This window comes from Nerophis lumbriciformis, linkage group LG11 (genome assembly GCF_033978685.3).
Source record: "Nerophis lumbriciformis linkage group LG11, RoL_Nlum_v2.1, whole genome shotgun sequence".
NCBI classification, from domain to species: Eukaryota; Metazoa; Chordata; class Actinopteri; order Syngnathiformes; family Syngnathidae; genus Nerophis; species Nerophis lumbriciformis.
The window spans coordinates 50,093,249-50,146,025 of NC_084558.2; the positions used below are offsets into that span (position 1 = coordinate 50,093,249).

General features: G+C 35.4%; 1 protein-coding gene across 2 annotated transcripts; it reads left to right on the forward strand.

Moving 5' to 3' along the window:
• The first annotated feature begins 1,979 nt into the window (after positions 1 to 1,979).
• On the forward strand, positions 1,980 to 47,663 carry LOC133610150 (GRAM domain-containing protein 2B-like). Of its 2 annotated transcripts, XM_072914168.1 has the most exons (12): positions 1,980 to 2,176; positions 2,286 to 2,402; positions 6,400 to 6,578; positions 6,651 to 6,754; positions 11,972 to 12,067; positions 12,569 to 12,640; positions 12,708 to 12,951; positions 24,578 to 24,673; positions 33,437 to 33,521; positions 33,607 to 33,711; positions 40,787 to 40,856; positions 47,251 to 47,663. In XM_072914168.1, the coding sequence occupies exons 1-12, from the start codon at positions 2,094 to 2,096 to the stop codon at positions 47,287 to 47,289; spliced, it is 1,290 nt and encodes a 429-aa protein (XP_072770269.1). In that variant the 5' UTR covers positions 1,980 to 2,093; the 3' UTR covers positions 47,290 to 47,663. The 2 variants fall into 2 exon arrangements, 1 of the variants encoding a protein (XP_072770269.1); XR_012050725.1 differs by lacking the exon at positions 33,437 to 33,521.
• Positions 47,664 to 52,777: the final 5,114 nt, after the last annotated feature.

Here is a 52,777-nt window from a genome sequence, read left to right on the forward strand (position 1 = left end):
AGAAAATAATTGAAAGGTACTTATTTAAAAAAAATTATAATGTACGTATTAAAATATGATTAAATAAAATATAAAAGCGTTTACAGTTTTAAAAAAAATGCACGCAATAAAAAATAAGTGTATACATCAAAAGTATGTATTTTCAAAAATGTTAAGTGTGAAAAAATACAAATAAGTGAATTAAAAAAATAAATAAAAAGATACATATTTAAAATGAAATGTATAATGTTCATATTAAACATGAACAAATAACATTTTAAAAAGTGTTTACAATTTTGAAAAATATTCGCAATAAAAAATAAGGAGATGTTTAAAAAAAACAAAAAAAACAAATATAAATGTTGAAAAAAATGTATGTATTGAAAAGTGAAACGATAAATAAAAAAATAAAACAAAATGTATGTATTAAAATTGTACGTAATTTCAAAAATGTAAGTCGTAAAAAATAAAAATAAGTGTATTAACAAAATAAATTAAATGTACATATTTAAAAATTTTTATAATGTACGTATTTAGATATGATTATATGAAATATAAAAGTGTTTACTGTTTTAAAAATAAATTATATAATAAAAAAATAAGTGTTTGTATCAAAAGTACATGTTTTTAAAAATGTTAAGTATTAAAAAATACAAATTAGTGAAGTAAGAAAATAAGTAAAAAGATACATATTTAAAATGGAAAATTATAATGTACATATTAAACGTGAATAGAAACAATAAAAAAAAAGTTTACAATTTTGAAAAATATTCGTAATAAAAAATAAGGGTATGTTTAAAAAATGTATTTAATAAATTCATGAATAAATACAAATGTAAACATTGAAAAAAATCTAATAAAATGTATGTATTAAAATTGTACGTAATTTCAAAAATGTAAGAAGTAAAAAAAAAAGTGTATAAAGGTAATAAATGAAAGGTACATATTAAAAAAAATTATAATGTACATATTAAACATGAGTGTATGTTTAAAATATTTAAAAATATGTATTTAATAAATAAGTGTATTAAGGAAATAATTGAAATGTACATATTTTAAAACAAATTATAATGTACGTATTAAAATGTGATTTAATTAAATATAAAAGTGTTTAGTTTAAAAAAACAAGTGTATGTATAAAAAATGTACAAAAATACGTATTCTATTAATACATGAACAAATAAAAATATGTGTATTAAAAAATGTACGTATTGAAAAATGAAAAAATAATACAAATGTACATATTGAAAGAATCAATAAAAATTTACATATTTCAGACGTGATCACACGTGGCTGCTAAAGTGCTAAATCACAATGGAACATGCAACATGCTAAAGATGGCAGTGAGTGGCTTTGCTCCACACACAATACAGGCCCCTAATCAATAAATGTTGGTAGCAATATGAGAAGAAGAATATATTGCTGGCTCCTCTCCTCCTACGCTACAGTTGCGTTTTAAATTTCTATATCAATTATCAATATGTTTTTATTGTGTTGCATGTATTTATTTTGCTAACCCAATAGTTTGTATTTTCAAAACTGGTTCGAAACCATTAAAAACATAACATTTAATTAGGTACACGACATGTAATAATATATTTGTACATTTTGAAAAGGGGGTAGTTTCAATAATTGAGCTCGTCATACTTTACGCTTTGGACGCTGCTGCCCTCTAGTGGACAATATTGTCAATTACAGCAAAATGACTCAAAAGATGCCAAAAAAATAGTGGAAAAATAAAATACTTATTCTAGTGTTTGGATGTAATGTACATAATTATTTTTTGGGGGGGTTTAATTTAAATGGAATAATTAAATAATCTATTATTTTTGAACAGTTAAACGATATTTCAACGTGACAAAATGAAAAATAGAGAAAAATCAAATCTATAGTGCAAAATAATTGAATGGTGCAGTTCTTTTAGTGACCAGCAGAGGTCGCTTTTCTTTTTCTCCCGCCCCTTTCCCGGCCCCTCCTCCTCCTCCTCCGTTGGGCTTTTCTCCCACATTCTTCCCGGTCCAAAGGCTCCGGAGACCGGGGTGTCCTCCCATGCCGCCTCGCCGCAGAGTGGACGCGGCGGTCGGTCGGCGGAAGGCGGACGTGTCGGCGCCGTCATGATGCTGATGGGCGAGCAGGCCGAGCGACCTTTGACACCGCCCACCGCCACGCAGCAACTGCTTCATCCCCGAGGGAGGCGGTGAGTGCGGCGGGCGAAGGTGGGCGCGAAGGCCCGCTGGTGCCTGCGCGGTTCTGGAGGAGAGCGTCAAAGTTCTTCATCTCAACTTTTAAGTTGCTTTTCATTTCAGTTCCGGGGCGGAAAAAGAAGCTCAGAGGAGACGAAGAAGACCCGCAGACCTCCAGCTGGCTTTGGACACCGAACCGGAAACCAGCGAGAGTGGGAAGAAGACCACCGGAAGCCGCAGGTAAAGTTAAAAAAAGTACAAATTACAAAAATAAAACAAAATGTATGTATCAAAAATGTATCTACACTGTAAAAAAAAATTCTGTAAAAAAACGGTCATCTACTGGCAACCATAAAATTAAAGTAAAACATTATATTTACAGAAATTTTGAAACATTTTGCGGAAAAATATCGTAATTTTACATGAATTTGAAAGTAATTTAAGAAAACAGAAAATGCTATTTGTATAATTAATTTAGTCTTTTTCTGTAAAAAAAAAATAGAAATATACATATTACTGGCATATTACTTAAAATAACAGGCGGATTGTTTATTTACAGATAATGTCTTCAATTCTACAGTTTTATAAAATATAAAAAAAAAAAAAAAATTACAGTAGAAATTTAGAGTAAATTAACCATAAAAATAGGATTATTTTTTTTTTTACAGTGTATGTACGTATTAAAAAATAAAATTCGTTTTTAGAAAATAAATAAATAAAAATATATAAATTGATATATTTTAAAATAAATGTCTAAAATAACAAGTGTATACAGTTTTTAAAAATACATAAATGTACATGTTAAAAAATAAAATTAATTTTTATAAAATAAACAAAAAGCTTGATTTATATGTATATATATGCATATATATATATATATATATATATATATATATATATATATATATATATATATATATATATATATACATACATATGTATAAATAAATCCATCCATTTTCTACCGCGTGTCCCTTTTGGGGTCGCGGGGGATGCTGGAGCCTATCTCAGCCGCATAAATATATATGTAAATAAATATTTACATATATATTTATGTATAGATGTGTATATTTGTATGTATGTATGTATATATGTATATACTGTATGTATGTATGTATGTATGTATATATATATTTATATATATGCACAAAAAGCTCGATATACTGTATATATATATATATATATATATATATTTATGTGTGTATATATATATATATATATATATATATATATATATATATATATATATATATATATACCTACTAGAGATGCGCGGTTTGCGGACACAACCGCGGAGTCCGCGGATCGGGCGGATGAAATTAAAAAAAATAAGATTTTATCGGCTCGCGGGTCGGGTCGGGCGGATTAATTAGATTTTTTTTTTTTTTTTTTTTTTTTTGCGGGTGGCAGTTAAACCAATTGGGAAATATATATACATAGTTAAATGTTGTTACCCACATACGAAAAACGAGCAGGCACCTGCAGCATATGCCACAACAGAAGAAAAAAAAAGAAAAGAGATGGACACTTTTACGGAGCGGAGAAGGGACGCCTCGCCGGGGTCCGGGACCGAGGCCCCTTCCCCCGAGAGGGCCCCACCGGGAGCCGTAGCTGAGGCGATCCGCGAGAAGGGCCCGACGCACGTCCAGGGTCACTACCGCGCCCACCGCACCGACACCCCGCCTCGTCCGCTTTCGCCGCGGCCGGCGTCACGCGCAGCAGGTAAGCAGCTTACCTGCCCGCCACCCCCGTGGCCGGGGGCTCGTAACATGGGTCACTCCGCGCGCTCCGCCCGCGCAGTTTACCTGCTTGCCACCCCTGTTGCCGGGGGCGCGTAACAGGGGTCACTCCGCGCGTAGTGCGCTCACGAAAGGGGTGGGGCTCACCCTGGTTGATATAGAGAGCAGGACGGTGGCCATGGAATTTCATTTAAGGTTTGTGATAAACCATCAAACTCATTCGTTAAAAGGACTCCATAGTAATATAAAGCGAATTTTTCTGGACATTATCATGCAAGAAAAGTTTATTTTTGGGATCGCGATCACCGCGTAATGATTTTTAAAGGTTGCATTACATTATTAACTGTCCCATGTGATCAGCCAGTGCGATTGGAAGTCCATGCTCAATTATTGCCTCCGTAAATAAAACTTCGGCATTTATCACATCCAAAGAATCTGTTTGGGCGACGAAAAACGTTGAAAGTTTTCCACTTGTATCGCTAGCAACGGCATTAGACTTGTGTTTTTTTGTCCCAACGTGGTCTTTTACATGGCTAATTCCTCCGTGTCCGATCGAAAAATCTTGTCTGCACAAGGTGCAATTCGCGTAGTTTTCACCCTTTTTTTAAATTTTTATTAATATTAGATATATAACAACGGGCGGATGGCGGGCGGGTGCAGTTCTGATCAAACGTTACATCGGGTGGATGGCGGATGGTTGACGACTTTCTGACGCGGTTGCGGATGAAATAAATTGCCTATCCGCGCATCTCTAATCTACACTGTAAAAAAAAATTCTGTAAAAAACGGTCATCTACTGGCAACCATAAAATTAAAGTAAAACATTATATTTACAGAAATTTTGAAACATTTTGCGGAAAAATATCATTTTACATGAATTTGAAAGTAATTTAAGAAAACAGAAAATGCTATTTGTATAATTAATTTAGTCTTTTTCTGTAAAAAAAAAAAAAGAAATATACATATTACTGGCATATTACTTAAAATAACAGGCGGATTGTTTATTTACAGATAATGTCTTCAATTCTACAGTTTTATAAACTATTAAAAAAAAAAAAATTACAGTAGAAATTTAGAGTAAATTAACCATAAAAATAGGATTATTTTTTTTTACAGTGTATGTACGTATTAAGAAAGAAAATACGTTTTTAGAAAATAAATACAAATTTACATATTAAAAAATAAATAAATAAAAATATATAAATGTATATATTTTAAAATAAATGTCTAAAATAACAAGTGTATACAGTTTTTAAAAATACATAAATGTACATGTTAAAAAATAAAATTAATTTTTATAAAATAAACAAAAAGCTTGATTTATATGTATATATATGCATATATATGCATATATATATATATATATACATATGTATAAATAAATCCATCCATTTTCTACCGCATGTCCCTTTTGGGGTCGCGGGGGATGCTGGAGCCTATCTCAGCCGCATAAATATATATGTAAATAAATATTTACATATATATTTATGTATAGATGTGTATATTTGTATGTATGTATGTATATATGTATATACTGTATGTATGTATGTATGTATGTATATATATATTTATATATATGCACAAAAAGCTCGATATACTGTGTATATATATATATATATATATTTATGTGTGTATATAAATATATATATATATATATATATATATATATACCTACTATATATATATATATATATATATATATATACATATATATAAATAAATAAATAAGTACAGTATGTATATATGTATATGTACATGTGTGTATATTTGTATGTATATATATATATATATATATATATATATATATATATATATATGTATGTGTGGGAAAAAAATCACAAGACTATTTCATCTCTACAGGCCTGTTTCATGAGGGGGGGTACCCTCAATCGTCAGGAGATTTTAATGGGAGCATTCGCATACCATGGTTTATATAGGGCACAGAGTGGGTGGGTACAGGCTGGCCTAGGGGCGTGGTGATTGGCTCATGTGTTGCCTAGGAGGTGTTTCCGTCTATGGCGGCATGTTGTTACAATTTCGCTGCGCTTGTTGAGGGATGACAGGTCTGGACGGTAAATAATAAACAGTTTCTCTTTCAAGCATAGGTTGCATCTTTTATTACCACTATTGTAAGGTGTGCTGGATGCAAGAATTTGCCATGTTATTGAATATTCAACATTATTGTCTTTGATATATATATATATATATATATATATATATATATATATATATATATAAGTTTTTTTTGCCTTTACAAAGCTAGTAAAATCGAGTTTTGCAGTATTCATCGAACAGTACTGTATGTTCTTTCTGGAAGGTTCTGTTGCTGTTAAAGAAACATATAAACAGTGTTTTGTTGTCATAGCAACACGACACCTGCATCACATGCGGGATAGACAAATGGGAATCAGCAGCATGCATTTTCATGTTGGATCATGTGACCTCACCATGTGACCATGACCCCTCCCCCTCCCCCCCTCCCCCCTCCCCCCTCGCAGACTGAACCCCGTGGAGCAGCTGTCACCCGTGACCAGTCCCACCCGGAAGAAGTCTCCGTCCGTGCAGGTGCGTCACTCAGGTGTTGGGGTGTGTCCTCCCGTGCAGCGTGTGTCCAAGACCACCGCTCACTTCCACAAGCTCTTCAAGGAGGTGGGCCGAGACCAGGCGCTCCAACAAAGTAGGTCCGCCCCCCCACCCCCAGACCATAGACCTTAGTCCCAGGGTGAGCAGTCTTTGTTTGGTCCACCAGGCTACACCTGTGCCCTGCAGAAGGACATCTTGTACCAGGGGAGGATGTTTCTCTCTCAGAACTGGATCTGCTTCCACTCCAAGGTCTTTGGCAGAGACACCAAGGTCAACTTCTCCTTCAAATATGCTCCTGTTTGTCCAAGTTTTACTTTCACATTTTAGCACCTCGCTGGAAAATGTTTTTAGCACCTAGTGCAAAATATTTAGCACCTAGCTGGAAAATTGTTAGCATCTTGCATGAAAACTTTTAGCAATGAGCTGGAAAATTGTTAGCATCTTGCATGAAAACTTTTAGCAAAGAGCTGGAATATTGTTAACATCTTGCATGAAAACGTTTAGCAATGAGCTGGAAAATTGTTAGCACCTAGCTGGAAAATTGTTAGCATCTCGCATGAAAACGTTTAGCAATGAGCTGGAAAATTGTTAGCACCTAGCTGGAAAATTGTTAGCATCTTGCATGAAAACTTTTAGCAATGAGCTGGAAAATTCTTAGCATCTTGCATGAAAACTTTTAGCAATGAGCTGGAAAATTGTTAGCACCTAGCTGGGAAATTGTTAGCATCTTGCATGAAAACTTTTAGCAATGAGCTGGAAAATTGTTACCACCTAGCTGGAAAATTGTTAGCATCTTGCATGGAAACTTTAAGCAATGAGCTGGAAAATTGTTAGCACCTAGCTGGAAAATTGTTAGCATCTTGTATGAAAACTTTTAGCAATGAGCTGGAAAATTGTTAGCACCTAGCTGGAAAATTGTTAGCATCTTGCATGGAAACTTTTAGCAATGAGCTGGAAAATTGTTAGCACCTAGCTGGAAAATTGTTAGCATCTTGCATGAAAACTTTTAGTAATGAGCTGGAAAATTGTTAGCACCTAGCTAGAAAATTGTTAGCATCTTGCATGAAAACCTTTAGCAATGAGCTGGAAAATTGTTAGCACCTAGCTGGAAAATTGTTAGCATCTTGCATGAAAACTTTTAGCAAAGAGCTGGAATATTGTTAACATCTTGCATGAAAACTTTTAGCAATGAGCTGGAAAATTGTTAGGACCTAGCTGGAAAATTGTTAGCATCTTGCATGAAAACTTTTAGCAATGAGCTGGAAATTTGTTAGCACCCAGCTGAAAAATTGTTAGCATCTTGCATGAAAACTTTTAGCAATGAGCTGGAAAATTGTTAGCACCTAGCTGGAAAATTGTTAGCATCTTGCATGAAAACGTTTAGCAATGAGCTGGAAAATTGTTAGCACCGAGCTGGGAAATTTCCTGCACCTAGTGCAAAACTTTTAGCACTGATCTGGAAAATTGTTAGCACCTGGCTTGAAAATTTTTAGTGGCTCAAGTTTTGTTAGCAACGAGCATGGAATTTAGCACTGAGCTGGAAGGTTTTTAGGAAATAGCGCAAACATTTTAGCACTTAGCTGGGAAACTTTTATCACCTGGCACAACATTTTTTTCCCATTTAGCTGTAAAATTGTTAGCACCTAGCTTGAAAACTTTTCGCGTCTCGCTGAAATTTTTAGCACCTAGCGCAAAAACATTTAGCATTTAACTATAAAATTGTTTAAAGTTTTTAGAACCTAGTTTGCAAAATTGTAGCACTTCGCGCAAACATCTTTAGCACCGAGCTTGATCATTTTTAACACTTAGCTGGAAAACTTTTATCACCTGGCACAACATTTTTTTTCCATTTAGATGTAAAATTGTTAGCATCTAGCTCAAAAATTTTTAGAAACAATGTCAAATGTTTTTTGTAAATAGCGCAGAAATGTTATCACCTAGCTGGAAAACTTAGTATTAACTGTACAATTATTAGCACCTAGCTAGAAAATTGTTAGCATCTTGCATGAAAACTTTTAGCAATGTGCTGGAAAATTGTCAGCACCTAGCTGGAAAACTTCCTGCACCTAGTGCAAAACTTTTAGCACTGACCTGGAAAATTGTTAGCACCTGCCTTGAAAACCTTTTAGTAGCTCAAATTTTGTTACCAACTAGCATGGAATTTAGCACTTGGCTTGAAAACTTTTAGGCACCTCACGCAAAATTGTTAAAATCCAACTCAAAAACTTTTAGAAACTCGCTGGAAGTATTTTAGCAAATAGCGCAAACATTTTAGCACTTAGCTGGAACACTTTTATCACCTGGCACAACCTTTTTTTTCCATTTAGCTGTAAAATTGTTAGCATCTAGCTCAAAAACTTTTAGAAACTATGTCAAATGTTTTTTTGTAAATAGCGCAGAAATGTTATCACCTAGCTGGAAAACTTAGTATTAACTGTAAAATTATTAGAACCTAGCTGGAAAATTGTTAGCACTTAGCTGGAAAGTTTCCTGCACCCAGTGCAAAATATTTAGCACCTAGCTGGAAAATTGTTAGCATCTTGCATGAAAACATTTAGCAATGAGCTGGAAAATTGTTAGCACCTAGCTGGGAAATTTCCTGCACCTAGTGCAAAACTTTTAGCAGTGACTTGGAAAATTGTTAGCACCTGAATTGAAAATGTTTAGTTGCTCAAATTTTGTTAGCAACTAACATGGACTTTAGCACCTGGCTTGAAAACCTTTAGGCACCTAACGCAAAATTGTTAACATCTAAGTCAAAAACTTTTAGGAACTCGCTGGAAGTATTTTAGGAAATAGCGCAAACATTTTAGCATTTACCTGGAAAACTTTCATCACCTTACACAACATTTTTTTTCCATTTAGCTGTAAAATTGTTTGTCAAAAACTTTTAAAAATTGTCAAATGTTTTTGTAAATAGCGCGGAAATGTTATCACCTAGCTGGGAAACTTAGCATTAACTGTACAATTATTAGCACCTAGCTGGAAAATTGTCAGCACCTAGCTGGGAAATTTCCTGTACCTAGTACAAAACTTTTAGCACTGACCTGGAAAATTGTTAGCACCTGGCTTGAAAACCTTTTAGTAGCTAAAATTTTGTTAGCAACTAGCATGGAATTTAGCCTTTTAGAAACGATGTCAAATGTTTTTTGTAAGTAGTGTGGAAATGTTATCACCTAGCTGGAAAACCTAGCATTAACTGTACAATTATTAGCACCTAACTGGAAAACTTTAGCGACTTGCTTGAAAAAATTTAGCACCTAGCTTGAAAATTGTTAGCACTTAGCTGGAAAGTTTCCTGCACCCAGTGCAAAATATTTAGCACCTAGCTGGAAAATTGTTAGCATCTTGCATGAAAACTTTTAGCAATGAGCTGGAAAATTCTTAGCACATAGCTGGAAAACTTCCTGCACCTAGTGCAAAATTTTAGCACTGACCTGGAAAATTGTTAGCACCTGCCTTGAAAACCTTTTAGTAGCTCAAATTTTGTTACCAACTAGCATGGAATTTAGCACCTGGCTTGAAAACCTTTTAGTAGCTGAAATTTTGTTACCAACTAGCATGGAATTTAGCACCTGGCTTGAAAACCTTTAGGCACCTCACGCAAAATTGTTAAAATCCAACTCAAAAACTTTTAGAAACTCGCTGGAAGTATTTTAGCAAATAGCGCAAACATTTTAGCACTTAGCTGGAACACTTTTATCACCTGGCACAACCTTTTTTTTCCATTTAGCTGTAAAATTGTTAGCATCTAGCTCAAAAACTTTTAGAAACTATGTCAAATGTTTTTTTGTAAATAGCGCAGAAATGTTATCACCTAGCTGGAAAACTTAGTATTAACTGTAAAATTATTAGAACCTAGCTGGAAAATTGTTAGCACTTAGCTGGAAAGTTTCCTGCACCCAGTGCAAAATATTTAGCACCTAGCTGGAAAATTGTTAGCATCTTGCATGAAAACATTTAGCAATGAGCTGGAAAATTGTTAGCACCTAGCTGGGAAATTTCCTGCACCTAGTGCAAAACTTTTAGCAGTGACTTGGAAAATTGTTAGCACCTGAATTTAAAATGTTTAGTTGCTCAAATTTTGTTAGCAACTAACATGGACTTTAGCACCTGGCTTGAAAACCTTTAGGCACCTAACGCAAAATTGTTAACATCTAAGTCAAAAACTTTTAGGAACTCGCTGGAAGTATTTTAGGAAATAGCGCAAACATTTTAGCACTTACCTGGAAAACTTTCATCACCTTACACAACATTTTTTTTCCATTTAGCTGTAAAATTGTTTGTCAAAAACTTTTAAAAACTGTCAAATGTTTTTGTAAATAGCGCGGAAATGTTATCACCTAGCTGGGAAACTTAGCATTAACTGTACAATTATTAGCACCTAGCTGGAAAATTGTTAGCATCTTGCATGAAAACTTTTAGCAATGTGCTGGAAAATTGTCTGCACCTAGTGTAAAACTTTTAGCACTGACCTGGAAAATTGTTAGCACCTGGCTTGAAAACCTTTTAGTAGCTCAAATTTTGTTAGCAACTAGCATGGAATTTAGCCTTTTAGAAACGATGTCAAATGTTTTTTGTAAATAGTGTGGATATGTTATCACCTAGCTGGAAAACTTAGCATTAACTGTACAATTATTGGCACCTAACTGGAAAACTTTAGCAACTTGCTTGAAAAAATTTAGCACCTAGCTTGAAAATTGTTAGCACTTAGCTGGAAAGTTTCCTGCACCCAGTGCAAAATATTTAGCACCTAGCTGGAAAATTGTTAGCATCTTGCATGAAAACTTTTAGCAATGAGCTGGAAAATTGTCAGCACCTAGCTGGAAAAACTTCCTGCACCTAGTGCAAAATTTTAGCACTGACCTGGAAAATTGTTAGCACCTGGCTTGAAAACGTTTAGTAGCTCAAATTTTGTTAGCAACTAGCGTGGAATTTAGCACTGAGCTGGAAAGCTTTTGGCACCTAACGCAAAATTGTTAACATCTAACTCAACAACTTTTAGTTTCTCGCTGAAATGTTTTAGCACCTAGCGTAAAAACATTTAGCACATAGTTGTAAAGTTGTTTAAAGCTTTTAGAACCTCGCTTGAATTTTTTTAGCAACTAGCACGGAAATGTTACCACCTATCTGGCAAATTTTTAGCACCTACCTTGAACATTTTTGGCACCTAGCTTGAAAACTTTTACCGTCTCGCTGAAAATGTTTAGCACCTAGCGTAACAACATTTAGCACATAGTTGTAAAATTGTTTAAAGCTTTTAAACCTTGCTTGAATTTTTTTTTAGCAACTAGCACGAAATTTTACCACCTAGCCGGCACATTTTTAGCACCTACCTTAAACATTTTTAGCACCTAGCTTGAAAACATTTTTCAGCAACTAGCTGGATGTTTTTCAGCAGCTACATCATCACAAGGCTAACATGTTTTCAGGGAGCATTAAATGACTAAAAAATGAATAAAAAAAGTTCTTCCTCGTTCTCGTCAGATCGCCATCCCGGCGGCGTCAGTGACGCTGATCAAGAAGACCAGGACGGCTCTGCTGGTGCCAAACGCCCTCGTCATCCAGAGGTCACATGATCAGGTGACCTCACCTTCGTGTCATCCAGAGATCACATGATCAGGTGACCTCACCTTCATGTCATCCAGAGGTCACATGATCAGGTGACCTCACCTTCATGTCATCCAGAGATCACATGATCAGGTGACCTCACTTTCATGTCATCCAGAGGTCACATGATCAGGTGACCTCACCTTCGTGTCATCCAGAGATCACATGATCAGGTGACCTCACTTTCATGTCATCCAGAGGTCACATGATCAGGTGACCTCACCTTCGTGTCATCCAGAGATCACATGATCAGGTGACCTCACCTTCGTGTCATCCAGAGATCACATGATCAGGTGACCTCACTTTCATGTCATCCAGAGGTCACATGATCAGGTGACCTCACCTTCGTGTCATCCAGAGATCACATGATCAGGTGACCTCACCTTCGTGTCATCCAGAGATCACATGATCAGGTGACCTCACCTTTAATGGCGCTAACTGGCAGAACCGTGACCATTTCCACTTCCTGTCCAGCACGTCTTCGTGTCCTTCCTGTCCCGCAACACCGCCTACAAGTTCCTGCGCTCCGTCTGCGTCCACCTGGAGGTGCGCCTCTCACGCGCTCGCACGCCGCCTCCACCGCCATTGTGATAAAACGCCGACATCTTTGCAGGTGGAGAAGACGTGCGGCGGCGATGTTGAGGACGACTTCGGAGCCCGGGTGCCGCCGTCCCTTCCTCGGGCCAGTCGGGATGTTTTTACCCCCCCGTGGCGTCCATTGTCCAGCTTCCTGTGCGCACCGCAGGACTTCTCCGGAACCTTCTCTGATGAGGACGGCGTGGCGCGCCCCGGGCGGCGGGAGACCACGGACAGCAGCAGCTCGGGGTCCCAGACTCCGGACTACGACAAACTAAACGGTGGGTGCGACATAGCGGCGTTTGATGAGGCGGCGAAGGTGTCAGGTTAGCAGGAAGTCAGCAAAAAGTGCAAAAATTTAGCACCTAGCACCAAAAATTTTAGCACCCAGCTGGAAAATTTTTAGCACCTCGCTTGAAATCTTTCAGAACCTAGCTTGAAATTTTAGCAACTACCTTGAAAATTTGTAGCACCTGGCTTGTAAATTTTAGCTGGAAAATTGTTAGCACCTCGCTTGAAATCTTTCGGTACATAGCTTGACATTTTAGCAACTCGCTTGAAAATTTGTAGCACCTAACTTGTGAATTTTAGCTGGAAAATTGAAAGCACCTTGCTTGAAATCGTTCAGAACCTAGCTTGAAATTTTAGCAACTCGCTTAAAAATTTGTAGCACCTCGCTTGTAAATTTTAGCTGGAAAATTTGTTAGCATCTCACTTGAAATCTTTCGGTACATAGCTTGAAATTTTAGCAACTCGCTTGAAAATTTTATGCACCTAGCTTGTAAATTTTAGCTGGAAAATTGTTAGCACCTTACTTGAAATCTTTCGGAACATAGCTCGAAATTTTAGCAACTCGCTTGAAAATTTGTAGCACCTAGCTTGTAAATTTTAGCTGGAAAATTGAAAGCACCTCGCTTGAAATCTTTCAGAACCTAGCTTAAAATTTTAGCAACTAGCTTGAAAATCTGTAGCACCTAGCTTTTAATTTTAGCAGGAAAATTGTTAGCATATCGCTTGAAATCTTTCAGAACCTAGCTGGAAATTTGAGCAACTAGTTTGAAAATTTGTAGCACCTGCCTTGTAAATTTTAACTGAAAAATTGTTAGCACCTCGCTTGAAATATTTCGGAACCTAGCTCGAAATTTTAGCAACTCGCTTGAAAATTTGTAGCTCCCAGCTTGTAAATTTTAACTGGAACATTGAAAGCACCTCGCTTGAAATCTTTCAGAACCTAGCTCGAAATTTTAGCAACTCGCTTGAAAATTTGTAGCACCTAGCTTGTAAATTTGAACTGGAAAATTGTTAGCACCTTACTTGAAATCTTTCAGAACCTAGCTCGAAATTTTAGCAACTCGCTTGAAAATTTGTAGCACCTAGCTTGTAAATTTTAGCTGGAAAATTGTTCGCACCTCGCTTGAAATCTTTCGGAACATAGCTCGAAATTTTAGCAACTCGCTTGAAAATTTGTAGCACCTAGCATGTAAATTTTGGCTGGAAAATTATTAGCACTTCGCTTGAAATCTTTCAGAACCTAGCTTGAAATTTTAGCAACTAGCTTGAAAATTTGTAGCTCCCAGCTTGTAAATTTTAACTGGAACATTGAAAGCACCTCGCTTGAAATCTTTCAGAACCTAGCTCGAAATTTTAGCAACTCGCTTGAAAATTTGTAGCACCTAGCTTGTAAATTTTAGCTGGAAAATTGAAAGCACCTTGCTTGAAATCTTTCGGAACCTAGCTCGAAATTTTAGCAACTCCCTTGAAAATTTGTAGCACCTAGCTTGTAAATTTTAGCTGGAAAATTTGTTAGCACCTCGCTTGAAATTTTTCAGAACCTAGCTCGAAATTTTCGCAACTCGCTTGAAATTTTGTAGCACCTAGCTTGTAAATTCTAACTGGAAAATTGTTAGCACCTCGCTTGAAATCTTTCGGAACCTAGCTCGAAATTTTAGCAGCTAGCTTGAAAATTTGTAGCACCTAGCTTGTAAATTTTAGCAGGAAAATTGTTAGCACCTCGCTTGAAATCTTTCGGAACCTAGCTCGAAGTTTTAGCAGCTAGCTTGAAAATTTGTAGCACCTAGCTTGTAAATTTTAGCAGGAAAATTGTTAGCACCTCGCTTGAAATTTTTCAGAACCTAGCTCGCAATTTTAGCAACTCGCTTGAAAATTTGTAGCACCTGGCTTGTAAATTTTAGCTGGAAAATTGTTAGCACCTCGCTTGAAATCTTTCAGAACCTAGCTCGAAATTTTAGCAGCTAGCTTGAAAATTTGTAGCACCTAGCTTGTAAATTTTAGCTGGAAAATTGTTAGCACCTCGCTTGAAATCTTTCAGAACCTAGCTCGAAATGTTAGCAACTCGCTTGAAAATTTGTCGCACCTCCTTTGTAAATTTTAGCAGGAAAATTGTTAGCATCTCGCTTGAAATTTTTCAGAACCTAGCTCGCAATTTTAGCAACTCGCTTGAAAATTTGTAGCACCTGGCTTGTAAATTTTAGCTGGAAAATTGTTAGCACCTCGCTTGAAATCTTTCAGAACCTAGCTCGAAATTTTAGCAACTCGCTTGAAAATTTGTAGCACCTAGCTTGTAAATTTGAACTGGAAAAGTGTTAGCACCTTGCTTGAAATCTTTCGGAACCTAGCTCGAAATTTTCGCAACTCGCTTGAAAATTTGTAGCACCTCGCTTGTAAATTCTATCTGGAAAATTGTTAGCACCTCGCTTGAAATCTTTCAGAACCTAGCTTGAAATTTTAGCAACTCGCTTGAAAATTTGTAGCACCTAGCTTGTAAATTTGAACTGGCAAAATTGTTAGCACCTCGCTTGAAATCTTTCAGAACCTAGCTCGAAATTTTAGCAACTACCTTGAAAATTTGTAGCACCTAGCTTGTAAATTTTAGCTGGAAAATTGTTAGCATCTCGCTTGAAATTTTTCAGAACCTAGCTCGCAATTTTAGCAACTCGCTTGAAAATTTGTAGCACCTGGCTTGTAAATTTGAACTGGAAAATTGTTAGCACCTTGCTTGAAATCTTTCGGAACATAGCTCGAAATTTTAGCAACTCGCTTGAAAATTTGTAGCACCTAGCTTGTAAATTTTAGCAGGAAAATTGTTAGCATCTCGCTTGAAATCTTTCAGAACCTAGCTGGAAATTTTAGCAACTAGCTTGAAAATTTGTAGCACCTAGCTTGTAAATTTTAACTGGAAAATTGTTAGCACCTCGCTTGAAATCTTTCGGAACCTAGCTCGAAATTTTAGCAACTCGCTTGAAAATTTGTAGCACCTAGCTTGTAAATTTTAGCTGAAAAATTGTTAGCACCTCGCTTGAAATCTTTCGGAACATAGCTCGAAATTTTAGCAACTCGCTTGAAAATTTGTAGCACCTAGCTTGTAAATTTTAGCTGAAAAATTGTTAGCACCTCGCTTGAAATCTTTCGGAACATAGCTCGAAATTTTAGCAACTCGCTTGAAAATTTGTAGCACCTAGCTTGTAAATTCTATCTGGAAAATTGTTAGCACCTCGCTTGAAATTTTTCAGAACCTAGCTTGAAATTTTAGCAACTCGCTTGAAAATTGTAGCACCTAGCTTGTAAATTTGAACTGGAAAATTGTCAGCACCTTGCTTGAAATCTTTCAGAACTTAGCTCGAAATTTTAGCAACTCGCTTAAAAATTTGTAGCACCTAGCTTGTAAATTTGAACTGGAAAATTGTTAGCACCTCGTTTGAAATCTTTCAGAACCTAGCTGGAAATTTTAGCAACTCGCTTGAAAATTTGTAGCACATAGCTTGTAAATTTTAGCTGGAAAATTGAAAGCACCTCGCTTGAAATCTTTCAGAACCTAGCTTGAAATTTTAGCAACTAGCTTGAAAATCTGTAGCACCTAGCTTTTAATTTCAGCAGGAAAATTGTTAGCATATCGCTTGAAATCTTTCAGAATCTAGCTGGAAATTTGAGCAACTAGTTTGAAAATTTGTAGCACCTGCCTTGTAAATTTTAACTGAAAAATTGTTAGCACCTCGCTTGAAATATTTCGGAACCTAGCTCGAAATTTTAGCAACTCGCTTGAAAATTTGTAGCACCTACCTTGTAAATTTTAGCTGGAAAATTGTTAGCACCTCGCTTGAAATCTTTCGGTACGTAGCTTGAAATTTTAGCAACTCGCTTAAAAATTTGTAGCACCTAGCTTGTAAATTCTATCTGGAAAATTGTTAGCACCTCGCTTGAAATTTTTCAGAACCTAGCTTGAAATTTTTGCAACTCGCTTGAAAATTTGTAGCACCTAGCTTGTAAATTCTAACTGGAAAATTGTTAACACCTCGCTTGAAATCTTTCAGAACCTAACTCGAAATTTTAGCAACTAGCTTGAAAATTTGTAGCTCCCAGCTTGTAAATTTTAACTGGAACATTGAAAGCACCTCGCTTGAAATCTTTCAGAACCTAGCTCGAAATTTTAGCAACTCGCTTGAAAATTTGTAGCACCTAGCTTGTAAATTCTATCTGGAAAATTGTTAGCACCTCGCTTGAAATTTTTCAGAACCTAGCTTGAAATTTTTGCAACTCGCTTGAAAATTTGTAGCACCTAGCTTGTAAATTTGAACTGGAAAATTGTCAGCACCTTGCTTGAAATCTTTCAGAACCTAGCTTGAAATTTTAGCAACTCGCTTAAAAATTTGTAGCACCTAGCTTATAAATTTGAACTGGAAAATTCTTAGCACCTCGCTTGAAATCTTTCAGAACCTAGCTCGAAATTTTAGCAACTCGCTTGAAAATTTGTAGCACCTAGCTTGTAAATTTTAGCTGGAAAATTGTTAGCACCTCGCTTGAAATCTTTCAGAACCTGGCTCGAAATTTTAGCAACTCGCTTGAAAATTTGTAGCACCTAGCTTGTAAATTTGAACTGGAAAATTGTTAGCACCTTGCTTGAAATCTTTCAGAACCTAACTTGAAATTTTAGCAACTCGCTTGAAAATTTGTAGCACCTAGCTTGTAAATTTGAACTGGAAAATTGTTAGCACCTTGCTTGAAATCTTTCAGAACCTAGCTCGAAATTTTAGCAACTCCCTTGAAAATTTGTAGCACCTCGCTTGTAAATTCTAGCTGGAAAATTGTTAGCACCTCGCTTGAAATCTTTCAGAACCTAGCTCGAAATTTTAGCAACTCGTTTGAAAATTTGTAGCACCTGGCTTGTAAATTTTAGCTGGAAAATTGTTAGCACCTCGCTTGAAATCTTTCGGAACCTAGCTCGAAATTTTAGCAACTAGCTTGAAAATTTGTAGCACCTAGCTTGTAAATTTTAGCTGGAAAATTGTTAGCACCTCGCCTGAAATCTTTCAGAACCTTGCTGGAAATTTTAGCAACTCGCTTGAAAATTTGTAGCACCTAGCTTGTAAATTTGAACTGGAAAATTGTTAGCACCTTACTTGAAATCTTTCAGAACCTAGCTCGAAATTTTAGCAACTCGCTTGAAAATTTGTAGCACCTAGCTTGTAAATTCTATCTGGAAAATTGTTAGCACCTCGCTTGAAATCTTATGAAACCTAGCTGGAAATTTTCGCAACTCGCTTGAAAATTTGTAGCACCTAGCTTGTAAATTTTAGCTGGAAAATTGTTAGCATCTCGCTTGAAATCTTTCAGGACCGAGCTCGAAATTTTAGCAACTAGCTTGAAAATTTGTAGCACTTAGCTTGTAAATTTTAGCTGGAAAATTGAAAGCACCTCGCTTGAAATCTTTCAGAACCTAGCTCGAAATTTTAGCAACTCGCTTGAAATTTGTAGCACCTAGCTTGTAAATTTGAACTGGAAAATTGTTAGCACCTCGCTTGAAATCTTTCGGAACATAGCTTGAAATTTTAGCAACTCGCTTGAAAATTTGTCGCACCTCGTTTGTAAATTTTAGCTGGAAAAATGTTAGAACCTCACTTGAAATTTTTCAGAACCTAGCTCGAAATTTTAGCAACTCGCTTGAAAATTTGTAGCACCTCCTTTGTAAATTTTAGCAGGAAAATTGTTAGCATCTCGCTTGAAATTTTTCGGAACCTAGCTCGAAATTTTAGCAACTCGCTTGAAAATTTGTAGCACCTGGCTTGTAAATTTTAGCTGGAAAATTGTTAGCATCTCGCTTGAAATCTTTCAGAACCTAGCTCGAAATTTTAGCAACTCGCTTGAAAATTTGTAGCACCTAGCTTGTAAATTTTAGCAGGAAAATTGTTAGCACCTCGCTTGAAATCTTTCGGAACCTGGCTCAAAATTTTAGCAACTCGCTTGAAAATTTGTCGCACCTCGTTTGTAAATTTTAGCTGGAAAATTGTTAGAACCTCACTTGAAATTTTTCAGAACCTAGCTCGAAATTTTAGCAACTCGCTTGAAAATTTGTAGCACCTAGCTTGTAAATTTTTGCTGGAAAATTGAAAGCACCTCGCTTGAAATCTTTCAGAACCTTGCTGGAAATTTTAGCAACTCGCTTGAAAATTTGTAGCACTTAGCTTGTAAATTTTAGCTGGAAAATTGTTAGCACCTCGCTTGAAATTTTTCAGAACCTAGCTTGACATTTTTGCAACTCGCTTGAAAATTTGTAGCACCTATCTTGTAAATTTTAGCTGGAAAATTGTTCGCACCTCGCTTGAAATCTTTCGGAACATAGCTCGAAATTTTAGCAACTCGCTTGAAAATTTGTCGCACCTCGTTTGTAAATTTTAGCTGGAAAATTGTTAGAACCTCACTTGAAATTTTTCAGAACCTAGCTTGAAATTTTAGCAACTCGCTTGAAAATTTGTCGCACCTCGTTTGTAAATTTTAGCTGGAAAAATGTTAGAACCTCACTTGAAATTTTTCAGAACCTAGCTCGAAATTTTAGCAACTCGCTTGAAAAATTTGTAGCACCTAGCTTGTAAATTTGAACTGGAAAATTGTTAGCACCTTGCTTGAAATCTTTCAGAACCTAGCTCGAAATTTTAGCAACTCGCTTGAAATTTGTAGCACCTAGCTTGTAAATTTGAACTGGAAAATTGTTAGCACCTTGCTTGAAATCTTTCAGAACCTAGCTCGAAATTTTAGCAACTAGCTTGAAAATTTGTAGCACCTGGCTTGTAAATTTTAGCTGGAACATTGAAAGCACCTCACTTGAAATCTTTCAGAACCTAGCTCGAAATTTTAGCAACTCGCTTGAAAAATTTGTAGCACCTAGCTTGTAAATTTGAACTGGAAAATTGTTAGCACCTTGCTTGAAATCTTTCAGAACCTAGCTCGAAATTTTAGCAACTCGCTTGAAATTTGTAGCACCTAGCTTGTAAATTTGAACTGGAAAATTGTTAGCACCTTGTTTGAAATCTTTCAGAACCTAGCTCGAAATTTTAGCAACTAGCTTGAAAATTTGTAGCTCCCAGCTTGTAAATTTTAACTGGAACATTGAAAGCACCTCGCTTGAAATCTTTCAGAACCTAGCTCGAAATTTTAGCAACTCGCTTGAAAATTTGTAGCACCTAGCTTGTAAATTTGAACTGGAAAATTGTTAGCACCTTACTTGAAATCTTTCAGAACCTAGCTCGAAATTTTAGCAACTCGCTTGAAAATTTGTAGCACCTGGCTTGTAAATTTTAGCTGGAAAATTGTTAGCATCTCGCTTGAAATCTTTCAGGACCGAGCTCGAAATTTTAGCAACTAGCTTGAAAATTTGTAGCACCTAGCTTGTAAATTTTAGCTGGAAAATTGTTCGCACCTCGCTTGAAATCTTTCGGAACATAGCTCGAAATTTTAGCAACTCGCTTGAAAATTTGTCGCACCTCGTTTGTAAATTTTAGCTGGAAAATTGTTAGAACCTCACTTGAAATTTTTCAGAACCTAGCTCGAAATTTTAGCAACTCGCTTGAAAATTTGTAGCACCTAGCTTGTAAATTTTAGCTGGAAAATTGAAAGCACCTCGCTTGAAATCTTTCAGAACCTTGCTGGAAATTTTAGCAACTCGCTTGAAAATTTGTAGCACCTAGCTTGTAAATTTTAGCTGGAAAATTGTTAGCACCTCGCTTGAAATCTTTCAGAACCTAGCTCGAAATTTTAGCAACTAGCTTGAAAATTTGTAGCACCTAGCTTGTAAATTTTAACTGGAAAATTGTTAGCACCTCGCTTGAAATCTTTCAGAACCTAGCTGGAAATTTTAGCAACTCGCTTGAAAATTTGTAGCACCAAGCTTGTAAATTTTGGCTGGAAAATTATTAGCACCTCGCTTGAAATCTTTCAGAACCTAGCTTGAAATTTTAGCAACTAGCTTGAAAATTTGTAGCACCTAGCTTGTAAATTCTATCTGGAAAATTGTTAGCACCTCGCTTGAAATTTTTCAGAACCTAGCTTGAAATATTTGCAACTCGCTTGAAAATTTGTAGCACCTAGCTTGTAAATTTGAACTGGAAAATTGTCAGCACCTTGCTTGAAATCTTTCAGAACCTAGCTCGAAATTTTAGCAACTCGCTTGAAAATTTGTAGCACCTAGCTTGTAAATTTTAGCTGGAAAATTGTTAGCACCTCGCTTGAAATCTTTCAGAACCTAGCTCGAAATTTTAGCAACGAGCTTGAAAATTTGTAGCTCCCAGCTTGTAAATTTTAACTGGAACATTGAAAGCACCTCGCTTGAAATCTTTCAGAACCTAGCTCGAAATTTTAGCAACTCGCTTGAAAATTTGTAGCACCTGGCTTGTAAATTTTAGCTGGAAAATTGTTAGCACCTCGCTTGAAATTTTTCAGAACCTAGTTTGAAATTTTTGCAACTCGCTTGAAAATTTGTAGCACCTAGCTTGTAAATTTGAACTGGAAAATTGTCAGCACCTTGCTTGAAATCTTTCAGAACCTAGCTTGAAATTTTAGCAACTCGCTTAAAAATTTGTAGCACCTAGCTTGTAAATTTGAACTGGAAAATTGTTAGCACCTCGCTTGAAATCTTTCAGAACCTAGCTCGAAATTTTAGCAACTCGCTTAAAAATTTGTAGCACCCAGCTTGTAAATTTGAACTGGAAAATTGTTAGCACCTCGTTTGAAATCTTTCAGAACCTAGCTGGAAATTTTAGCAACTCGCTTGAAAATTTGTAGCACCTAGCTTGTAAATTTTAGCTGGAAAATTGAAAGCACCTCGCTTGAAATCTTTCAGAACCTAGCTTAAAATTTTAGCAACTAGCTTGAAAATCTGTAGCACCTAGCTTTTAATTTTAGCAGGAAAATTGTTAGCATATCGCTTGAAATCTTTCAGAATCTAGCTGGAAATTTGAGCAACTAGTTTGAAAATTTGTAGCACCTGCCTTGTAAATTTTAACTGAAAAATTGTTAGCACCTCGCTTGAAATATTTCGGAACCTAGCTCGAAATTTTAGCAACTCGCTTGAAAATTTGTAGCACCTACCTTGTAAATTTTAGCTGGAAAATTGTTAGCACCTCACTTGAAATCTTTCGGTACATAGCTTGAAATGTTAGCAACTCGCTTGAAAATTTGTAGCACCTCGTTTGTAAATTTTAGCTGGAAAATTGTTAGCACCTCGCTTGAAATCTTTCGGTACGTAGCTTGAAATTTTAGCAACTCGCTTAAAAATTTGTAGCACCTAGCTTGTAAATTCTATCTGGAAAATTGTTAGCACCTCGCTTGAAATTTTTCAGAACCTAGCTTGAAATTTTTGCAACTCGCTTGAAAATTTGTAGCACCTAGCTTGTAAATTCTAACTGGAAAATTGTTAACACCTCGCTTGAAATCTTTCAGAACCTAGCTCGAAATTTTAGCAACTAGCTTGAAAATTTGTAGCTCCAGGCTTGTAAATTTTAACTGGAACATTGAAAGCACCTCGCTTGAAATCTTTCAGAACCTAGCTCGAAATTTTAGCAACTCGCTTGAAAATTTGTAGCACCTAGCTTGTAAATTCTATCTGGAAAATTGTTAGCACCTCGCTTGAAATTTTTCAGAACCTAGCTTGAAATTTTTGCAACTCGCTTGAAAATTTGTAGCACCTAGCTTGTAAATTTGAACTGGAAAATTGTCAGCACCTTGCTTGAAATCTTTCAGAACCTAGCTTGAAATTTTAGCAACTCGCTTAAAAATTTGTAGCACCTAGCTTATAAATTTGAACTGGAAAATTGTTAGCACCTCGCTTGAAATCTTTCAGAACCTAGCTCGAAATTTTAGCAACTCGCTTGAAAATTTGTAGCACCTAGCTTGTAAATTTTAGCTGGAAAATTGTTAGCACCTCACTTGAAATCTTTCAGAACCTGGCTCGAAATTTTAGCAACTCGCTTGAAAATTTGTAGCACCTAGCTTGTAAATTTGAACTGGAAAATTGTTAGCACCTTGCTTGAAATCTTTCAGAACCTAACTTGAAATTTTAGCAACTCGCTTGAAAATTTGTAGCACCTAGCTTGTAAATTTTAGCTGTAAAATTGAAAGCACCTTGCTTGAAATCTTTCGGAACCTAGCTCAAAATTTTAGCAACTCGCTTGAAAATTTGTAGCACCTAGCTTGTAAATTTTAGCTGGAAAATTGAAAGCACCTTGCTTGAAATCTTTCAGAACCTAGCTCGTAATTTCAGCAACTCGCTTGAAAATTTGTAGCACCTAGCTTGTAAATTTGAACTGGAAAATTGTTAACACCTCGCTTGAAATCTTTCAGAACCTAGCTCGAAATTTTAGCAACTAGCTTGAAAATTTGTAGCACCTAGCTTGTAAATTTGAACTGGAAAATTGTTAGCACCTCGCTTGAAATCTTTCGGAACCTAGCTGGAAATTTTAGCAACTCGCTTGAAAATTTGTAGCACCTCGTTTGTAAATTTTAGCTGGAAAATTGCTAGCACCTCACTTGAAATTTTTCAGAACCTAGCTTGAAATTTTTGCAACTCGCTTGAAAATTTGTAGCACCTAGCTTGTAAATTCTAACTGGAAAATTGTTAGCACCTCGCTTGAAATCTTTCAGAACCTAGCTCGAAATGTTAGCAACTCGCTTGAAAATTTGTAGCACCTAGCTTGTAAATTTTAGCAGGAAAATTGTTAGCACCTTGCTTGAAATCTTTCAGAACCTAGCTTGAAGTTTTCGCAACTCGCTTGAAAATTTGTAGCACCTAGCTTGTAAATTTTGGTTAGAAAATTATCAGCACCTTACTTGAAATCTTTCAGAACCTGGCTCGAAATCTTAGCAACTCGCTTGAAAATTTGTAGCACCTAGCTTGTAAATTTGAACTGGAAAATTGTTAGCACCTTGCTTGAAATCTTTCAGAACCTAGCTCGAAATTTTAGCAACTCGCTTGAAAATTTGTAGCACCTAGCTTGTAAATTTTAGCTGGAAAATTGTTAGCACCTCGCTTGAAATCTTTCGGTACATAGCTTGAAATTTTAGCAACTCGCTTGAAAATTTGTAGCACCTAGCTTGTAAATTTTAGCTGGAAAATTATTAGCACCTCGCTTGAAATCTTTCAGAACCTAGCTCGAAATTTTCGCAACTCGCTTGAAAATCTGTAGCACCTCGTTTGTAAATTTTAGCTGGAAAATTGTTAGCACCTCACTTGAAATTTTTCAGAACCTAGCTTGAAATTTTAGCAACTCGCTTGAAAATTTGTAGCACCTAGCTTGTAAATTTTAGCTGGAAAATTGTTAACACCTCGCTTGAAATCTTTCAGAACCTAGCTCGCAAAACATGCTAACCAATCGTAAAAAAAAAAAAAAAAGAAAGACGTCACGCAAAAATCTCCCAAGTTCAGCAAGTATCCGTATGAAAAAAGTACGGTTTAAGTACAGCGCTTAACTTCTTTTTACGCTTGCAGGACAGAAAATAATGTCCTTACCTTGAAAAAGTGTGTTATTGTCCTTACAATTTAACAGTGCTTCACTTCTTTTTACGCACAAAGGTGTGAAAAGGTGACTCACCTTCACACGACCTTGTCTGTGTTTGGTCAAGCAGACTTTGCCGGCCTCCCGTTTGTCGTCGGCGGCGTGACGAGCGGAGAAGTTTCCGTCCTGGCTGACGTTCACCTGCAGCCGGCCACAAAAAACGAGGGTACTTTGACTATCTGTTGTTCTTTTTCTGCTTAGCTTTAGAGTACAAAAAGAGTTGTGTCTCTCTGTTGCTGTCACTATAAAAAGGGTCATGGAAGTGAACCCTGGGGAACACCTCACTTAATTGTGTGAATGCTCCTACTTCTTCTTCATCTCCACATTTTGGCGCGCTCTACCTTCCACATTTTTCACCCGATTCAAAGCGTTCCAACTTCAAACTGTTCAGCCTATTAGGGAATCACGGGCTTTCTCTTGACAATTTCCCAAAAATTCCCAGATTTCCCAGAATTCCAGGTTTTCCGGGACATTTTTCCCATTCAAAATGAATTGGCCATTTTTCAAACTTCCACCGTTTCCACATTTTTCAACCTATTCAAATCATTCCACCTTCAACACATTCCACCATCCTGGAAATTCAAACTATCATGTTTCCAAGTTTTAAAAAATTCCAGGATTTTCCAGAATTTCTGGTTTTCCAAAGCCCTATTCCCACCCTTTTTTCTGGCGACTACTCCCCCCACATTTTTCAACCAACTTCAAATATTCCACCGTCAAAACATTTTACTTAATCAGGACAAAAAACAAAATTCCAGGGTTTCCCAAAATTCCAGGAATTTTGTAATACCATTTCTCAATTCAACATGTTACTATTTCAACATTTAATTAGAAAATTCCAACACCAATTATTTCAACTCATTCAGACCATTCAAGTTTTTTTTTTTACCATTTTCCAAAAAAATTCCGCTTTCCCTGAAATTCTCAAATTTTGGGGAAATTCCCATTTCAATCAATGAGACATGCTTCAAAGTTCCACAACTCCCACATTTTCCATCTGATTCAAACTGTTCCAACTTCAAAATATTCCGCGTGTTCAGGAATTGTGTGCTCTACTACAACAATTCTTAAAAAAAAAATCCAAGATTTCCCAAAATTCCAGGAATTTTGTAATACCATTTCTCAATTTAACATGTTACTATTTCAACATTTAATTTGAAAAATTCCAACGCCAATTATTTCAACTCATTCAGACCATTCAAGTTTTTTTTTTACCATTTTCCAAAAAATTCCCGCTTTCCCCGAAATTCTCAAATTTTGGGGAAATTCCCATTGAAATCAATGAGACATGCTTCAAAGTTCCACAACTCCCACATTTTCCATCTGATTCAAACTGTTCCAACTTCAAAATATTCCGCGTGTTCAGGAATTGTGTGCTCTACTACAACAATTCTAAAAAAAAATTCCAAGATTTCCCAAAATTCCAGGAATTTTGTAATACCATTTCTCAATTCAACATGTTACTATTTCAACATTTAATTTGAAAAATTCCAACACCAATTATTTCAACTCATTCAGACCATTCAAGTTTTTTTTTTACCATTTTCCAAAAAAATTCCGCTTTCCCTGAAATTCTCAAATTTTGGGGAAATTCCCATTTCAATCAATGAGACATGCTTCAAAGTTCCACAACTCCCACATTTTCCATCTGATTCAAACTGTTCCAACTTCAAAATATTCCGCGTGTTCAGGAATTGTGTGCTCTACTACAACAATTCTAAAAAAAAATTCCAAGATTTCCCAAAATTCCAGGAATTTTGTAATACCATTTCTCAATTCAACATGTTACTATTTCAACATTTAATTTGAAAAATTCCAACACCAATTATTTCAACTCATTCAGACCATTCAAGTTTTTTTTTTACCATTTTCCAAAAAATTCCCGCTTTCCCCGAAATTCTCAAATTTTGGGGAAATTCCCATTTCAATCAATGAGACATGCTTCAAAGTTCCACAACTCCCACATTTTCTATCTGATTCAAACTGTTCCAACTTCAAAATATTTCGCGTGTTCAGGAATTGTGTGCTCTACTACAACAATTCTAAAATTTTTTTCCAAGATTTCCCAAAATTCCAGGAATTTTGTAATACCATTTCTCAATTCAACATGTTACTATTTCAACATTTAATTTGAAAAATTCCAACACCAATTATTTCAACTCATTCAGACCATTCAAGTTTTTTTTTTTACCATTTTCCAAAAAATTCCCGCTTTCCCCGAAATTCTCAAATTTTGGGGAAATTCCCATTGAAATCAATGAGACATGCTTCAAAGTTCCACAACTCCCACATTTTCCATCTGATTCAAACTGTTCCAACTTCAAAATATTCCGCGTGTTCAGGAATTGTGTGCTCTACTACAACAATTCTAAAAAATTTTTTCCAGGATTTCCCATAATTCTTTTTTTTTTTCATTTTCCCCATTCAAAATGAATTGGCCATTTTTCAAACTTCCACTGTTTCCACATTTTTCAACCTATTCAAATCATTCCACCTTCAACACATTCCACCATCCTGGAAATTCAAACGATCATGTTTCCAAGTTTTTAAAAATTCCAGGATTTTCCAGAATTTCTGGTTTTCCAAAGCGCTATTCCCACCCTTTTTTCTGGCGACTACTCCCCCCACATTTTTCAACCAACTTCAAATATTCCACCGTCAAAACATTCTTCTTAATCAGGACAAAAAACAAAATTGTTTTTTGAACTGGATTTCAGAAAACAATTCCCGGTTTTCCCAAAATTCCAGGAATTTTGTAATACCATTTCTCAATTCAAAATGTTACTATTTCAACATTTAATTTGAAAAATTCCAACACCAATTATTTCAAACAATTCTAACACCAACCAATTCAGCTCATTCAGGACATTCATGCTCCTAATAATGTTTTTAAAAATCCCGCTTTTCCCAAAATTTCCAGGAAGTTCCCATTGAAATGAATAGGGGCATTTTTCCAAGTTGCACAATTCCCACATTTTTCAACTTATTCGAACCAGTCCAACATCAACACATTCAACTCATCCTAGACATTGAAACTACTATTTTTCCACGTTCAACAAATTTCCAGGAATTCCGTTTTTCCCCCCAATCTTTTTCGTTTGACTACTCCTTTTCCTTTTTTCATCCCATTTAAACTGTTCCACCTTCAAAATGTTCTTAGTCAGGACAAAAAACCAAGTTGGTTTAGGAACCATAAACATTCCCGGCTTTCCGGAAATTCCAGGAATTTGTCAATTAAGAACTGTTACTACTTCAACATTTCTTGAGCGATTTAAACAATTCCAACACCAACCAATTTAGCTCATTCAGGACATTCATGCTCCTAATCATTTTTTTTTTAAATCCCGCTTTTCCCAAAATTCCCAAATTTCCAGTAAGTTCCCATTGAAATGAATGGGACAATTTTCCAAGTTGCACAATTCCCACATTTTTCAACCTATTCAAACCATTGCAACATCAACACATTCAACTCATCCTAGATATTCAAACTACCATTTTTCAACATTCAACAAATTTCCAGGAATTCCGTTTTTTTCCCCAACCCTATTTCCAACCTTTTTCTTTTGACTACTCCTTTTCCTTTTTTCATCCCATTTAAACTGTTCCACCTTCAAAATGTTCTTAGTCAGGACAAAAAACCACGTTGGTTTAGGAACTAGAAACATTCCCGGCTTTCCGGAAATTCCAGGAATTTCTCAATTAAAAACTGTTACTACTTCAACATTTCTTGAGCGATTTAAACAATTCTAACACCAACCAATTCAGCTCATTCAGGACATTCATGCTCCTAATAATGTTTTTAAAAATCCCGCTTTTCCCAAAATTTCCAGGAAGTTCCCATTGAAATGAATAGGGGCATTTTTCCAAGTTGCACAATTCCCACATTTTTCAACTTATTCGAACCAGTCCAACATCAACACATTCAACTCATCCTAGACATTGAAACTACTATTTTTCCACGTTCAACAAATTTCCAGGAATTCCGTTTTTTCCCCCAATCTTTTTCGTTTGACTATTCTTTTTCCTTTTTTCATGCCATTTAAACTGTTCCACCTTCAAAATGTTCTTAGTCAGGACAAAAAAACAAGTTGGTTTAGGAAATAGAAACATTCCCAGCTTTCCGGAAATTCCAGGAATTTCTCAATTAAAAACGGTTACTACTTCAACATTTCTTGAGCGATTTAAACAATTCCAACACCAACCAATTCAGCTCATTAAGGACATTCATGCTCCTAATCATTTTCAAAAAAATCCCGCTTTTCTCAAAATTTCCAGGAAGTTCCCATTGAAATGAATGGGACATTTTTCCAAGTTGCACAATTCCCACATTTTTCAACCTATTCGAACCAGTCCAACATCAACACATTCAACTCATCCTAGACATTCAAAATGTTGTTAGTCAGGACAAAAAACCAAGTTGGGTTAGGAACTACAAACATTCCCGGTTTTCCGGAAATTCCAGGAATTTCTCAATTAAAAAGTGTTACTACTTCAACATTTCTTGAGCGATTTAAACAATTCCAACACCAACCAATTGATCTCATTCCGAAGATTCATGCTCCTAATCATTTAAAAAAAAAATCCCGCTTTTCCCAAAATTTCCAGGAAGTTCCCATTGAAACGAATGGGACATTTTTCCAAGTTGCACAATTCCCACATTTTTCAACCTATTCAAACCATTGCAACATCAACACATTTAACTCATCCTAGACATTGAAACTACTATTTTTCCACGTTCAACAAATTTCCAGGAATTCCGTTTTTTCCCCCAATCTTTTTCGTTTGACTACTCCTTTTCCTTTTTTCATCCCATTTAAACTGTTCCACCTTCAAAATTTTCTTAGTCAGGACAAAAAAAACAATTTGGTTTAGAAATTAGAAACATTCCCAGCTTTCCGGAAATTCCAGGAATTTCTCAATTAAAAACTGTTACTACTTCAACATATCTTGAGCGATTTAAACAACTCCAAAACCAACCAATTCAGCTCATTCAGGACATTCATGCTTCTAATAATGTTTTTAAAAATCCCGCTTTTCCCAAAATTTCCAGGAAGTTCCCATTGAAACGAATGGGACATTTTTCCAAGTTGCACAATTCCCACATTTTTCAACCTATTCAAACCATTCCAACATCAACACATTTAACTCATCCTAGACATTGAAACTACTATTTTTCCACGTTCAACAAATTTCCAGGAATTCCGTTTTTTCCCCAATCTTTTTCGTTTGACTACTCCTTTTCCTTTTTTTATCCCATTTAAACTGTTCCACCTTCAAAATGTTCTTAGTCAGGACAAAAAAACAAGTTGGCTTAGGAACTATAAACATTCCCGGCTTTCCGGAAATTCCAGGAATTTGTCAATTAAGAACTGTTACTACTTCAACATTTCTTGAGCGACTTAAACAATTTCAACACCAACCAATTGATCTCATTCTGGAGATTCAAGCTCCTAATCATTTAAAAAAAAATCCCCCTCTTTTCCCAACATTTCCAGGAAGTTCCCATTGAAATGAATGGGACATTTTTCCAAGTTGCACAATTCCCACATTTTTCAACCTATTCGAACCATTCTAACATCAACACATTCAACTCATCCTAGACATTCAAACTACCATTTTTCCAGGTTCAACAAATTTCCAGGAATTCCGTTGTTTTCCCCCCAACCTTTTTCGTTTGACTACTCCTTTTCCTTTTTTCATGCCATTTAAACTGTTCCACCTTCAAAATGTCAGGACAAAAAAACCAAGTTGGTTTAGGAACTAGAAACATTCCCGGTTTTCCGGAAATTCCAGGAATTTCTCAATTAAAAAGTGTTACTACTTCAACATTTCTTGAGCGATTTAAACAATTCCAACACCAACCAATTGATCTCATTCCGAAGATTCATGCTCCTAATCATTTAAAAAAAAAATCCCGCTTTTCCCAAAATTTCCAGGAAGTTCCCATTGAAACGAATGGGACATTTTTCCAAGTTGCACAATTCCCACATTTTTCAACCTATTTAAACCATTCCAACATCAACACATTTAACTCATCCTAGACATTGAAATACTATTTTTCCACGTTCAACAAATTTCCAGGAATTCCGTTTTTTCCCCCAATCTTTTTCGTTTGACTACTCCTTTTCCTTTTTTCATCCCATTTAAACTGTTCCACCTTCAAAATGTTGTTAGTCAGGACAAAAAACCAAGTTGGTTTAGGAACTACAAACATTCCCGGTTTTCCGGAAATTCCAGGAATTTCTCAATTAAAAACTGTTACTACTTCAACATTTCTTGAGTGATTTAAACAATTTCAACACCAACCAATTCAGCTCATTCAGGACATTCATGCTCCTAATCATTTTTTTTTTTAAATCCCGCTTTTCCCCAAATTCCCAAATTTCCAGGAAGTTCCCATTGAAATGAATGGGACAATTTTCCAAGTTGCACAATTCCCACATTTTTCAACCTATTCAAACCATTGCAACATCAACACATTCAACTCATCCTAGACATTCAAACTACCATTTTTCAACATTCAACAAATTTCCAGGAATTCCGTTTTTTTTCTCAACCCTATTTCCAACCTTTTTCTTTTGACTACTCCTTTTCCTTTTTTCATCCCATTTAAACTGCTCCACCTTCAAAATGTTCTTAGTCAGGACCAAAAAACAAGTTGGTTTAGGAATTAGAAACATTCCCAGATTTCCGGAAATTCCAGGAATTTCTCAATTAAAAACGGTTACTACTTCAACATTTCTTGAGCGATTTAAACAATTCCAACACCAACCAATTCAGCTCATTCAGGACATTCATGCTCCTAATCATTTTTTAAAAATCCCGCTTTTCCCCAAATTCCCCAAATTTCCAGGAAGTTCCCATTGAAATGAATGGGGCATTTTTCCAAGCTGCACAATTCCCACATTTTTCAACCTATTCGAACCATTCTAACATCAACACATTCAACTCATCCTAGACATTCAAACTATTATTTTTCCAGGTTCAACAAATTTCCAGGATTCCATTTTTTCCCCCCCAACCTTTTTCGTTTGACTACTCCTTTTCCTTTTTTCATGCCATTTAAACTGTTCCACCTTCAAAATGTCAGGACAAAAAAAACAAGTTGGTTTAGGAACTAGAAACATTCCCGGCTTTCCGGAAATTCCAGGAATTTGTCAAATAAGAACTGTTACTACTTCCACATTTCTTGAGCGATTTAAACAATTGTAACACCAACCAATTAATCTCATTCTGAAGATTCAAGCTCCTAATCATTTTTTTTAAAATTCCGCTTTTCCCAAAATTTCCAGGAAGTTCCCATTGAAATGAATGGGACATTTTTCCAAGTTGCACAATTCTCACATTTGTCAACCGATTCAAACCATTCCAACATCAACACATTTAACTCATCCTAGACATTGAAACTACTATTTTTCCACGTTCAACAAATTTCCAGGAATTCCGTTTTTCCCCCAATCTTTTTCGTTTGACTACTCCTTTTCCTTTTTTCATCCCATTTAAACTGTTCCACCTTCAAAATGTTGTTAGTCAGGACAAAAAAACAAGTTGGGTTAGGAACTAGAAACATTCCCGGTTTTCCGGAAATTCCAGGAATTTCTCAATTAAAAAGTGTTACTACTTCAACATTTCTTGAGCGATTGAAACAATTTCAACACCAACCAATTCAGCTCATTCAGGACATTCATGCTCCTAATCATTTTTTTTTTTTTTCAAATCCCGCTTTTCCCCAAATTCCCAACATTTCCAGGAAGGTCCCATTGAAATGAATGGGGCATTTTTCCAAGCTGCACAATTCCCACATTTTCCAACCTATTCGAACCATTCTAACATCAACACATTCAACTCATCCTAGACATTCAAACTACCATTTTTCCAGGTTCAACAAATTTCCAGGAATTCCTTTTTTCCCCCCCTACTTTTTTCGTTTGACTACTCCTTTTACTTTTTTCATGCCATTTAAACTGTTCCACCTTCAAAATGTTCAAAAAAACAAGTTGGGTTAGGAACTAGAAACATTCCCGGTTTTCCGGAAATTCCAGGAATTTCTCAATTAAAAACTGTTACTACTTCAACATTTCTTGAGCGATTGAAACAATTCCAACACCGACCAATTCAGCTCATTCAGGACATTCATGCTCCTAATAATGTTTTTAAAAATCCCGCTTTTCTCAAAATTTCCAGGAAGTTCTCATCGAAATGAATGGGACATTTTTCCAAGTTGCACAATTACCACATTTTTCAACCTATTCAAAAAATTCCAACTCATCCTAGACATTGAAACTACTATTTTTCCACGTTCAACAAATTTCCAGGAATTCCGTTTTTTCCCCAATCTTTTTCTTTTGACTACTCCTTTTCCTTTTTTCATCCCATTTAAACTGTTCCACCTTCCAAATGTTGTTAGTCAGGACAAAAAACCAAGTTGGTTTAGGAACTAGAAACTTTCCTGGTTTTCCGGAAATTCCAGGAATTTCTCAATTAAAAACTGTTACTACTTCAACATTTCTTGAGCGATTGAAACAATTCCAACACCAACCAATTGATCTCATTCCGGAGATTCATGCTCCTAATCATTTTTTTTTAAATCCCGCTTTTCCCAAAATTTCCAGGAAGTTCCCATTGAAACGAATGGGACATTTTTCCAAGTTGCACAATTCCCACATTTTTCAACCTATTCAAACCATTCCAACATCAACACATTTAACTCATCCTGGACATTCAAACTAACACTTTCCCGAGTTCCAAACCAAATTCCGCTTTTCCTGGAAATTCAAGCTCTTCAACATTCAAACCATTCTTACATTCATACTACATTCTGTCAGCGTTTCAGTTCAACTTCAGCATTGGCGCATTCACACGCAATTCCTTCAGGAACTTCATTAAAGGGGCACTTTCTCACCACTGCGATGCGTTCTCTCTGCACAAGGGTCACCTGGGGGTGAGGCCACACAGGTGCACAAGTTCCGGCGTCACGCGTCCTTGCGCGCCGTCCTGCTACTCTACTTGTTTTTGTGAGTACTTCCCACTTGTTGCTCCGCCCCTTGTTCGCCTCGTTCACCCGCCGCCGCCGCCGCTGTGCTTCCTGCGTCCCCACAGGGCCGGCGTCCTGGTGGCGTCCTCCTGCTACATGGCCTTCAAGATGGCGGGCCTGGAGCGTCGTCTGAACTCCATGTTGGCGGCCGGGGAGCGCCTGCACGGCTCGTACGAGCGACACACCTGATAACATCGTTCAAATCTTTAATATTAATAATAATTATTAATATATAGAAAATAATGTTTAATTTCACTTTTTACCTTCGTCTTTACGTTAAAAAAGTGCTCATTTATTGCTAACTTTCAATGCTAACGGCAGAAAAATTAAACGTTAAAAATATTTTCTTTAATGACGACTTTGTCTTTATACTAACATTGTTTTTTTCATTTTTACTTATTTTATGCTAACAGTGCTTCGCCTGGCTGGAAAACATTTAGCACCGAAAATTTTAGCACCCAGCTGGAAAATTTTTAGCACCTAGCGCAAAAAATGTTTAGCGCCCTAGCTGGAAAATTGTTAGCACCTCGCTTGAAATCTTTCAGAACCCAGCTCGAAATTTTAGCAACTAGCTTGAACATTTGCAGCTGGAAATCTTTTAACACCAAGCTGGAAAATTGTTACACCTAGCTCCAAAACTTTTAGGACCTAGCTCAGGAATGATGTAGCGACTAGCATGAACATTTTAGGACCTGGCTGGAAAATTTTTAGGACCTAGCTCAACATTTTTTAGCACCTAGATGGAAAATTGTTAGCACCTAGCTTGAAAACTTTTATTTTGAATTTTTTGAACAACTAGCGCAGAAATGTTAGCACCTAGCTTGAAAACTAACAAAACCTAGCTTAAAATGTTTTAAGTAGCTCGTGAGGAAATAACTTTCAATGCTAACGGCAGAAAAATTAAACGTTAAAAATATTTTCTTTAATGACGACTTTGTCTTTATACTAACATTGTTTTTTTTATTTTTACTTATTTTATGCTAACAGTGCTTTGCCTGGCTGGAAAACATTTAGCACCGAAAATTTTAGCACCCAGCTGGAAAATTTTTAGCGCCTAGCGCAAAATTTTTTTAGCGCCCTAGCTGGAAAATGGTTAGCACCTCACTTGAAATCATTCAAAACCTAGCTCGAAATTTTTAAAACTCGCTTGAACATTTGTAGCTGGAAATCTTTTAACACCAAGCTGGAAAATTGTTACACGTAGCTCCAAAACTTTTAGGACCTAGCTCAGGAATTTTGTAGCGACTAGCATGAACATTTTAGGACCTGGCTGGAAGATTTTTAGCACCTAGCACAACATTTTTTAGCACGTAGGTGGAAAATTGTTAGCACCTAGCTTGAAAACTTTTTTTCTGAATTTTTTTAACAACTAGCGCAGAAATGTTAGCACCTAGCTTGAAAACTAACAAAACCTCGCTTAAAATGTTTTGAGTAGCTCGTGAGGAAATAACTTTCAATGCTAACGGCAGAAAAATTAAACGTTAAAATATTTTCTTTAATGACGACTTTGTCTTTATACTAACATTGTTTTTTTTAATTTTTACTTATTTTATGCTAACAGTGCTTCGCCTGGCTGGAAAACATTTAGCACCGAAAATTTTAGCACCCAGCTGGAAAATTTTTAGCACCTAGCGCAAAAAATGTTTAGCGCCCTAGCTGGAAAATTGTTAGCACCTCGCTTGAAATCTTTCAGAACCTAGCTCGAAATTTTAGCAACTAGCTTGAACATTTGTAGCTAGAAATCTTTTAACACCAAGCTGGAAAATTGTTACACCTAGCTCCAAAACATTTAGGACCTAGCTCAGGAATTTTGTAGCGACTAGCATGCACATTTTAGGACCTGGCTGAGAGATTTTTAGCACCTAGCACAACATTTTTTAGCACCTAGGTGGAAAATTGTTAGCACCTAGCTTGAAAACTTTTATTCCGATTTTTTTGAACAACTAGCGCAGAAATGTTAGCACCTAGCTTGAAAACTAACAAAACCTAGCTTAAAATGTTTTGAGTAGCTCGTGAGAAAATAACTTTCAATGCTAACGGCAGAAAAATTAAACGTTAAAAATATTTTCTTTAATGTCGACTTTGTCTTTATACTAACATTGTTTTTTTTAATTTTTACTTATTTTATGCTAACAGTGCTTTGCCTGGCTGGAAAACATTTAGCACCGAAAATTTTAGCACCCAGCTGAAAAAATTTTAGCGCCTAGCGCAAAAAATGTTTAGCGCCCTAGCTGGAAAATTGTTAGCACCTCGCTTGAAATCTTTCAGAACCCAGCTCGAAATTTTAGGAACTAGCTTGAACATTTGTAGCTGGAAATCTTTTAACACCAAGCTGGAAAATTGTTACACCTAGCTCCAAAACTTTTAGGACCTAACTCAGGAATTTTGTAGCGACTAGCATGAACATTTTAGGACCTGGCTGGAAAATTTTTAGGACCTAGCTCAACATTTTTTAGCACCTAGATGGAAAATTGTTAGCACCTAGCTTGAAAACTTTTATTCTGAATTTTTTGAACAACTAGCGCAGAAATGTTAGCACCTAGCTTGAAAACTAACAAAACCTAGCTTAAAATGTTTTGAGTAGCTCGTGAGGAAATAATTTTCAATGCTAACGGCAGAAAAATTAAACGTTAAAAATATTTTCTTTAATGACGACTTTGTCTTTATACTAACATTGTTTTTTTTATTTTTACTTATTTTATGCTAACAGTGCTTCGCCTGGCTGGAAAACATTTAGCACCGAAAATTTTAGCACCCAGCTGGAAAATTTTTAGCGCCTAGCGCAAAAATTTTTTAGCGCCCTAGCTGGAAAATGGTTAGCACCTCGCTTGAAATCTTTCAGAACTCAGCTCGAAATTTTAGCAACTAGCTTGAACATTTGTAGCTGGAAATCTTTTAACACCAAGCTGGAAAATTGTTACACCTAGCTCCAAAACCTTTAGGACCTAGCTCAGGAATTTTGTAGCGACTAGCATGAACATTTTAGGACCTGGCTGGAAAATTTTTATTCTGAATTTTTTGAACAACTAGCGCAGAAATGTTAGCACCTAGCTTGAAAACTAACAAAACCTAGCTTAAAATGTTTTGAGTAGCTCGTGAGGAAATAACTTTCAATGCTAACGACAGAAAAATTAAACGTTAAAAATATTTTCTTTAATGACGACTTTGTCTTTATACTAACATTGTTTTTTTGTTTTTTTTACTTATTTTATGCTAACAGTGCTTCGCCTGGCTGGAAAACATTTAGCACCGAAAATTTTAGCACCCAGCTGGAAATTTTTTAGCACCTAGCGCAAAAAATGTTTAGCGCCCTAGCTGGAAAATGGTTAGCACCTCGCTTGAAATCTTTCAGAACCCAGCTCGAAATTTTAGCAACTAGCTTGAACATTTGCAGCTGGAAATCTTTTAACACCAAGCTGGAAAATTGTTACACCTAGCTCCAAAACTTTTAGGACCTAGCTCAGGAATTTTGTAGCGACTAGCATGAACATTTTAGGACCTGGCTGAGAGATCTTTAGCACCTAGCACAACATTTTTTAGCACCTAGGTGGAAAATTGTTAGCACCTAGCTTGAAAACTTTTATTCCGATTTTTTTGAACACCTAGCGCAGAAATGTTAGCACCTAGCTTGAAAACTAACAAAACCTAGCTTAAAATGTTTTGAGTAGCTCGTGAGGAAATAACTTTCAATGCTAACGGCAGAAAAATTAAACGTTAAAAATATTTTCTTTAATGACGACTTTGTCTTTATACTAACATTGTTTTTTTTATTTTTACTTATTTTATGCTAACAGTGCTTCGCCTGGCTGGAAAACATTTAGCACCGAAAATGTTAGCACCCAGCTGGAAAATTTTTAGCACCTAGCGCAAAAAATGTTTAACGCCCTAGCTGGAAAATGGTTAGCACCTCGCTTGAAATCTTTCAGAACCCAGCTCGAAATTTTAGCAACTAGCTTGAACATTTGTAGCTGGAAATCTTTTAACACCAAGCTGGAAAATTGTTACACCTAGCTGCAAAACTTTTAGGACCTAGCTCAGGAATTTTGTAGCGACTAGCATGAACATTTTAGGACCTGGCTGAGAGATTTTTAGCACCTAGCACAACATTTTTTAGCACCTAGGTGGAAAATTGTTAGCACCTAGCTTAAAACTTTTTTTCCCGAATTTTTTTAACTACTAGCGCAGAAATGTTAGCACCTAGCTTGAAAACTAACAAAACCTAGCTTAAAATGTTTTGAGTAGCTCGTGAGGAAATAACTTTCAATGCTAACGGCAGAAAAATTAAATGTTAAAAATATTTTCTTTAATGACGACTTTGTCTTTATGCTAACATTGTTTTTGTATTTTTACTTATTTTATGCTGACAGTGCCTGTTTTTGTACACCTGGCTGGAAAACATTTAGCACCGAAAATTTTAGCACCCAGCTGGAAAATTTTTAGCACCTAGCGCAAAAAATGTTTAGCGCCCTAGCTGGAAAATTGTTAGCACCTCGCTTGAAATCTTTCAGAACCCAGCTCGAAATTTTAGCAACTAGCTTGAACATTTGTAGCTGGAAATCTTTTAACACCAAGCTGGAAAATTGTTACACCTAGCTCCAAAACATTTAGGACCTAGCTCAGGAATGTTGTAACGACTAGCATGAACATTTTAGGACCTGGCTGAGAGATTTTTAGCACCTAGCACAACATTTTTTAGCACCTAGATGGAAAACTTTTATTCCGATTTTTTTGAACAACTAGCGCAGAAATGTTAGCACCTAGCTTGAAAACTAACAAAACCTAGCTTAAAATGTTTTGAGTAGCTCGTGAGGAAATAACTTTCAATGCTAACGGCAGAAAAATGAAACGTTAAAAATATTTTCTTTAATGACGACTTTGTCTTTATACTAACATTGTTTTTTTTGTTTTTTTTACTTATTTTATGCTAACAGTGCTTCGCCTGGCTGGAAAACATTTAGCACCGAAAATTTTAGCACCCAGCTGGAAATTTTTTAGCACCTAGCGCAAAAAATGTTCAGCGCCCTAGCTGGAAAATTGTTAGCACCTCGCTTGAAATCTTTCAGAACCCAGCTCGAAATTTTAGCAACTAGCTTGAACATTTGTAGCTGGAAATCTTTTAACACCAAGCTGGAAAATTGTTACACCTAGCTCCAAAACTTTTAGGACCTAACTCAGGAATTTTGTAGCGACTAGCATGAACATTTTAGGACCTGGCTGGAAAATTTTTAGGACTTAGCACAACATTTTTTAGCACCTAGATGGAAAATTGTTAGCACCTAGCTTGAAAACTTTTATTCCGAATTTTTTGAACAACTAGCGCAGAAATGTTAGCACCTAGCTTGAAAACTAACAAAACCTAGCTTAAAATGTTTTGAGTAGCTCGTGAGGAAATAACTTTCAATGCTAACGGCAGAAAAATTAAACGTTAAAAATATTTTCTTTAATGACGACTTTGTCTTTATGCTAACATTGTTTTTGTATTTTTACTTATTTTATGCTGACAGTGCCTGTTTTTGTACACCTGGCTGGAAAACATTTAGCACCGAAAATTTTAGCACCCAGCTGGAAAATTTTTAGCACCTAGCGCAAAAAATGTTTAGCGCCCTAGCTGGAAAATTGTTAGCACCTCGCTTGAAATCTTTCAGAACTCAGCTCGAAATTTTAGCAACTAGCTTGAACATTTGTAGCTGGAAATCTTTTAACACCAAGCTGGAAAATTGTTACACCTAGCTCCAAAACATTTAGGACCTAGCTCAGGAATTTTGTAGCGACTAGCATGCACATTTTAGGACCTGGCTGAGAGATTTTTAGCACCTAGCACAACATTTTTTAGCACCTAGGTGGAAAATTGTTAGCACCTAGCTTGAAAACTTTTATTCCGATTTTTTTGAACAACTAGCGCAGAAATGTTAGCACCTAGCTTGAAAACTAACAGAACCTAGCTTGAAAATGTTTTGAGTAGCTCGTGAGGAAATAAATTTCAATGCTAACCGCAGAAAAATTAAACGTTAAAAATATTTCCTTTAATGACGACTTTGTCTTTATACTAACATTGTTTTTTTTATTTTTACTTATTTTATGCTAACAGTGCTTCGCCTGGCTGGAAAACATTTAGCACCGAAAATTTTAGCACTCAGCTGGAAAATTTTTAGCGCCTAGCGCAAAAAATGTTTAGCGCCCTAGCTGGAAAATTGTTAGCACCTCGCTTGAAATCTTTCAGAACCCAGCTCGAAATTTTAGCAACTAGCTTGAACATTTGTAGCTGGAAATCTTTTAACACCAAGCTGGAAAATTGTTACACCTAGCTCCAAAACTTTTAGAACCTAGCTCAGGAATGATGTAGCGACTAGCATGAACATTTTAGGACCTGGCTGAGAGATTTTTAGCACCTAGCACAACATTTTTTAGCACCTAGGTGGAAAATTGTTAGCACCTAGCTTGAAAACTTTTTTTTCCGAATTTTTTTAACTACTAGCGCAGAAATGTTAGCACCTAGCTTGAAAACTAACAAAACCTAGCTTGAAAATGTTTTGAGTAGCTCGTGAGGAAATAACTTTCAATGCTAACGGCAGAAAAATTAAATGTTAAAAATATTTTCTTTAATGACGACTTTGTCTTTATGCTAACATTGTTTTTGTATTTTTACTTATTTTATGCTGACAGTGCCTGTTTTTGTACACCTGGCTGGAAAACATTTAGCACCGAAAATTTTAGCACCCAGCTGGAAAATTTTTAGCGCCTAGCGCAAAAAATGTTTAGCGCCCTAGCTGGAAAATTGTTAGCACCTCGCTTGAAATCTTTCAGAACTCAGCTCGAAATTTTAGCATCTAGCTTGAACATTTGTAGCTGGAAATCTTTTAACACCAAGCTGGAAAATTGTTACACCTAGCTGCAAAACTTTTAGGACCTAGCTCAGGAATTTTGTAGTGACTAGCATGAACATTTTAGGACCTGGCTGAGAGATTTTTAGCACCTAGCACAACATTTTTTAGCACGTAGGTGGACAATTGTTAGCACCTAGCTTGAAAACTTTTATTCCGAATTTTTTGAACAACTAGCGCAGAAATGTTAGCACCTAGCTTGAAAACTAACAAAACCTAGCTTAAAATTTTTTGAGTAGCTCGTGAGGAAATTTTAGCACCTAGCCCGAAGGTTTTTGGCGCGAAAACTGTTGGGGCCCCGCCCACTATTTGCTGTCGGGACACTCGATGGTTGTTGTTGCTTCTCAGCTAAATGTCCTTGCAGGACCGCAGCGAGGCTTCGGGACGCTGAGATGGTCCAAGAGCTCGCCGCCAACCTGTTCAAGCTGGACAAGGTGAGTACGGCTTTCCGTCCAGTCAGGGCGCCTCCATGATCCAAACGCGAAAATTTTCGCCCCCATTTTTGTATTGGATCCAGGTGTTCCTAATGAAGTGATCCTGTGCTCCTTATTTTCACGGTTCAGTTCCGTTTATGCTAAATGAAAGACGTTAAATACTGTAAGTGTCCCACACTAGTGTATTTAAAGTGTTATTTTCAAGATGTGCAGCGAAGCCTTTTAAAAAATTTTATTTTTGTATTTTTTTTTTGGATAACAAAATGCCTGTGTCCAAAGTTAGCTAGCATGCTAACGTTACTATGCTATTTTTTTCTTTTAGCAAATTTTATAGGTATACACTGTTGTATTTTGGTACTTGATGCATGCTAACGTTAGCAGGCTAGCATTTTACACACATTTTTCAGGTACATGCCTCAGAGTAATATACTTTGGTGCTTGAAGCATGTTACAGTTAGCATTTTACCATGCTAGCTTTTTTGCTAATTTTGCAGGTATACACCTCAGCGTCAAATATTTTGCTACTTGACGAATGATACCTGTTAGCATGCTAATGTTCGTATGCTAGCTTTTTTGCTAATTTGACAGGTATACACCTCAGCGTTAAATATTTTGCTATTTAACGAATTATACCTATATTTTTTTAGCTAATTATATAGGTTAGGGTTCCAACCCTAACCCTAGTTGTATTTTGATAACGTTAGTATGCTATCTCTTTTAGCAAATTTTTTCGTTGTATTTTGGTACTTAATGCACACTAACGTTAGCAGGCTAGCATTTTAAACAGAGTAATATATTTTGCTACTTGGCGAATGATACCTGTTAGCATGCTAATATTCGTATGCTAGCTTTTTTGCTAATTTCACACTCGTTAAATATTTTGCTACTTGGCGAATGATACCTGTTAGCATGCTAACGTTACTATGCTATCTTATTTTTTTTTAAGGAAATGTTTTCGTTGTATTTTGGTACTTGATGCACGCTAACGTTAGCAGGCTAGCATTTGAAACAGAGTAATATATTTTGCTACTTGGCGAATGATACCTGTTAGCATGCTAATGTTCGTATGCTAGCTTTTTTGCTAATTTGACAGGTAAACACCTCAGCGTCAAATATTTTGCTACTTAACGAATTATACCAATATATTTTTTTAGCTAATTATATAGGTTAGAGTTCTAACCCTAACCCTAGTCGTATTTTAAAAACGTTAGTATGCTATCTCTTTTAGCAAACTTTTTTCGTTGTATTTTGGTACTTGATGCACGCTAACGTTAGCAGGCTAGCATTTGAAACAGAGTAATATATTTTGCTACTTAGCGAATGATGCCTGTTAGCAAGCTAATGTTCCCATGCTAGCTTTTTTTGCTAATTTCACACTCATTAAATATTTTGCTACTTGGGGAATGATACCTGTTAGCATGCTAATGTTAGTATGCTATCTTTTTTTTTTTTTTAGAAAGTTCTTTCATTGTATTTTGGTACTTGATGCACGCTAACGTTAGCAGGCTAGCATTTTAAACAGAGTAATATATTTCGCTATTTGGCGAATGATACCTATTAGCATGCTAATGTTCGTATGCTAGCTTTTTTGCTAATTTCACACTCGTTAAATATTTTGCTACTTGGCGAATGATACCTGTTAGCATGCTAACGTTAGTATGCTATCTTATTTTTTTTTAATCAAATTATTTTGTTGTATTTTGGTACTTGATGCACGCTAACGTTAGCAGGCTAGCATTTGAAACAGAGTAATATATTTTGCTACTTGGCGAATGATACCTGTTAGCATGCCAATATTCGTATGCTAGCTTTTTTGCTAATTTCACACTCGTTAAATATTTTGCTACTTGGCGAATGATACCTGTTAGCATGCTAACGTTAGTATGCTATCTTATTTTTTTTTAAGGAAATTTTTTCGTTGTATTTTGGTACTTGATGCACGCTAACGTTAGCAGGCTAGCATTTGAAACAGAGTAATATATTTTGCTACTTGGCGAATGATACCTGTTAGCATGCTAATGTTCGTATGCTAGCTTTTTTTGCTAATTTGACAGGTATACACCTCAGCGTCAAATATTTTGCTACTTAACGAATTATACCAATATATTTTTTTTAGCTAATTATATAGGTTAGAGTTCTAACCCTAACCCTAGTCGTATTTTAAAAACGTTAGTATGCTACCTCTTTTAGCAAATGTTTTCGTTGTATTTTGGTACTTGATGCATGCTAACGTTACAGAGTAATATATTTTGCTACTTGGCGAATGATACCTGTTACCATGCTAATGTTCGTATGCTAGCTTTTTTGCTAATTTCACACTTGTTAAATATTTTGCTACTTGGCGAATGGTACCTGTTAGCATGCTAACGTTAGTATGCTATCTTTTTTTTTTTTTTTTTTAGCAAATTTTTTCGTTGTATTTTGGTACTTGATGCACGCTAACGTTAGCAGGCTAGCATTTTAAACAGAGTAATATATTTTGCTACTTGGCGAATGATACCTGTTAGCATGCTAATGTTCGTATGTTAGCGTTTTTGCTAATTTACACTCGTTAAATATTTTGCTACTTGGCAAATGATACCTGTTAGCATGCTTACGTTAGTATGCTATCTTAATTTTTATTTTAGCTAATTTTTGTTGTTGTATTTTGGTACTTGATGCACGCTAACGTTAGCAAGCTAGCATTTTAAACAGAGTAATATATTTTGCTACTTGGCGAATGATACCTGTTAGCATGCTAATGTTCGTATGCTAGCTTTTTTGCTAATTTGACAGGTATACACCTCAGCGTCAAATATTTTGCTACTTAACGAATTATACCAATATATTTTTTTTAGCTAATTACATAGGTTAGAGTTCTAACCCTAACCCTAGTCGTATTTTAAAAACGTTAGTATGCTACCTCTTTTAGCAAATGTTTTCGTTGTATTTTGGTACTTGATGCATGCTAACGTTACAGAGTAATATATTTTGCTACTTGGCGAATGATACCTGTTAGCATGCTAACGTTAGTATGCTATGGTTTTTTTTTTAGCAAATGTTTTCTTTGTATTTTGGTACTTGATGCATGCTAACGTTACAGAGTAATATATTTTGCTACTTGGCGAATGATACCTGATAGCATGCTAATGTTCGTATGCTAGCTTTTTTTGCTAATTTCACACTCGTTAAATATTTTGCTACTTGGCGAATGATACCTGTTAGCATGCTAACGTTAGTATGCTATCTTAATTTTTTTTTTAGCTAATTTTTTTGTTGTATTTTGGTACTTAATGCACACTAACGTTAGCAGGCTAGCATTTTAAACAGAGTAATATATTTTGCTACTTGGCGAATGATACCTGTTAGCATGCTAATGTTCGTATGCTAGCTTTTTTGCTAATTTCACACTCGTTAAATATTTTGCTACTTGACGAATGATACCTGTTAGCATGCTAATGTTCGTATGCTAGCTTTTTTGCTAATTTGACAGGTATGCACCTCAGCGTTAAATATTTTGCTACTTAACGAATGATACCTGTTAGCATGCTAATGTTCGTATGCTAGCTTTTTTGCTAATTTGACAAGTATGCACCTCAGCGTTAAATATTTTGCTACTTAACGAATTATACCTGTTAGCATGCTAACGTTAGTATGCTAGCTTTTTTTTTTTTAGCTAATTATATAGTTTAGGGTTCTAACCCTAACCCTAGTCGTATTTTTATAACGTTAGTATGCTATCTCTTTTAGCAAATTTTTTCATTGTATTTTGGTACTTGATGCACGCTAACGTTAGCAGGCTAGCATTTTAAACATTAATATATTTTGCTACTTGGCGAATGATACCTGTTAGCATGCTAATGTTCGCATGCTAGCTTTTGTGCTAATTTCACACTTGTTAAATATTTTGCTACTTGGCGAATGATACCTGTTAGCATGCTAATGTTAGTATGCTATCTTGTTTTTTTAAGGACATTTTCTCGTTGTATTTTGGTACTTGATGCACGCTAACGTTAGCAGGCTAGCATTTTAAACAGAGTAATATATTTTGCTACTTGGCGAATGATACCTGTTAGCATGCTAATGTTTGTATGCTAGCTTTTTTGCTAGTTTCACACTCGTTAAATATTTTGCTACTTGACGAATGATACCTGTTAGCATGCTAATGTTCGTATGCTAGCTTTTTTGCTAATTTGACAGGTATGCACCTCAGCGTTAAATATTTTGCTACTTAACGAATGATACCTGTTAGCATGCTAATGTTCGTATGCTAGCTTTTTTGCTAATTTGACAAGTATGCACCTCAGCGTTAAATATTTTGCTACTTAACGAATTATACCTGTTAGCATGCTAACGTTAGTATGCTAGCTTTTTTTTTTTTAGCTAATTATATAGTTTAGGGTTCTAACCCTAACCCTAGTCGTATTTTGATAACGTTAGTATGCTATCTCTTTTAGCAAATTTTTTCATTGTATTTTGGTACTTGATGCACGCTAAGGTTAGCAGGCTAGCATTTTAAACATTAATATATTTTGCTACTTGGCGAATGATACCTGTTAGCATGCTAATGTTCGTATGCTAGCTTTTTTGCTAATTTCACACTTGTTAAATATTTTGCTACTTGGCGAATGGTACCTGTTAGCATGCTAACGTTAGTATGCTATCTTTTTTTTTTTTTTTTAGCAAATTTTTTCGTTGTATTTTGGTACTTGATGCACGCTAACGTTAGCAGGCTAGCATTTTAAACAGAGTAATATATTTTGCTACTTGGCGAATGATACCTGTTAGCATGCTAATGTTCGTATGTTAGCGTTTTTGCTAATTTACACTCGTTAAATATTTTGCTACTTGGCAAATGATACCTGTTAGCATGCTTACGTTAGTATGCTATCTTAATTTTTTTTTTTTTTTTGTGCAAATTTTTCCGTTGTATTTTGGTACTTGATGCACACTAACGTTAGCAGGCTAGCATTTTAAACAGAGTAATATATTTTGCTACTTGGCGAATGATACCTGTTAGCATGCTATTGTTCGTATGCTAGCTTTTTTGCTAATTTCACACGCGTTAAATATTTTGTTACTTGGCGAATGATACCTGTTAGCATGCTAATGTTCGTATGCTAGCTTTTTTGCTAATTAGACAAGTATACACCTCAGCGTTAAATATTTTGCTACTTAACGAATTATACCTGCTAGCATGCTAACGTTAGTATGCTAGCTTTTTTTTTTATACCTAATTATATAGGTTAGGGTTCTAACCCTAACCCTAGTCGTATTTTGATAACGTTAGTATGCTATTTCTTTTAGCAAATTTTTTCGTTGTATTTTGGTACTTGATGCACGCTAACGTTAGCAGGCTAGCATTTTAAACAGAGTAATATATTTTGCTACTTGGCGAATGATACCTGTTGGCATGCTAATGTTCGTATGCTAGCTTTTTTGCTAATTTCACACTCGTTAAATATTTTGCTACTTGTCGAATGATACCTGTTAGCATGCTAACGTTAGTATGCTATCTTATTTTTTTTTTTAAGGAAATTTTTTCGTTGTATTTTGGTACTTGATGCACGCTAACGTTAGCAGGCTAGCATTTTAAACAGAGTAATATATTTTGCTACTTGGCGAATGATACCTGTTAGCATGCTAATGTTCGTATGCTAGCTTTTTTGCTATTGCTAATTTCACACTTGTTAAATATTTTGCTACTTGGCGAATGATACCTGTTAGCATGCTTACGTTAGTATGCTATGTTTTTTTTTTTTTAGCAAATTTTTTCGTTGTATTTTGGTACTTGATGCACGCTAACGTTAGCAGGCTAGCATTTTACACAAATTTTTCTGGTACACACCTCAGTGCAATAAATTTTGGTGCTTGACGTTAGTTAGCATTTTAGCCTGCTAACATTAGCATGCTAGGTTTTTAGCACCTAGCTGGAAAATTGTGAGCATCAAAAATGAAAACTTTTAGGACCTCGGTCCAATTTTTTTTAGTGACTATTACGGAATGCTAGATTTTTTCTTTAGCTAGCAGGTATACACCTCAGTGCCATAAGTTTGGGTATTTTACTAATGCTAACTGTAAGCATGATATTGTTTTCCTGTTAGCATAGTACTGTTAACATGCTAGCTTTTTTTTTTTTTTTTCTAATTTTGCTAATTTTTTTGTGCTAACTGTAAGCATTTCAGTTCCACTTTGGCTCTTCAACATTCACTCCAAATTCCTACCGAAATTTAATTTTGTAGTTCTTTGATTTAAAAAAAAATGTATACATTGTACAGGTTTTGAAGGTGAAAACTACCAAAATGTCCCCCAGTCTGTGTCCTTCTAGAATCATACGTTAGCACATGATGAAAACGTCATTTTTACACAAAAAGTCGTGTACCATTTTCTCCAACTTGGTGTTTGTGGTCCTCAGGTCCGGAGAAACCTCCAGAAGCTGCTTGACGACGCCTGAAGAGGAGAGTGGTCATGTGACCTCTTGAAATCAACTAGTGCAACAGCACCCTCTAGTGGTCACGGCCAGTAGTGTTGATGTAGCGTCTCATTCATTTCATTTATTTTGCTCTTTTCACGTTGTAAATCTCATTTTAATGATCCATATTCTGATAGAAAACATATTTTTATCTTGTCTGAGGTCTTATAAGTCAACTATAGTTTTATTTTGTTTATGTTACGATCAGACTTTATTATAAATATATATATATTTTGCTTTAGTCTGTTACAGCTATGGATCCAGCAGAGTCGATGCTTTGACGTGACGTCATATTGTGTGACGTCACACCTTGGCTGCGCACAATGCTGTGCACTGTGAGTCTGAAATACACTTGTCCAAAGATCATCTATGTGACAGGAGCACTGTGCTGTTTTTTTTACGCACCCAGTCCAAAAACGTAACTTTAGTCAAAGATCCTTTATATGACAAGAACATGATCCTGTTTTTAAGGACCTACTTAAAAATGGAATGCTAGTCAAAGATCCTTTATATGACAAGAACATGCTGCTGTTTTTAAGGACCTATTTAAAAATGGAATCTTAGTGAAAGACCTTTTATATGACAAGAAAATGCTGCTGTTTTTAGGGACCTATTTCAAAAACGGAAAGTTAGTCAAAGATCCTTTATATGACAAGAACATGTTGCTGTTTTTAAGGACATATTTCAAAAAAGGAATGTTAGTCAAAGATCCTTTATATGACAAGAGCATGCTGCTGTTTTTAAGGACCTACTTAAATATGGAATGTTAGTCAAAGATCCTTTATATGACAAGAACATGCTGCTGTTTTTAGGGACCTTTTTCAAAAATGGAATCTTAGTCAAAGATCATTTATATGACAAGAACATGTTGCTGTTTTTAAGGACATATTTCAAAAAGGAATGTTAGTCAAGGATCCTTTATATGACAAGAACATGCTGCTGTTTTTAAGGACCTACTTAAAAATGGAATGTTAGTCAAAGATCCTTTATATGACAAGAACATGCTGCTGTTTTTAGGGACCTATTTCAAAAATGGAATGTTAGTCAAAGATCCTTTATATGACAAGAACATGCTGCTGTTTTTAGGGACCTTTTTCAAAAATGGAATCTTAGTCAAGGATCCTTTATATGACAAGAACATGCTGCTGTTTTTAGGGACCTTTTTCAAAAATGGAATCTTAGTCAAAGATCATTTATATGACAAGAACATGTTGCTGTTTTTAAGGACATATTTCAAAAAAGGACTGTTAGTCAAAGATCCTTTATATGACAAGAGCATGCTGCTGTTTTTAAGGACCTACTTAAAAATGGAATGTTAGTCAAAGATCCTTTATATGACAAGAACATGCTGCTGTTTTTAGGGACCTTTTTCAAAAATGGAATCTTAGTCAAAGATCATTTATATGACAAGAACATGTTGCTGTTTTTAAGGACATATTTCAAAAAAGGAATGTTAGTCAAAGATCCTTTATATGACAAGAACATGCTGCTGTTTTTTAAGGAACTACTTAAAAATGGAATGTTAGTCAAAGATTCTTTATATGACAAGAACATGCTGCTGTTTTTAGGGACATTTTTGAAAAATTGAATTTTAGTCAAAGATCTTTTATATGACAAGAGCATGCTGCTGTTTTTTAAGGACCTACTTAAATATGGAATGTTAGTCAAAGATTCTTTATATGACAAGAACATGCTGCTGTTTTTAAGGACCTACTTAAAATGGAATGTTAGTCAAAGATCCTTTATATGACAAGAACATGCTGCTGTTTTAAGGACCTACTTAAAAATGGAATGTTAGTCAAAGATTCTTTATATGACAAGAACATGCTGCTGTTTTTAAGGACCTACTTAAAAATGGAATGTTAGTCAAAGATCCTTTATATGACAAGAACATGCTGCTGTTTTTAGGGACCTATTTCAAAAAAGGAATGCTAGTCAAAGATCCTTTATATGACAAGAACATGCTGCTGTTTTTAGGGACCTATTTCAAAAATGGAATCTTAGTCAAAGATCATTTATATGACAAGAACATGTTGCTGTTTTTAAGGACATATTTCAAAAAGGACTGTTAGTCAAAGATCCTTTATATGACAAGAGTATGCTGCTGTTTTTAAGGACCTACTTAAATATGGAATGTTAGTCAAAGATCCTTTATATGACAAGAACATGCTGCTGTTTTTAGGGACCTTTTTCAAAAATGGAATCTTAGTCAAAGATCATTTATATGACAAGAACATGTTGCTGTTTTTAAGGACATATTTCAAAATAGGAATGTTAGTCAAGGATCCTTTATATGACAAGAACATGCTGCTGTTTTTTAAGGAACTACTTAAAAATGGAATGTTAGTCAAAGATTCTTTATATGACAAGAACATGCTATTTTTAAGGACCTACTTAAAAATGTAATGTTAGTCAAAGATTCTTTATATGACAAGAACATGCTGCTGTTTTTAAGGACCTACTTAAAAATGGAATGTTAGTCAAAGATCCTTTATATGACAAGAACATGCTGCTGTTTTTAAGGACCTATTTAAAAATGGAATCTTAGTGAAAGACCTTTTATATGACAAGAACATGCTGCTGTTTTTAGGGACCTATTTCAAAAAAGGAATGCTAGTCAAAGATCCTTTATACGACAAGAACATGCTGCTGTTTTTAGGGACCTTTTTCAAAAATGGAATCTTAGTCAAAGATCATTTATATGACAAGAACATGTTGCTGTTTTTAAGGACATATTTCAAAAAAGGAATGTTAGTCAAAGATCCTTTATATGACAAGAGCATGCTGCTGTTTTTAAGGACCTACTTAAAATGGAATGTTAGTCAAATATTCTTTATATGACAAGAACATGCTGCTGTTTTTAGGGACCTTTTTCAAAAATGGAATCTTAGTCAAAGATCATTTATATGACAAGATTATGTTGCTGTTTTTAAGGACATATTTCAAAAAACGAATGTTAGTCAAAGATCCTTTATATGACAAGAGCATGCTGCTGTTTTTAAGGACCTACTTAAATATGGAATGTTAGTCAAAGATCCTTTATTATGACAAGTACATGCTGTTTTTAAAGACCTACTTAAAAATGGAATGTTAGTCAAAGATCCTTTATATGACAAGAACATGCTGTTTTTAAAGACCTACTTAAAAATGGAATGTTAGTCAAAGATCCTTTATATGACAAGAACATGCTGCTGTTTTTAAGGACCTACTTAAAATGGAATGTTAGTCAAATATTCTTTATATGACAAGAACATGCTGCTGTTTTTAGGGACCTATTTCAAAAAAGGAATGCTAGTCAAAGATCTTTTATATGACAAGAGCATGCTGCTGTTTTTTAAGGACCTACTTAAATATGGAATGTTAGCCAAAGATCCTTTATATGACAAGAACATGCTGCTGTTTTTAGGGACCTTTTTCAAAAATGGAATCTTAGTCAAAGATCATTTATATGACAAGAACATTTTGCTGTTTTTAAGGACATATTTCAAAAAAGGAATGTTAGTCAAAGATCCTTTATATGACAACAACATGCTGCTGTTTTTTAAGGACCTACTTAAAAATGGAATGTTAGTCAAAGATTCTTTATATGACAAGAACATGCTGCTATTTTTAAGGACCTACTTAAAAATGGAATGTTAGTCAAAGATTCTTTATATGACAAGAACATGCTGCTATTTTTAAGGACCTACTTAAAAATGGAATGTTAGTCAAAGATCCTTTATATGACAAGAGCATGCTGCTGTTTTTAGGGACCTATTTCAAAAATGGAATGTTAGTCAAAGATCCTTTATATGACAAGAACATGCTGCTGTTTTTTAAGGACCTACTTAAAAATGGAATGTTAGTCAAAGATCCTTTATATGACAAGAACATGCTGCTGTTTTTTAAGGACCTACTTAAAAATGGAATGTTAGTCAAAGATCCTTTATATGACAAGAACATGATGCTGTTTTTTAAGGAACTACTTAAAAATGGAATGTTAGTCAAAGATCTTTTATATGACAAGAAAATGCTGCTGTTTTTAGGGACCTATTTCAAAAATGGAATGTTAGTCAAAGATCCTTTATATGACAAGAACATGCTGTTGTTTTTAGGGACCTGTTTCAAAAATGTAATGTCAGTCAAAGAGCCTTTATGTGACAAAAAAAAACTTGCTGCTGATTTTAAGGACCCAATTAAAACATGTAACTTTAGTCAAAGATCCTTTATATGACAAGAGCATGCTGCTGTTTTTTAAGGACCTACTTAAAAATGGAATGTTAGTCAAAGATCCTTTATATGACAAGAACATGCTGCTGTTTTTAAGGACCTACTTAAAAATGGAATGTTAGTCAAAGATCCTTTATATGACAAGAACATGCTGCTGTTTTTAAGGACCTACTTAAAAATGGAATGTTAGTCAAAGATCCTTTATATGACAAGAACATGCTGCTGTTTTTAAGGACCTACTTAAAAATGGAATGTTAGTCAAAGATCCTTTGTATGACAAGAACATGCTGCTGTTTTAAGGACCTACTTAAAAATGGAATGTTAGTCAAAGATCCTTTATATGACAAGAACATGCTGTTGTTTTTAAGGACCTATGTCAAAAATGTAACTTTAGTCAAAGATCCTTTATGTGACAAGAACATGTTGTTTTTAAGAACCTATGTCAAAAATGTAACTTTAGTCAAAGATCCTATGTGTGGCAAGAACATGCTGCTGTTTTTAAGGACCTATGTCAAAAATGTAACTTTAGTCAAAGATCCTTTATGTGACAAGAACATGCTGTTTTTAAGGACCTATGTCAAAAATGTAACTTTAGTCAAAGATCCTATGTGTGGCAAGAACATGTTGTTTTTAAGGACCTATGTCAAAAATGTAACTTTAGTCAAAGATCCTCTATGTGACAAGAACATTCTGCTGTTTTTAAGTAACAAAAAAGCAACTTTAATCAAAGATCCTATGTGTGGCAAGAACATGCTGCTGTTTTTAAGGACCTATGTCAAAAATGTAACTTTAGTCAAAGATCCTTTATGTAACAAGAACATGTTGTTTTTAAGGATTTATGTCAAAAATGTAACTTTAGTCAAAGATCCTATGTGTGGCAAGAACATGTTGTTTTTAAGGACCTATGTCAAAAATGTAACTTTAGTCAAAGATCCTTTATGTGACAAGAACATTCTGCTGTTTTTAAGTAACAAAAAAGCAACTTTAATCAAAGATCCTATGTGTGGCAAGAACATGCTGCTGTTTTTAAGGACCTATGTCAAAAATGTAACTTTAGTCAAAGATCCTTTATGTAACAAGAACATGTTGTTTTTAAGGATCTATGTCAAAAATGTAACTTTAGTCAAAGATCCTATGTGTGGCAAGAACATGCTGCTGTTTTTAAGGACCTATGTCAAAAATGTAACTTTAGTCAAAGATCCTATGTGTGGCAAGAACATGTTGTTTTTAAGGACCTATGTCAAAAATGTAACTTTAGTCA

Coding starts and splice junctions, on each gene's coding strand:
- LOC133610150 (XM_072914168.1), top strand. CDS start 2,094: ATGATGCTGATGGGCGAGCAGGCCGAGCGACCTTTGACACCGCCCACC. Junction 12,068..12,568: donor TCCAGAGGTCACATGATCAG/GTGACCTCACCT, acceptor CTTCCTGTCCAG/CACGTCTTCGTGTCCTTCCT. Junction 33,522..33,606: donor CTGCTACTCTACTTGTTTTT/GTGAGTACTTCC, acceptor GCGTCCCCACAG/GGCCGGCGTCCTGGTGGCGT.